General features: G+C 32.5%; 2 protein-coding genes and 1 long non-coding RNA gene across 5 annotated transcripts; 1 reads left to right on the top strand and 2 right to left on the bottom strand.

The window, feature by feature from the left end:
- Positions 1–18,377: 18,377 nt before the first annotated feature.
- LOC127708831 (uncharacterized) lies at positions 18,378–27,549 on the bottom strand. The gene is made up of 3 exons (XR_007985401.1): positions 27,483–27,549; positions 19,818–19,986; positions 18,378–18,815 (listed from the first exon to the last, which is right to left on the bottom strand). It is a non-coding gene; the product is annotated as an uncharacterized LOC127708831 (long non-coding RNA).
- Positions 27,550–30,417: 2,868 nt separating this feature from the next.
- LOC127709078 (kelch-like protein 6) lies at positions 30,418–45,648 on the bottom strand. Its single transcript, XM_052214426.1, has 4 exons — positions 45,593–45,648; positions 45,387–45,463; positions 38,253–38,478; positions 30,418–37,076 (listed from the first exon to the last, which is right to left on the bottom strand). Exons 3-4 carry the CDS (start codon positions 38,425–38,427, stop codon positions 35,599–35,601), a joined length of 1,653 nt encoding a protein of 550 aa, XP_052070386.1. The 5' UTR covers positions 38,428–38,478; positions 45,387–45,463; positions 45,593–45,648; the 3' UTR covers positions 30,418–35,598.
- A 19-nt stretch (positions 45,649–45,667) lies between these two features.
- Positions 45,668–68,784, top strand: LOC127709080 (gamma-glutamyl hydrolase-like). 3 transcript variants are annotated; one of them, XM_052214429.1, is made up of 11 exons: positions 45,690–45,780; positions 47,869–47,995; positions 54,637–54,732; positions 56,788–56,890; positions 57,202–57,252; positions 58,653–58,737; positions 60,752–60,890; positions 61,028–61,134; positions 64,125–64,218; positions 66,976–67,116; positions 68,144–68,784. In XM_052214429.1, the coding sequence occupies exons 3-11, from the start codon at positions 54,651–54,653 to the stop codon at positions 68,272–68,274; spliced, it is 933 nt and encodes a 310-aa protein (XP_052070389.1). In that variant the 5' UTR covers positions 45,690–45,780; positions 47,869–47,995; positions 54,637–54,650; the 3' UTR covers positions 68,275–68,784. The 3 variants fall into 3 exon arrangements, with proteins under 3 accessions (XP_052070388.1, XP_052070389.1, XP_052070390.1); XM_052214428.1 differs by lacking the exon at positions 47,869–47,995 and having other exon boundaries at positions 45,668–45,780; XM_052214430.1 differs by lacking the exons at positions 45,690–45,780; positions 47,869–47,995 and adding an exon at positions 53,302–53,320.
- Positions 68,785–72,089: the final 3,305 nt, after the last annotated feature.

Raw genomic sequence — 72,089 nt, 5'->3', positions numbered from 1 at the left:
GAAACTTTAAAAAGGATATGAAAATATAAACAAAGAATATACGTCTTAAATATCTCATACAACTGTCCAATACAGAACACAAAGGTTAAACATAGAATACAAATGTTCAATATAGAATACAAATGTTCAATATAGAATATGAATGTTCAATATAGAATACAAATGTTTATTATAGAAAACATATGTTCAATATAGAATACAAATGTTCAATATAGTATACAAATGTTCAATATAGAATACGAATGTTCAATATAGAATAAAAATGTTAAATATAGAATACAAATATTTAATATAGAATGCAAAGATTAACATAGAATACAAATGTTCAAATATGTTATAATACAGAATACAAAAAAGAGATGTATAACATAAAATAAAAATTATAAGCATTTACATAGATATAAGAAGATGTGGTATGAGTGCCAATGAGACAACTCTCCATCCAAGTCAAAATTTATAAAAGTAAACCATTATAGGTCAAAGTACGGTCTTCAACACGGAGCCTTGGCTCACACCGAACAGCAAGCTATAAAGGGCCCCAAAATTACTAGTGTAAAACCATTCAAACGGGAAAACCAACGGTCTAATCTATATTTAAAAACGAGAAACGAGAAATACTTATGAACCACATCAACAAACGACAACTACTGAACATCAGATTCCTGACGTAGGACAGGTGCAAACAATTGCAGCGGGTTTAAACGTTTTAATGGTACCAAACCTTCACCCTTATCTAAAACAATAGTGTAACATCACAATACAGAAAGACACACTATAAAATATCAATTGAAATGGCTTAACTCAATCAAAAGACATATTAACACCAGTGAACATACACTGAACAAATAAATTTGATCTATGATACAATGTTAATACAAAATAAATAAACTAAGGGAAGAATAATAAAAGTAACATGTTATACCGCTGTGAAATGTTAAACAATTTAAGAAAAGCAATATGCTTGAACAAAAATATCAGCCATTTGCAATTACAGTGGAGTCCCCGGTGTCCGCGCGGCTGGTGATACCGCGCATTAGCTGATTTCGTCATATCAACACAGTTACACAAATAAAATCGTTCTTGTTATTGTTTTAGCCTTCCGATGGGATAAAAAAAGAATAAAATTGATAAGTTCAAGGGTTAATTAATAACTGCAATCCCATGATTTACAATAAATATCACAATTTCCATAAAAAAAATTACTTCATTAGATAAAATTTGTTTTATTTAAGTCAAATTGATATCAGATTGAAATAATTTTTGCTCTGCATCCTTGGCGGTGTGCTTAGTTCAAATTCAGCTATACTTCGTAGTATAAAATCTTTCCTTTAATCGAAATAAGCTATTTTGGAAGGCATGCGCGAGATCGCCGGACATTGGAGGAACTCTCAGAACAGGGGTTTCCCTAAATTTGGACACACATTACACAAAATTTGGAGGGTGAAACCATTCAAACAGAAGATTTAATAAAATAAAAGTATGTTATAAATGCATTCACACAACATTATTCAATTTTTGGTTTTATCAGTTGAATGAAGTGAAGTCATAAGTCTTAGGTGCGCGGATACACCGGACTGCACTGTACTTTAAACACAGGTAAATGAAAATAATTTTGTTGTTAGGTATACGTTTACAGTTCAAATAGAGAAAGGAAATATTTTTACAAAATAAATAGTTTTGATGTTCATAGTACGAAGAAGTGAAAAATTAAAATTATACCAAACACTTATCAAAGCTGGTATATAGACCAGATATAACCCTGAATAACATTAAATAACAAAAAAACATTACAATTAGTATCAACAGGTCAAAAAAACAAGAAAGTACGATTTGAGAGTACTCGCAGTTACTGACAGCTAGTTAAAAGCCAAAAACAATTGATAATAAAAAATAATGCATCAGAGACTAAAATCAACTAAAACACATCCCAGGGATTTAGTATTTTAACGTCATGGACAGTCAAAGAAGACATGACTAGCCTGACGACACTGTTTCCAATCTATTTTAGATGGAGGACGATATTTCGGTCCTTTCTTAAGAAAAGTTATTACCTCACGGTCTTCGACGATGTTGAGGTGTCATGTAAGGACATGACCATAGGGAACATATCTAAAACTAGATGTTTCACAGTCTCCAGTGGAAGGAACATTATTTTCTATATTGACGTCTGATGTAATTGACGTATAATTAAAAATCAAACTTCTGCTGGTTTTTTTTTTATAAGAATACGAAATAATAGGTGGTTCTATATTATCAAAATATGGAGGTATTTGGCTTTGGATGGTAGAGTCATTGAATATACTAGATAAGTTAATAAAATCAATACCTCTATTTATATATTTGAATTTAAGAAAATGCCGTTTATGATTTTCAGGTTTATCGATACTAGGAAATAGCCTATGATGACGAAAGGCTGTAATAATACCGGTGTATTCATACATTGGGCTAAAAAAAGAAATTTTATCACACTCCAGAAAAATAGCATGAGACCTTTTATTTCTAAGTCGTTTATCGACAATATTAATGACAGCGATTGAAGTTTTAGTTATGTTCCCCTGTCCTAATATTTTGTTATTAAGACCGACAGGATAAGCTGTTTGAAGTCTTTTTATCCAAAATAATTCGCGAACTTCACGCGATTTTTCAAATTGCTTGTGTGATTCTCCTGGTTGTTTCTGAACGGTTTCAAGTGGTTGGAATTTTATAAATTTTAGATTGTGATTATGCTTATCTAAATGTTGATATATCAAAATTTTGAATTTTTTAGGTCTACGAAAGCGGTAAAGGTGTTCTTGATTTCTTTAAACTCTCGTCCCGTCTGTCCCACATATTGAATACCACACTTAGGTTGGGTTCAAGTTACCACATATATAAGGTTTTGAGTTTTTCAGGTAATGTCACAGGAAAAGGAGAGCAAAAAGCTCTCCCGTTCACTGCTGACCTTACAGTATTTTGTGAAGTTAATCTAAAATAGGTTAGTCACTTTTTGAAATTGCACGGGAAAATTTGTGGATATCCACGTGCATTTTTGTTAAACAATCTCGCTGTAGAGGCATTACAAATACGTTTGTTTAAGCACGTGGATACCCTAGAAGTTGTGTTGTTAATAATTTTCTTTCCATTACGTAAAATCATGATAATGAAATAGGGGTATAGAAAAAATAAAAAAGACCGGAGGTTGTAACAATGAATAAGGATCACACTTACCGAATAGGAAATAATAGGCAAAGCAGTAAAAGAACTCTTACAAAAACTGTTATAAAAGGCCCGACGTAAAGACTTAAGTATTACAATACTGACATATATAACAAACACAGGGCAAAAACAGAAATTGTAAGAACTCTTAGTAAAACCATAGCAGGGGCAATAATAAAAATAGCAGTCGTGGATGAGTATTTATACATCCAAACACCATAATATATAATTAACAATTAAGAACAAAGAAGTATATATATATATATATATATTCTGGTATTAATGAGTTTAGTGCTTATTTGAAACGATTTCTTTTGGACACACCATTTGATTGTTTCACTAATTGAAATAAAATAAGAGAAATATATATGCAGTATGAATTTTTGTCTGTCCTAAGCTGATGCCCTGGTTAGTTTCTGTCGTTTCTATGACTTATCGTTTAATTTTTGTCCATTAAGGAATTTTGGGTTGATGGTGGATCTTTGGTAGTCCCTCATTTTCTTTACACCATGTATGTACTAGAGACGATTTATATATCTTATATATAACATAGAATAATCATATCTGTTTAAATACCGTATTTTAACCATTAGAGGTTGTTTTATTGTGTTGTTAGCCTCCTGATAAACTAACTTACTCACCATTATACATCGAATAGTTTATTCGTATAAATTACTTGGGTAAAATTTACAATACAAACAGTAAATAAAGACAAACAAAACCAGAATACAGAAAGAGACATAAAAATGTAAATTAAAGACAAACAAACATATATTACATGTAAATTGATACATAGAACAAAAATATAAAGATATAAAATACAATGTATGACAAAAGTAATAAAAATTATAGTACAAGCGGACGATTAAAGAACACAACTGAAATATTTTTTGAACACAAATTTTCAAAAACCAAATTCTGGAACATTTGACATACATTTTTTTCAATTAAGACATAAAACATTTAAATGCTTCTTTGCCGTGTGTATTAGTACCATCCTCAGTAACAGTAACAAAAATTTCAGTATATCCAAATTCCATTTGAACATTAATAAGTCTATCTTTTCCTCTTTCTGTATCTGGAATTGGTATGCACACCTTCCCTAAATAACGTACATCTTCGCCAAAAGTAAATTTAGGATTTTCGAATATGGACTCATAAATCTCGACAGTGGCCTCACAATCAGTTGATCTCGTAGGACGACAAGGTACAGTAAACACACTTTCTCCTACAGTTAATGGCTGTCCCACCTTCACAATAGCCTTAAAAATATCTGTGCAGACATCTTTACCTTCCACTTTATCCTTAAATTTTAAAGGATGTTTTTCTGGATCAAATGGTACATTTGTTGGTATTCCATATGTTCGTGGACTTACTCGTTCACAAATCGAATATGGGTTGTGCCCAAACATCACTGCTCCTTTCATAACAGCAATACTAGCATCAGGTGGACAAATCACAGTTAAATGTTTAAACATCATTCGGATATGTTCGTATAAGATGTCTGACTCTGAATAGCCTCCGACCATTAAGATTGTTTCTATACCACGTACGTTGTTTCTATGTAAAATCATTTCCAGATGTTTTCCGATTTCCGTAGTAGATTTGGAGAATAAATTTTTTATGACCTCCCTCTTGAACCGTATTTTTTCATTTCTGATTTGTATCGATTTCGAATAAGATGAATCAGCTAATTTCCTTTCAAGATACTGAACCCTAAATGATTTAGGATATGGTATAGTCACTGTGTCATTTGACGCACGTATGCCTTTTTTTTTAACCTCAAATTTTCTTTTAATTTCTGATATATCTTCTGGACTTTCTTTCACATATGTCTCCCAAACATCAGCTTTAAAAAGCGATTTTAAGAAAGTAATATATTCATTATCTACCATTGTACCACCCCAGGGTCCACCGGTTGGTCTTTCTAGCTCTTTTAAATTTGAATTTTCCTGAAATTCATATGATGTGGTATCAACTGTTCCTCCTGAAAAAGAAATTAGTATATCAAAGCAATTCGAATAGAGATGTCACCATGGATATTTAGATAGAACCTTACTAATTGGTCAAGGGTCCTCCTTTAAGACATCTTACCGTATACGACCATGAGACAACTACCGAATCACAAAAATAGACAACTCAGGTATTTCACATCCAATCTTTTATGGTATTATTCTATACAAAGCACACTGAAAAGCTAACCAAACCTTTAAACAGACTTATTCAGAAGGGATATAGTTACGATGCTGTTGTCAGGTCATTGAAGATGGCATTTTTTGGAATTAATATTGATTCACTCATATGGTATTTGCATCGGAAATAAACACATTTATTCTAAAACCAGTTGTTGGCATGATACGGGATATGTTCTTATGTTCTCGCATATTTTATGATGGTATCATACTAAACCCCTAACGGGAGGGATTGTGTTTGATTTTCATATAATGAAGACATAATCTTTCAAACAGTTCAATTGAGGTCTGGAGCTGGCATGTCCGTTACTGCTAGTAGTCCTCTGTTAATTTATGAATCATTGTCATTTTGCTTAGTTTCTTCTGTTACCTATTTTAACATCGGACTCGGATTTCTTTTTAACTGAGTGTAATTGTTAACTTTTTATACATTGTGACTTGGATGGAAAGTTGACTCATTGGCACTCATACCACATCTTCTTATTTATATTTACTGTGCGTATTGCTGTGTGTTTGTTTATTCTTCATTGGCTAGAGTTATAGGGGAGGGTTAAGATCTCACAAAACATGTTTAACCCCGCCACATTTTTGGGCCTGCCCTAAGTCAGGAGCCTCTGCCCATTGTCATTCTTGTATTTTTTTTAAATTTTGGTTCATTTATATGTTTCGGAGTTTTTTGTGATGTCCATTTTTCGCTGAACCAGTACACATTTTTGTTTAGGGGCCAGTTGAAGCCCGCCTCCGGGTCCATTATTTTCTCGATATGTTGAAGACCCATTGGTTGCCTCGGGCTGTTTTCTGTTCTTTGTACGGGTTGTTGTCTCTTTGACACATTCCCCGTTTCCATTCTCATGTTAACTGTAAACATTTTCATCAAAATATTTTACTGAAAAGTATTTTACGGGTTAAGGCCGTCAGATGAGTCATCATTTAATAAGTCTTCAAAGACAATGTGTATTTGCTTCGCATCACGATGCGAAGCGAATAATTTCATACGATATACCCGCCATCTTGAAATCATTACTTAACAAAAGTTAGTTTTGATTGATTTCCTGATAATGTTGCTTAGTTTCTATTGGCTTAAATGAGTTATCAGCAAAACTTTATCTCAAAAAGAAATTCACACAGAAAGTTTATTTTGTTATTGTGTGCTTACTGAAGAATAAAAACCTATTTTGGCGACGCCTATGCTCTGTGTAAATTTTGAAAAAATTTTGGAATTGTAGCCATTTTCTTTTCTTACCTAAATTTAGAAGGCTAAAATCTATGGTCAATGATAATATTAAATAATCCTTAATTCTATAATTTAAAATAATTTAATTTTATAATTCAAAAAGAGAAATACAAATGATCGTCCTTTTTATGTCAGGAATCTCGTAAGAGGTTGTCTCTTTCTCTTTTAGTTTTAATTTTTATGAGAATTTGTTATGTTGTTACAATATTTGACCGCAACCTGCAAAACATTGGGCGATTTAGATCTTGCCATAATGTAATGGTGTTTCTTGTCAGTAAAACTCAAACCGTAAATTCAGCTATAAAAAGAGCCACGTGTTGTCAAAATGCACAAGAATTCAAACGAGAAGTCAGACGACCTGATGTAAACATCAACAATAAACGAAAACATATATGGCTGAGAGCAAACATCAACCTCTTAACCACAATTTATCACCTTTATAATGTCAATATAATTGAATGAAGTGTGCTTTTCAGATGCCAATTTTTATTGTTTTCATTCCTTTTTTCTATTTAAGAGTCGTTTCAGAACACATGGTTCCCTTGTGTTTATTGGTTCTTTTATCACTGATGCTCACCTTACCTTTCATTTATATTCATGAAATATAATGAAAAATATACAGTATCTTTTTATTAATGAGCTTCCACTTGCAAACAAGGATTTGCAAAATAATGAGAGTACAGCTACTTTTTGTATACATTACCTCCGCAATCAAGGACAATGAACTTTTTAATTGTGATATGAATATAAAAAAAGGAAAATGTGTGTTAATTGCCAATGAGATAACTAAGGATCTGTATTATTAAGAAATTCAGTGTAAAGCAGAACTTACAGCAGCAATAAAAAGTATATATCAAAACTACCTGGAACACAGATATATTCAAGATAATTAGAGTTCTGATAAATATACCGATGGTGTAGCAAGGGCGTAGCAAGCCTGCAATTAAAGTGTACTCACAGAAGGTAAAACAAATGTTGCAGATCGTGAAAAGAGCAATAATGAATTTACCTAAACGTATAAGATGTTGCGTCTTGTCATATTCTGTTTAAATACAACCCTAGATCAAATATTAAGTTAAGGCGCAATTTTAACCTACAAAAAAGAAAAGTTTCGAAGAAATGAAGTATTTTCCAGGCAAGAAGATTTTATCATTTACTGCTACCAAGGAATGAAAGACAGTATAGATAAAGTAAAATAATATGGTTTTGATAAAAGAGGGACACAAAAATTTAAATATTTCACCAATAACCTACGTAAAGCATGTGCTCTAAGACATGATTTGAAAATAGAAGACAAATTGACACATGTTTATACATGAATACCTCTTACCAACGGTTTGAATTTAGTTTATTTTTTTCCAAGAGAACATTTTCTTAAATTAAAAAGCTATTATTTTCTTTTGAATGGACATTTAAGCAATGGCTCCTTCTACTTTTAAAACAAGATTCTCTTATTTATTTAGTAATATAAAATTTCTGGCGATAAACAATATATTTGCTCTAATTTATTAAACAACCTACTGTTAGGTTGGACAAAGCTATTAGGGATGAAGATCATTATTCAAATGAAATGACGCGAAGAAAGTGTTTCTGCGTTTAATTTCCCAAAACAGTTATTATGAAGGGCCAAAACATTTATCTACAATAATACATAAGTATCATATGTTATGGTAGATCAATGGTCACACGAAAACGTATTTCATAAACAAACCCCAAAACCAGGGGTGATAACAAAGTACAAAAGAATGTATAAAAATATTAGCACATACCACACGAATTAGCAACACTCGACTCCTCCGAAAAATTTAACGTACAAACAAACAATGATTTTTTTAGTTTGTTCTTATTTTGTGCTGTAAAATCACTGTCCCATGGTTAGGGAGAAGATTTGGCGCCAGCAAACATGTTAAACCTGTCACATGCTTGCAGGCTTGCTACGCCATCGGTATATTTATCAGAACTCTAATTATCTTGAATATATCTGTGTTCCAGGTAGTTTTGATATATACTTTTTATTGCTGCGGTAAGTTCTGTTTTACACTGAATTTCTTAATAAAACAGATCCTTAGTTATCTCATTGGCAATTAACACACATCGTCCTTGTTCGTGTCATCATGTATCCTTTAAAGTATGTCATTATCTATAATTTGAGTTGTGTCAGAACTTATTTTTTCTAAATACAAATCTTTATAGTTTCTAGATAATAACCCTTCTCATAAATACCTATTCGCTTTGAAACAGTTTCATCTTGAACTTTTCTAGGAAGATATAGTCTCTACTCTTATTTTCCTCAACAAATTGTGCATAATTTTGTTCGGCTTCATATCAAAAGCTATGGAAACTTTCATCTTTATTGAAGAGAATGGCTGTTGGTGTTTTCAAAGTTACCAAACCATCTCCTGACTTCCTGTCCTGGTTAGTATATATTTGGTTGTGGTCTTTTTTATATTCTTCACGAAAAGAATATGCATATCCAGAATATGATGTCCCAAAATCTATAGCTACAACAACTAGAGCATCTTGTTTTCTATAAGCCTCACCTACAAGATCATGAAATACAAGGTTATGAAGCCATAAAGTCAATAAGTTAGAAAGAACTTGTGTAGGATTTGGTATTACTATCTTATTTTGGTTCCGAGTCAAATGCTATCTTAGTTTGTTATTACACTAGTCCCGAAACGTGGGCAATCGTAAATTTTCTGATTATGAATTTAAAAAAATAATAAACCGTGGGTCTCGGTAGGTGGCACAGGCACTTGTCTCAGAATATTTACCCCTATATACATTAATATAAGTGTTATAACTTATATTAAGGTATAATATAAATAAACAAAAAATCCGAGACAACAGCCTGTGGTAGTTGGTTCTTTGATGAACCTTCCACAAAACTCTATCTCTCAAGGATACGGAGATGTTCAAATTTCCCTTAATATACGTACGTTATTTCATATCATGGCTTACTCTTTTTATTACACATATCGTGTTGGCAAGCGATCCAATTGTTATTTCTTTTTCTTTCATTTGATAAATAATCCTAATTGTTTGTATTGATGACAAAAAGGGATTTGACCACATATTAGGCCTGCTCTACATGCATTTGCTCAAGTTCCAATGTGTGTTTTAAAAATACTTTTGTATTAAAAGTAATAAATAATCATTGCTTTACCATTGTGTTACATCATATTTCACCCTATTTGCATCTTCAATCAATGTTTTATATACCATATCCAGTGCGGTCCCAGGATTTAAAAGGGGAACCACAAAAACGTTAGGAGTGGGCATTCAACGTCAATATGCACGAGACAGGTATCGCCATATTAAAGCCTGGGCGGGTCCTCTTGTCCATCCACGATCACCTCAATACTACTATATATAGATAAGAAGATGAGGTATAAGTGCCAATGAGACAACTCTCCATTCAAGTCACAATTTATAAAAGTAAACCATTATAGGTCAAAGTACGGTCTTCAACACGAAGCCTTGGCTCACACCGAACAGCAAGCTATAAAGGGCCCCAAAAAATAACTTGTGTAAAACTGAGACTACTATACACGTGTGTTATAGTAGTCTCAGTGTAAAACCATTCAAACGGGAAAACCAACGGTCTTATCTATATAATCAAAGAGCTGAAAGCTCTGAGGAAAAATGACGCCACTGTCTCTAATATTGTGATATTTTTTATGCAAGTCTTGATTTTCACATACCGTAATAAGTTTTACATTGCAACATGTCTCGTAAGCATATAATTGATATTCGTATATGTGTCTGTTTTTTCAGTACAAATGAATAGGTCAAGACTACCTGAATGATCTACAGTATCCAATTACTACTGGCTGTTTTTTTTTGTATAAATAAATAGGTCAAGACTACCGGAATGGTCTACAATATCCAATGACTACTGGCTGTTCTTTTGTACTAATAAAAAGGTCAAGACTATTTGAATGATCTACAATATCCAATGACTACTGGCTGTTCTTTTGTACATATAAATAAAGACTTCCTGAATGATCTAAAGTATTCTAAGTAATGTGATTTTTTTCTTGCAATTACATTTTTCTAAATCAAGAATATAGACTACTAGTATCCTTTTCAAACTAAATGATTATGAAGAGCCTGTTGTTAGCAAGCTCTTATACCCCACATACTCATTAAATAAGTTACTAGTGACCTAGTTATTTCTGTTACTTGAAGCAAATTATATTTCTGTATATTTAGACAATAGTATAATATTGTTTTACTAGTTTTATTTCACCTTGAAGATTAGACAAATAGGGATACTCCTTCGATTTTTTATTTCATGTCAGTCAGGTCGCTTTATATGAAACTTGAAACCACTTCTCTGCCATATTGTTATTTTATAACAACTCTGCCCTTGACCATGTTGACCCATGCAATTGATATTCATTCTTTAACCAAACATCATAGTCAGTTAGTTTTTGATTTTGCACTCCCACACCACCTTTCATGTCTTTCAGGTCAAATGTCTGTCTCCATTTAAGTTAATGACATTGAACAATCATGGTATTAAACACAATTTCAATAGTGATAATGCTGTTCTCGTGGGTCACCATATATTCAACTTGGGTAGCATTCCAGTTATTGAAATTTGTGTCAGATTAGAACAATGATCTAGATCTTTAGGAATGGATCTTATAATTTAATATGGAGCCATAGTATGGGACCCCTACACGGTAACAAAAAAAAACAAGCTTGAAAGGATACAATGTCAAGCGGCAAAATCTACCACCAGAGATTACAAGTCAAAAGAGGATGGACGGGATACGTCTCTAAAATGCTTGCTGAACTGGAACTACAGCAAGATCTCCAGACAAGACGAACAAAGCGTTGAAGCCAGAAGTTAATATTTATGTAAAAAGTAGTTGAGGGGCTGATTCCCGCTATTGAACCATATTGTCATTCTATAATATCATTGCGTAAGTATTTCTGTATTGGCCTTGTTATTGGTTCATGTCTTGGGTGTATTGGTCTGAGGCGAAGCGGAAGGCCAATACTGCTTGCCGAGGACCAATAATAAGGCCAATACAGAAATACACGTAATTAGTATCTTTATTAATTAACTACAGTGTTACAATATTTTTTTTATTTCATTTCACAAGAGATAAACATTTTTACCTTGAAGTGGAACTATCCAAATCTCAGTTTCCTTTTATAAGATGCAATATCTAATGATTCGGTGCCGTTTGACTGCTGGCCGAGAACCAATAATAAGGCCAATACAGAAATACACGTAATAGTATCTTTATTAATTAACTACAGTGTTACAATATTTTTTTTTATTTCATTTCACAAGAGATAAACATTTTTACCTTGAAGTGGAACTATCCAAATCTCAGTTTCTTTTTATAAAATGCAATATCTAATGATTCGGTGCCGTTTGAAGTATCTTCAGCCTTTTCTCATCTGATGAATTTTTCTACCCTTTCCAGTCACTATAAAGTGTTACAACTTTAATTTAGACACAACACATAAATAGTAATTGGAAAGGTACTGCCATTGCATGTGTAATGCAAATATATTTAAAAAAAAATAATATAAGAGTTGAAATTGATACAACTATCCGTAAGCCAATTGACCAAAGAACGAAGATTTGCACAATTACAGAATCCATATGCCTGGTTCAGGTTTAAGAATAAACTACCGTTTAATACAAAACATGAGAAGCGACAGTAAACAGTAAAAATCGATTTGTACCATCGACATCGACATGATGAAATTATGAGGTCGTCAAGAAATGAACTTTGTGATAATTTACTCGTTCCCCAAACCTGAAATAATCCCATCGTCTACTTTCAAAATGCTTTTTAAATGAATGGGACCGTCTTTAACCTAAAATATATGCCATACTGAACGTTTCAGCTTGTTTATGGTGAGTAAACCTGCGTCTTACAAACAACTGTTTACTTTCAGTTTGAGTTTATCGTGACTTACGATCTAAAAACTAGAGACGTTCCGAAATCCTGTTTTGTAAACAAAGATTCATACGCACCGCGTGGGTATAACCGTATTACTAATTTCCGATTTTTAAAATCTTCGTAAATCTGGATAAAGACCAGTTTCTATCCAATGGATATCAAAATGATTCCGATTTTCACTTTTTTAATGATTGTAAAGTTGAAATGGCATGAAAGGCTGACATTATTTAGGAGAACTATTTTGTCTAGCGATTGCTGATCATTGGAGGGTAAAAAGTCCAACACCATAACAAAACGGATCTATTTATCATGTATACATACCGATTGATTACGATTGTAAGACATGTGCATAAAAGTGAAACTTCGAATAAATATGAAAAATATAACAAAGGGATAGCTCCAAATACCATTTAAATTTAATAACAAAAACATATGGACAGGTCAAGATATCTTTTTGGTAAATAAAATAAAGTATGTAAACTGGTTCCCGTCCGACTACAACACTTTGTAAGAGTGTAGCGTAATACAAGCAGATTCCAGTTAGTATGTAAAATCAATCTCCCATACAGACAGAGTTGTCGTCCTTTCCTCCTCAATTTGGAGGAAAGGACGACAACTCTGTCTGTATTGGAGATTGATGTAAAATAGTAAATATGAAACCGAGTGCGGTAGGCGGAGGCAATATAATCGACTTTCGTAAGTTCTGGTCAATGGTATCGGAAACATGCCGCTGATAGCGTCATTTTCCAAAAAAACGAGAAACGAGAAACACTTATGAACCACATCAACAAACGACAACTACTGAACATGTATTGATTTAGGGGAGCGTAGAATTCATACACCCCCTTTAACTTTTAATTAGATTATATATCATGTTTTACCATAAAATTGTGTAAGCATTGTGGACCGCACCAAATCTTTACAAATTCTTTTGATTCTTGTTTTGAAAACACACAATCAGAATCAGAAACAAAAATAAAATATGAAAGCCAGCAAACCAACGACAATCACCGAAATACCAGATCACCTGTGTCGTAGACCCATTGGCGGCCATGCCGGACTGTTTTTAGTCCTAAAATATAATTAAGATTTCGGAGTTTCATATCATTTACATTCAACGTTTTTTATCTGATATTTTTTTTTACTATCAATTTTCGGGTTTCAACATTGATAGTAAAAAAAAATATCCGATAAAAAACGTTGAATGTAAAATATATGAAACTCCGAAGTCTTATATTATAGGACTAGGACTGTTTTCTGCACTGTGGTTTGGTTGTCGTCTCTTCAACACATTCCCAGCTTCCATGATCACCCTCCATGACATAGGACAAACGCATTCAGGCTATCGTTTCACAAAAGGTCGTAAATCGTGATATAGGTCGTACGACCATCTTAACGATATGCGACCGTTTCACAAATATTTACGATTTACGACCTACGAGAAATATTGGTCGCAAATTCCCGACTGGGTCTAAGCAGTCGTAAATCGGTAAATTTGCCAATAGCGGGAATAATGGAAGTCGTAGACTTGCGTGAGGTTCAATTGTCAGTCTAACATTAAGAAGTCATGCAATTCCAGCACTTCTGCGGGTGTAATAACGTCACAGTACCCAAATTGCACCGAGTACCCAAATTTCACCTATTCAGCAAATCTAACAAGTTTTCTTTGAGACTTAACAATTTGTATTTTTATTATTTGACATTATATACACGTCTTTCAGCATAGGTAAATATATTTAAATATACACAAAACGTTCACAGTATATATCAACAGATGAAGTATTCACTGGAAAAAGTAAAATCTACAGAAACGTCGCGATGCGACGTCCACAAAAAGTCATCTTTTAAAAATGAGCAAATAAAATATGTTACAAGCAACCATTTCTTTAAAAAATGAATACTAAGCATGGAATAATGTCAAATTGTTCTAAATATTTGAAGGAATAAAACAAAACATCTGTTATTCGATTTTTAAGGATGTGAATTTAAGCATGGATGCAATTCATTACAGAATCATGGATCGTTTGGAGGTCGGTTCAAACCCATTTTTCTATGATTCAATAAAGATTCAAAATTAAATTGGTGCAACTATGATAGAAAAAAGGATACATTGACAAAATAAACACAGAATTGAAACTTTTGTCTGGATCATAAATAAACGTAGGTGAAAAAAACTGTCAAAATAGGTGCAATTTGGGTACCGTCACGTTAAATCCTTTTATTTTTTAATAATTTGAGCTCCTGCCATTCTGTCTCAATACTAGTAAACAATTTATCTCCCTTGAAAGACTTTAAAAATAAGAAACAAAACGGTAAACGGTCATACCATTAAAACGTTTACATTTGCACCTGTCCTAAGTCAGGAATCTAATTACAGTAGTTGTCGTCTGTTTATGTAGTTCATACGTGTTTCTCGTTTCTCGTTTTTATAGTAGATTAGACCGTTGGTTTTTCCGTTTGAATGGTTTTACACAAGTTATTTTTTGGGGCCCTTTATAGCTTGCTGTTCGGTGTGAGCCAATGCTCCGTGTTGAAGGCCGTACCTTGACCTATAATGGTTTACCTTTATAAATTGTAACTTGGATGGAGAGTTGTCTCATTGGCACTCATACCACATCTTCCTATATCTATGTATTACGATACGTGTTTTTCATCTATGAAATTGAACTGTAATAAATGTCTATCCTGATAGAGTTATCATATTTGCATTTACGACAGATTTTTATTTTCATAATCGTTTAATTACTGAATTCATGTGTTGACTCTTAAATGTAAATATTATGTACACGGAGTATTTAAAAGACAAATAAAGGTGAAAGTACTCTTTTTATATTCATGTATATATAGACGTGGGCCGTATTCGTCAACTAAACTTTTAAACAAGAGTTCGCACGAAATGTCCAGCCTGCTATATATACTAATCATGATTGAATATTCGTTGAAAGTCTTTTAGTCTGTAAATACATGGATCTTACTCCATATAACAAATGCTCAGTAGTGCAGGAAAAAGGTCCAAACAATGAAATTTGAACATTGGTATGTGAACAAATTATGATGAAAATGCACAGAGATAAGAACACAACAATCATCCGAACTAAAAAAATATAGATCTCCTATATCTCCTCCTATCTAACGAGGTCAACATCTGAAAATCGTTAAATCGTTAAATTGGAACATTTTGTTTATTAATACATCTTTAGAATTTTTCTAGTACAAAAATAGAAACAAAATTGCAAAGAGGTAAGGACAACAATTCCCATAGAATTCATTTCACATCATGGTCATCATGTTACAAAAAGTCTTTTTGAATCTTTTTTTTTATGCTCACCCCGACCAGGAACATATATATTAGATATACTGTTCCAAGCCCCGACCGTGCAGATAAGTTATATATACTCCAAGGCTCCTGTGTAAGTTTTCTTGTTTATAGTAAAGATAAGGGAAATACGCCTTTGCGTTGTAAAAGGGTTTGTAGCTTTTAAAATATTTCTAGTGACTTTTTTTTTATATTTCAGGCTTTCTCTTAAATTGTAACATATTTTGGAGAATTGCGTTTTAATGCCGATCTTTGATTGTTTCTATAAAATTTATTTACAATTAAAGAATTGTTATATAACATTCGAGACGATTTAGAACTTGACCTGTCTAATGTTGAACACTATATATTGCCCTCTAAGTGTGGTTTCTTCTTATTTGATTGCTGTCTTATTGACGTTCACCCCATATGGTATCGACTCTGTTTGCTCCCATAACACGTTGTCCCTAGGTTCGTTTGCACACATTTTTTATGTCAGTATTGTGCCCGGTCAGTGGCATGGGAGGGGGCAAACTAGGTAACGTTGTATGAAGGGGCCATGTAAAAAGTCTATGCATTTACCATACATGTAGCTCCATAATGGGGCCCGGTTCCATTTCCCCATGCAAATCTGCCTCTGCTTCAAATCATCTCTTTATTAGTATTTTAACCAACTTTCGTTATTCAGTATATGACGCAGACCTAAACTCTTTGTGGTGAACTCTTTTATTTCAAGTTCAATGAAAAAGATCCAATGAAGTAGGTAAGCCAGATAATATCATAACAGCACAATGACCCAGGTAAATGTTTAATCAGAGGCTTTAAGAACGTAGTAAAAATTTCATGTTGATTATTACACAACAAGGCGCTCCTATATGCCTGTATTGCTCACCAGTGACCTGGATAGAGTCAGAGATAATTATACTATTCATTGTAAGGCTCTATATTTCAATCAAACTATAAAGAAGGAAACAAAAACATTAATAAACGACAACTTGATGACATAGTTAGTTTTCTTGTTTGAATTGTCTTACTTTTGTCATTTCGCGGTCTTTTATAGCTTACTATAGGGTATGGGTTTTGCTAATTTTTGAAGGCCGTATTGTGATATAAAATTGTTAATTTAAGTTCTACGTCATTTAGTCTCTGTTGGAGAGTTGTCTGATTGGCAATCATACCAACATCTCCCTTTTTACAGCGGATGACCGTGAGGGCATGCAGGTGTATTGTTCCCACGTGACTTGCATTATTGACTGATAACCGAACGTATTTCGTATAATTACGCGGATATTATCGAGTGCAAAATAACATTCCTTATCGCATGTAATATATCAATTTCATCAATAAATATTCATGAAAATAATTTTTAAGAACATAGATAAATGATATGAAAATGTTTTGTCGTATGAAATATATATATATATCAATAAAAATTCGTAAGGGTTCCGCGAAACCCAGTGTCTCGCCTACTTTTGCTGTTGTCTATGTTTTCAGTGTGATAGGGGAATGCACATAATAGATGTTTTAAAAACTTTAACTGTAGACTGTATGTAATGTTAACTAGAAGAAAAACTAAGTCCATTTATAAGTAATATACTGAAAAGCAGGAAATAAATTTTTACAAAATTTCCTTCTAGATACTAGCTTTTGATCATAAACAAGCTTCTGCCCAAGTCTGGTACAAATCCAGGATAGTTTAAGAAAGTTATTAAAATTTTTAAAACTTTAACCACAGAGTGAATGTAATGTTTACTGTCAGAAAAATACGTCCATTTATAAGTAAAATACGGATACATGTTTGTTAGCACCCTGTCCTTCCTATGACTCGAGACAGTGGTCAATTTTATTGATGACCCTTTTGTGATATTTTTTAGATAAACAATTCTCACCAGAAAGACACAACAAAGTATATAAGCCCAGCCCTGATCCTGATATAAAGCTGTTATCAGTGAGCACAGCAAAACGGTAAACTACAGGCTCCACGCGCCTACGATGCTGATGTTTTTTCTTTCAACTCTTCTTTTATTGACATACAATATTCAAGCCATATTTTACACACCAAGGACCATCGATCATGTCACTTTTGTTTGAATTGGTTCAGTAGTTTCAGGAAGCTCTTTTAACTAGAGGCAATAGAGAGCCTATTGCATCTTCAACCAGAGTCTCTATGTCATTTGGTCCCTGGTGAAGAATTGTCTTTTTCATGATTGGCAATCATATCACATATTTTTATTCATTATAAGGGTGACATTTCTGTGTGTCAACTGTTTGTTCCTAAATGTTCAGCTGTTACACCGTCACAGTTTACAGGAGAATTTAGCACTTACAGTATGTGTAAGCCTACCACATTCTCATTCTGTATGACCTGGTTCTAAGTAAGTAGTGGGAAATTTTGGGGTTGCTGTTTGTTGCCTTTGGTCATATAAACTTTTATTTGTTTGACACTTGCATTTTTAGATGTGTCAGTTGGGATCCTGATTTTACACCAACAAACTACACTACTTATAAAACACCAAAATGTATATAATGTGACAGGGATAAACCAGTTTTATCTGCATACAAACGGTATCCATTGCCTATTCTAGGATCATGTATCTTGAAAGTAAAACAAACAACAACAAAAACTGCCAGCACTAGATACATTAACCAATATCTCAGGACGACCAAATTGAACAAGATTATAAAAGATTGCAAATAATTTGGAAAGAGGGTTTAAAAAATATTAAGTCTATCTATAGCTACTTACTAAAAAGTGTGAATAGAAAAAGAAAATAAAGTGTCTTTATTTACACTTATTTCCATTTATCTCTCATATAATGAATATTTTTGTTGTTGTGTTAATAATTGAACATCCTTATAAAACACGCTGTTTATTTATTTCCCTCTTTAGAACAAAATCTGCTTCAAATTGATCAATATGTAGATCATAATTATAACCTTGATCTTCATCAGTTTTCCATTCTAACCTGAAATTATAATGTTATACATGTAGTGACGAACAAATCCCATATAAGAAAAAAAAAATACAATAAAAATTATGCAATTTAAAATTACAATGTACATGTGAATTCTATATTAATGTCTTATGACAAAAACACATCTCCTTTTATTGCAGATATAAAAAAAAGTTTAAAAAAAAAAAACCAACAATACATTTTCTATGCTTATCATAAATGTGTAAATTTTACAAAAGCAATTCAACCTTAAAATTGAATTGATATAATCAATGATTGTATGTTCTTAAAAAGTGGCAGCCCTGTCAGTCTGGACCCCAAAAATCAAGAAGGTCAATGTTGTTGTAGTCCTGATTGCAAACTATTAAAAAGTTTGTGGTTGTTTTATTCTCTTATTTTAGACTGTCTGGTATTTTAAATTGGTATACATGTAGCTGCTCAGTGGCAGATCCAGAACTTTTTGTAAAGGGGGGGGGGGGCTGACTGACCTAAGGGGGGCCACTCCAGTCATGCTTCAGTGATTCCCTATATATATATATATAATCAACCAAATTTTTAAGGCCCCCCAGCCCCCTGGATCCGCCTATTCTGCTGATTACAAAGTACATCAATATTTTAAATGGAAACTGTTCAAGCACATTTTTCCATGCAGTTTGGCTCAATCTAGATTACACCTCCATGTACAAAGTATGAAAAATCTGCAAAATACATGAGTGAATTTCACTGAGACCACACAATTTGTACTCTGTGTTGTAACAATTGTCAATAGCAGTAGGCTTAAAAAATATTTTGAGAACTTGGCAATGTTAATTATAGACAATGCTATTTTAATGTATGTTTATGTACATGTGCACTTTTTTGTATTCTTAAATCTTTGAACTTCCAATTCATTTGAGACAGAGGTACATTTGTAAGTCAATAACAGGAAGAAGAAAGCATATTATCCATGAAATATTACATGCAACTTTTCTCACAAGTAAAAATAACTATTTGAGTATGACTTTAGTATCTTACCTTCATTCATTTATTTTTGTACATATACTCAATATAGTTGATGAAAAGTAATTTGTTACAACACTACAACGTTTTAAAGAATTAAAGAACGCTAGTACTGTTTTCATAGTCTGTATGAAAAATTGCAGCAAAGTCAGCTAGGATGTTGGATTCCATGTATTTCCATTGACTGAAATTATATGAAGACATAATATGAATATGAACATGACTAGTACTGGATCATTCAAAGCAAAAATAAATATTGTAGCTAAAGGACACATATCTTTATATAGTTTCATGAATGGTGGATATAATTTTGCAATGGTAAATCATTATATGCAAATACAGATATAAAATCAAAGCACTATAAGCGCTGTAGGCAGTTAGCCAAAAACCAAGGCAAACATGATTATGAAAACTATGGCAGTGTTGCTTCAATTTTTTTTTAATATTTGAAAGAACAAACATTAAACATTCATATATTGTATATTTATGTTTATTTAATGAATTGATTATTAAGGCAAATTAATTAATATTTTATCAAGGTTTTCAAACTACTACAGGGATCAAAGGTGAGGTCTTACTGACCTGCCCATAGTAAATGTAAATGACCCCCACCTTCACCCCAAGTCCATGATGTCACTCCATACCAAGTTTGGAATAAAATGGCAGGTGATAAAACAGTTGGTAAAACATTCTTGGGCTCTACACTGCTTGAAAGATTTATATGTTTTCTTTAAAATGAGCCATAAATGAAAATTTTTATAGGCCCAGAAATAATTCAAAAAATAATTAAAGTAAATTTAATTAACCTAGACGCATGTTTTGCATCAATAAAATTTAATAATAAACAAGATATAATTGTAACAGGATGCTGTTACGAAGTCTCACAAACAAAGCTCCAATAATTCGTCATTCCCATGGTCGCCTGACATTGGGCAGAGTCCAGTACACATTGGTTTGGTCTAGTAAAGGGATATGTATATGTGACACCTAGGAGATTGACCCTGTATATCATTCAAATCTTTTTGAAATGACGAACAGGAAAAATATGGTTTAGGAGTGGGTATCTCAACCGTTTACAAGTTCTCAAACAGGAGGGGTGGGATGACCCCAGGGACTCCCCCTATATTTCATTTGATTTGTTATATTGTCCCATACATGAATATATATGGTTTTGGGGTGGGGATCTCGACCATTTACAAGTTTCAAACAGGAGGTGGTGGGATGACCCCAGGGACTCCCCCTATATTTCATTTGATTTGTTATATTGTCCCATACATGAATATATATGGTTTAGGGGTGGTGATTTAGACCGTTTCCAAGTTCTCAAACAGGAGGGAGTGGGGTGACCCCAGGGACTCCCCCTATATTTCATTTGATTTGTTTTATTGTCCCATAAATGAATATATATGGTTTTGGGGTGGGGATCTCGACCATTTACAAGTTTCAAACAGGAGGTGGTGGGATGACCCCAGGGACTCCCCCTATATTTCATTTGATTTGTTATATTGTCCCATAGATGAATATATATGGTTTAGGGGTGGTGATCTCGACCGTTTCCAAGTTCTCAAACAGGAGGGAGTGGGGTGACCCCCGGGACTCCCCCTATATTTCATTTGATTTGTTTTATTGTCCCATAAATGAATATATATGGTTTAGGGGTGGGGATCTCGACCATTTACAAGTTCTCAAACAGAAGAGGGTTGGGTGACGCCGGGGATTCCCCAAAATTTTCATTTGATGTGTTTTATTGTCCCATACAAGTATATATATGGTTTAGGGGTAGGGATCGCGACCGTTCACAAGATAACTGTTTATTGTACAGAAATGTTAATAATAGTTCTGATGCCAAATTACTTCAAAAAGATTTATCTAGTTTAGTACAATGGGAAGAGGACTGGCAAATGAATTTTAATCCTGAGAAGTGTTATGTTATTCATATTTCTAAAAAAAGTAAACCTTCCACTTTTGATTATATATTACACAATCATGTTTTAGAAGCAGTAAAAGATAGTAAATATTTAGGCGTAACTATAAGCCATGATCTTGATTGGGGAACACATATAAACAATATTACTTGTAAGGCAAATAAAACCTTAGGTTCGTAGTTCGTAGGAACTTAAAAAACTGCACACGTAAGGTTAAAAACCTTACGTACACATCACTTGTCCGTCCAGTCGTCGAATACTCTTCCCCTGTATGGGATCCGTACAAAAAGCAACACATCACTCAGGTTGAGCAGGTACAGCGTAAGGCAGCCAGGTTTGTCTTCAATGATTATAAAGACAGATCACCTGGAGCAGTTTCAAATTTAATTAAATCATTGGAATGGGAAAATTTAGAAATAAGAAGGAAAAAAGCTAGATTAACTATGCTATATAAAATAAATTGGGGGTTAGTGGAAGTTCCTAAGGACAATTTAACAATATCTGATAGACGTACTAGGGGGAAACATAAATTTAGGCAAATATCAACAAATAAAGATTTCTATAAATTTTCTTTTTATCCTCGCACTATTTCGGACTGGAACTCACTACCTGAAGCAATAGGTATGTCTGACACCCTGGAATCCTTCAAAAGTGGCATATCCACTCTAACATTTGAAGGAGCCACAACAACTTATTAAACTACAAAGCCACTGTACATAATGTATATATGTTATTGTTAATGATTTTTCTTTGTCATATTATTTTTAAATTAAGTCCATATGTACATAGCACACAAGTTCCGGGAAGTTTTACACTCCTACCTAGGAGTCTACTCCCGTATTCGGAAGAAGAAGAAGAAAAACACATTTTCGAATTGAAGGGGGGTGGGATGACCCCCAGGGAATCCCCCTATATTTTCATTTGATTTGTTATATTGTCCCATACATCAATATATATGGTTTAGGGGTGGGGATCTCGACCGTTTACAAGTTCTCAAACAGGAGGGGTGGGATGACCCCAGGGACTCCCCCTATATTTCATTTGATTTGTTATATTGTCCCATACAAGGATATATATGGTTTAGGGGTGGGGATCTCGACCGTTTCCAAGTTCTCAAACAAAAGGGGGTGGGGTGACCCCAGGGACTCCACCTATATTTCATTTGATTTGTTATATTGTCCCATACATGAATATATATGGTTTAGGGGTGGGGATCTCGACCGTTTCCAAGTTCTCAACAGAAGGGGTGGGGTGACCCCAGGGACTCCCCCTATATTTCATTTGATACATATACATATAAATATATGGTTAAGGGGTGGGGATCGCGACTGTTTCCAAGTTCTCAAACATGAGGGGGTGGGGTGACCCCAGGGACTCCCCCTATATTTCATTTGATTTATATTGTCCCATACATGAATATATATGGTTTTGGGTGGGGATCTCGACCATTTACCAGTTTTCAAACAGGAGGTGGTGGGATGACCCCAGGGACTCCCCCTATATTTCATTTGATTTGTTATATTGTCCCATACATGGATATATATAGTTTAGGGGTGGGGATCTCGACCGTTTCCAAGTTCTCAAACAGGAGGTGGTGGGATGACCCCAGGGACTCCCCCTATATTTCATTTGATTTGTTATATTGTCCCATACACGAGTATATAACAAATCAAATGAAATATAGGGGGAGTCCCTGGGGTCACCCCACCCCCTCATGTTTGAGAACTTGGAAACAGTCGAGATCCCCACCCCTGAACCATATATATTCATGTTCAAATTGTTTGAATATCTAAGATAATTATGCATAGACTTCGTTGAATAATTAGAATGAGAAAAAGGGATTGCTAACCATGGATAGAATAATGACAACAAAGAGATGATATGTGCAATCAGAGGACTGTAACAAATCATTTGGCAGACTTTTATATACCGTTAAACATTTTGTCTGAACTGTAAATATAAATATATATTTTTAAGGAAATTTGTTAAATCTAGCTGTATATTGATATTTATTATTATTAATTTTCAATATATATATATTTTTTTAATCCCGTCTCTCATAATTCTTTTTAGAATGGCATTAATATTTTATATTGTTTTATGTATTCGTGTATTATGTTATGTATTGTAATATTAATGGTGAGACGTAAATAAACTAATTGTATTGTATTGTATATGTAGAATTATAATTTATTAATCATGTTTGACAACATTTGTTTAGACAGATGCAAACTGACGAAGATTTGGGAGGCCAACTGACACATTAAAAGTGGCTTCAAAGTTATTGTGAAACTACCTATCCTGAATCAGATGTGGATACTAGATCCAATCTAAGACTCTTTCATCTTGCAATAGTATTAAACATTTGACTTTTCTACACTTTACACAAGTATTACCCATTCCAAACTAAAAGACAAATTGAAAGAGTTGGTCTTGCTTTGTTTCATCAAAAAAGAATGGCCAACGTATATAGAAGTATCTTGTCTTAGGGAGGGATAAATCCTACCTTGTAAAAAATCACTCTGATTCAAACAAAAAATTCTCTGAAACGGACATTATCAAGATTCTTGATTGACAACATATTTGTAACGTTTGGATGACATGTTTCTCAACAAACAATCGTCATCCCCATGGGAAACCCCTTCTTGCCGACTTGTTCCTTTATTCATATGAGGCTGACTTCATACAGGAACTTCTTAAGAAGAAAGAAAAGAAGTTATCAGTATCCTTTAACTTTACTTTCCGCTGTATAGATGATGTTCTCTCACTAAATAATTCAAAATTTGGTGACTATGTTGAACGCATCTATCCCATCGAACTTGAGATTAAGGATACAACAGATACAGTTAAGTCTGCCTCATATCTTGACTTAGGGTCGGTTGAAAACAAAACTTTACGACAAAAGAGATGATTTCATCTTCCCAATTATTAACTTTCCATTTCTATTTAGCAATATTCCAGCAGCGCCTGCATACTGAGTATATATCTCCCAGTTGATATATATGATATTCAAGGGCTTGTAATTCCTATCATGATTTCCTTGATAGAGGGTTGCTGATCACAAGGCAACTTTTCGATTTAGATCCTGTGGTTGTAATAAATACAGAGGAAATTGGTCCTATACTTCTTTCACCGTTCTGCTGTAATAGAACCACAGACAGGTTTTCAATATTAGTAGTGAAAAGTGAAAAGAAAACATATTACAGTAATTACAATTGAAATTTCTAATGAACAATTGTTTAAATTTGTCTACAATGTTTAACTTAAACTGACATACCTTCATATTGTAATAAAACAAAATCATTAGAAATACAAGGATTATAATTGTCAGGGGCGGATCCAGGATTTTGGAAAGGGGGGGCGTAGTATAAAAGTTGGCCGAGCGGAGCGAGGCGAAATTTTTTTGGGACCTTTTTTTGGCTAAAAAACATAAAATAAGTGTAAAATGCATTTTATAGTTAAAGTGTAGGGGTTGGACATTTTTGGTGCCTATTCTCTCCATCAATTGTCTATTATGAAATGATTGGATAGATCCAAAGCTATGTACTAATTAATATATTTGATGCGGGATTTGTCAGTAAAAAATGGACATGGAAAATTCTCGTTTGTTGTATGGTTAGTTAGCATAACCTCACAGATTTATTGTTGTAAACAAGAAATACGGCTATTCAATGAAATTAACAATACGACCAACACGAAGAAAGACAAACAAGCAATTTTCATCCAAATGTTTGGTTGAAATGTTTCACCCAACAAGGGAAGTGAGGGGTTCCAAATCAACCAAAGGCTACGAATGAGTCGGAAATGACAATGAAGTTGTGAATGACGGTCGACACATGGAGACATATAGGCCACACCCAGCAGGCAGGTTGCAGTCGGGCCTTGAAAAAAGTATTCAGTATATCAGTTCGGCGAAACAGACATTCCGGTCAGATATGGGATTCACATGCAACCCCCGCCTAAAAAAATTGCGCCCGTTTTTTATTCATCATGTTCATTTAATGCTAAATAATTCTGTTGAAAATATTTTTTTCTGATAGCAAAAAAGTGAACAAGATTATTGTTTTCAATCCAGATACGGCCAGAATTTTTTTTAAGGCAAAAATCAGGGTCAGAATGTTTTCTCTAAAATATCTCAAACTGCCCCCTCAGATCAAATGGTCCGTACCTTAGACTTTAAATCTATATCTAGAGCTTACTGACTGGGGATCACTATTCAGCAATGTTATTAATGGGCTGGGGCGTGTGGGGTTAAACATGTTTTCGTAGGTAAATAATATTGCTGTGGAACTTTTTTTTTCATGAGAGTGTACTAGAGTATTACTTTCTGTTGGGTGGAATTGTGAAATAGAAGTCAATACGTTCTTGCTCAATACTTTGTCGCTTTGAAGGCGTCATGCTTGTCATCCTCAGCTTAAGCAATGTGTTACTGTAATTTGAATTTCAAAATGACTGAGTGACGTTTTTTTCGACGAACTGGTCAACTCCACCGTAGAGAATCACATGACTTTGACATAATCAATTATATATTACAGTAAATACGAGTGAAAAATATCTTTATAAGTAAAGAATTGTCGCATAAAAATTAAATACACGGGAAATGGCAAACTTCACGAAGTCTAGTCTGATTAATCATTTTACAAAAAAAAAAAAAAAAAAAAAAAGTGCAAGCAAAGGGGGGGGGGCGTACGCCCTCTACGCCCCCCTCTGGATCCGCCACTGATTGTGTACGCCCTACAAAAGACTCGGATAGATTTTAAAGCATACTTAATATCCATCTTTTAGTCAACGCCAGGGTCATTTACACCAAAATATCCTATCTAAAATTTACATTGTCGCAGCTTTTTGTTTGTACTTTGAATTTGTAACACAATGGACCTGTGACAAATTAATAAGATGCTTAGATATGATATATTTTTGTCAAATTTTGAGGACTTTTCCCCAAATAGGAAACAAATGGAAAATCTTTCAGATAAAATAATGCTGTTCGAAGCAAAATTTTATAAAATCATTTAATATGTGTGATATTTTAACAAAACAGTAATGCATAACGCTGAATACATAGATATTCATAAAATTGCATGAAAAAACTTTAAAAGTGTAGGCTCTAATCGCCTGTGAAGAAAAGCGGTTCTGACGCATAAAACTATTTGCTTTTTTCATTGACGAGCACGGGGTCGATACCACTGCTGATGGAGGGTATCCACAGTTCAGTAGACATTGCTATGGTACTGACATGTTTTGTAACATTTTTTCTAAAATTCCCCATTAATAAATTAACAAGTTACTAAGAAACTAAAAGTTTCCAACAGGCAAAGTTGACCTAAGCTATATTTGTCTATTCTTTTTGGGTCTCTTTTGGTCATAAAAATCTTTTAAACGTTTGTTAATCAATTATAATGAACTTTGGACGAACAATTTTGAAGTCATAGAATACCGGAAATGATTTATTATGTGCATATTGGAATTTCCCGAAAGAGAAAATAGAAAATTCACTAGTATATTTTTTTTTATTTTAATATTAATTTTTCTTAATGATTTTTATACTATAATGAGGAATTCGTGTTCTATAAAACCTGCATGATATCAAAAACTTAAATAGGGGGAAAAGGTGAGATATATAGTTTCTGTTTAAGTCAACATGACATGTTTCAAAAGCAATTTAACATTATCAGGTAATATTGAAATTTTTACCGGGTTTATGTTTATTTTTTGCAATAAGTTATAGAATATAAATAAAATAAAAAATATTCACCTGCTTATAATTTCGTTAATGTTACTTTTAGGAAGAACATCCGTTTTCGTTTTTGTTTTATCGGGTATAATATGTCAAGGTGATTTACTGTATACTTATTATACGACCGCAAAAAAATTTTTGTGGTCGTATATTGGTATGACGTTGGCGTCATCGTCGTCGTCGTCGTCGTCCGGCGTCGTAGTCGTCGTCCGAAGACGCATTAGTTTTCGCACTCTAACTTTAGTTTAAGTGAATGGATCTCAATGAAATTTTACCATAAGGTTCAATACCACAAAAGGAAGGTGGGGATTGATTTTGGGGGTTATGGTACCAACAGTAAAGGAATTAGGGGCCAAAAATAAGCATTTTTGTAACTTCCAGACATAACTTTTGTGTAAGTGTATGGATCTCTCTGACATTGTACCACAAGGTTCCATCTCACAAAGGAAATGCTGGGATTGATTTTGGGGGTAATTGCCTCCAAATTTTAGGAATTAGGGGCCAAAAAGGGGCAAAAAACAAGCATTTTTCTAGTTTCATGACAATAACTTGTGTGTAAGTCTATGGATCTCTCTGACAATGTATCACAAGGTTCCATATCACAAAGGGAATGCTGGGATTGAGTTTGGGTGTAATTGCCTCCAAATTTTAGGAATTAGGGGCAAAAAAGGGGCAAAAAACAAGCATTTTCTAGTTTCATGACAATAACTTGTGTGTAAGTCTATGGATCTCTCTGACATTGTATCACAAGGTTCCATATCACAAAGGGAAAGCTGGGATTGATTTTGGGGGTAATTGCCTCCAACTTTTAGGAATAAGGGGCCAAAAAGGGGCAAAAAACAAGCATTTTTCTAGTTTCATGACAATAACTTGTGTGTAAGTGTATGGATCTTTATGAAATTGTACTACAAGGTTCCATATCACAAAGGGAAAGCTGGAATTGTGTTTGGGGGTAATTGCCCAAAACGTTTAGGAATAAGGGGCAAAAAAGGGGCCAAAAATAAGCATTTTTCTAGTTTCCAGACAATAACTTGTGTTCAAGTGTATGGATCTCTCTGAAATTGTACTGCAAGGTACCATATCACAAAGGGAAGGCTGGGATTGATTTTGGGGGTAATTCCCTCAAAATTTTAGTAATTAGGGGCCATAAAAGGGCAAAAAAACAAGCATTTTTCTAGTTTCAGGACAATAACTTGTGTGTAAGTGTATGGATCTTTATGAAATTGTACTGCAAGGTTCCATATCACAAAGGGAAAGCTGGGTTTGAGTTTGGGGGTAATTGCCCTAAACGTTTAGGAATTTGGGGCCAAAAAGGGGCCAAAAAACAAGCATTTTTCTAGTTTCCAGACAATAACTTTTGATTGTGTTCAAGTGTATGGATCTCTCTGAAATAGTACTGCAAGGTACCATACCACAAAGGGAAGGCTGGGATTGAATTTGGGGGTGATGAATCATAAGGGGGTTCAAAAAATTTGGGGGGGGGGATTTTTTTTTCCTTTTTTTTCTTTTAAATTTTCCATTTTAAATTGGTTATTTCTGATTTATATATAAAAGCAAATAATAATGATAGGGTCTGTATAGGTAAATTAAAATTTTTTAAGTTCTTAGACCACTTTCATTCTGTGTCAGAAACCTATGCTGTGTCAAATATTTAATTACAATCCAAATTCAGTGCTGTATCAAGCTTGAATGTTGTGTCCATACTTGCCCCAACTGTTCAGGGTTCGACCTCTGCGGTCGTATCAAGCTGCGCCCCAGCGGAGCATTTTATTTTTAAATATTGTAGGTAAACTAACCATTTTGTTAGGGATGAATGATGCTTCATTGTCGTATATGTCTAATCATCTTTTTTTCAAATAGGAGTAACAAATTTCTTCTTCAATATGTGTACCCTCCATCTGTACAGCATTTTGTAATCTCAATGTAATCTTAATCTAAACCTTTGTCCGTTTGTTTTATGTTTTATTTTTGACGGGCCTCTTTTAAAGATCTCACATTTTTGACCTCTCGAAGCAATATTTCAAAGGACCAAAAATACAATTCAGACATTATAAGAATAAGGAGATGTGGTTGCCAATAAGACATCTATCCACCAAAGTTCAAATGAAGTGGATGTAATCAAGTATAGGCACCCGTACAGCCTTAAACAATGAGAAAAACCAGACCGTATATTCGGCTATAAAAGGACCCGACATGAAAAATATGGAAAAAAAACCCAATTCAATCGAGAAAACTAACAGCCTAATTCAAAACACACAAAACAATTTACGAAAAACAAATATGATAGACATGAACCAACGACAACCACTGAACTATAGGCTCCTTACTTGGGACAAGCACATATAGAATGTGGCGGGGTTAAACTAGTTTGCTGGCACAATCCCTCTCCCTAACCTGGGACAGTGGAGTAACACTGAGACTACTAGAGTCTCAGAGTAACAGTATAACATAAGAATAAACTATGAAAATCAGTTGAAAAGAGCCTCACTCATCAGATCGGTACAAAGCAGAAAACATTTAACACAAAAACACAGACTGGACGTGGCAGCGTATCTAAACATCCCATACCAAAAAAGACACTGAATAAAGATTTGAGAGTACTTACAGTTATTTGCAGCTAGTTAAAAGACAATAACAACTAATTTAAAAATCATGTATCTAAGACTAAAAATATCAATCAGTACACATCCAATGGATTTAGTGTAAAGACGTCATTAACAGTCAGAAAAAACACGACCATGTGCTATGCGAAAATATAGGTATCAACAGATTGTAGTACCGTAAATGTACACATTTTTATGTAGTGGCCAGCTGAAGCCCGCCTCTGGGTGTGGGATTTTCTCGCTGTGTTGAAGACCCATTGGTGGCCTTCGACTGTTTTCTGCTCTTTGGTCGGGTTGTTGTCTCTTTGACATATTCCCCATTTCCATTCTCAAATTTATGTGTATAACAATAATATTTAGTATCGTTTTAATTTACTGATAACAAAATCAATATTTATACCAATAAAAACAATATTCAAAGATCTAATTACAGCATTGAATTGGTAACCTTTAAGAATGGTTAGTTTTCATTTCATTTCATCTGTTCCTGAAAAGAGAAGCAAAATGTAAATACATAAGGTTTTGACTGTAAACTTTGACCTATGCCTGTTGCCATTTTGAATTTCCAATCAGCGTCACAGTAACAATGCTTGTTAATAATCTTCATAGGAATGCATCTGGCAACGTTGATTTCAATTGAGTCTGTGGTTAGACAATTTTGTTTTCTAAGCAGTAAAAGAACCATGAAAATGAGGTAAATTTAAGGACAACGTACATATTTCAGGTGGAAACTCGAGAAACGTCAGGCATCCCCTACTTTAAAATATAAAGCGTTATATGAATATTTTAATAGCAGGCCAGCTGAAGCCAGATACGCATCCACCAAAGGATTGATTGGGGTATAGAAATATGGATTTTCCCCTTCCATCAGTACAAGTCTGTACAAAATAGAGATGTTAAATCCAATGATTCATGTATAGGATTAGTGTTAGGCTCTCTGCCATCAAAGTATCATTGCAACAACTCTCTGAGGAGTTCTAAGGTGGCCTATTGTAAGGCAAAAGAACTACCCTCATCCAACATACCTTTTCTAGTGGTAAACTATTTTTTTCCATCCTTAATCCTGGTCCACCTACCTTTTGTATTATTGTTAATTTGTTCTTATCCTGAATATACATAGAATATTTACCACAGGACTTTAAGAAAGCAGCAATCAATCAATCAGACAAAATTTATAATGTTGATCACTAAACCATGAAATTATGTCAAGGTCATGTAAACCCCGTCTTACAGGCATGCATACCTTGCAATGACTCTATATGCCAAATAAAGTCGACCATACTTAAAAAACTAAAAGAAGTAAGTTAAAAATCATAGTTTTTTATGCAGTCTTCGAACCATGAAAATGAGGTCAAGACCAACAGACATATTCCAGGAGTCAACATCACACAATGAGGCTTCTGCATACAAGATATGGACTATCCAGCTTTTTAACCTTTGAAATATGATTCTTTATTGAATAAAGCTAACATCTCACTTATCTCCCCAAGGATAAAATCTTGGATGGGCATGAAAAAGAACCTACAAAGAACAGCATTAGTAAAAGGAGAGGTTCACGAAGGGTTAAAATTGGCCTTAAATTTTTGATGTTTTTTAAATTGGGACAAAAAATTACAAATTTCCCATAGAAATACTTATGATAATACTATTAAGACAAAAATATATATTTTTGGGCACCTTCCTTTAAAATTTATGAAGCTATGACCCCTTAAATAAACATTATTTGTATTAAAAGGTCAATTTTGGTAATTTTTTCCATAATTTTAATTGTTTTTGGCATAATTAACCTGGGCCGCCATCCACGATCCAAAAAGTTTTTATATTAATGAATTCTATATCAAAATTGGAATCTTTTGGTTACAAAACATTTTGGTCCTAGGTGGCGTGGCAGCCAAGGTTTTTCTAAAGCTTTTAGGTCTGCAGTTTTGCCCAAAATCATCATATTTTGACAAAATGTCCTAAATGGGCTTACTTTTGAGAATATTATGTACTTTTATGAAAAGAACTGATTTATTTAGCAGAAAGGCTTTAGAAATGGACCCATTTACGAACTATTTTGTGACCTTTTTGGTGTTTTATGATAAAGTTGACATTTTAGGCCATTTTGTGCCATAAGTGAACCTTGTCCTTTAGGTTATCATGACCAACATTTTAATCCATGGACATTTTGGTGAAGTTTTGTGATCAGTTACATATTGGTGACTTAATCAATTTGCATTATCTACTAATCTTAATTAAAGCTCTGTCATTAAATGCTTTCATCCAATTATATGAAAATAAAAAGATGTGGTACAAATGCCAATGAAACAACAATCAACCAGAGACCAAAGAACGTGGATGTACACAACAAGGTTTAGAATTGTATACTGATTTTATTTACTAATGAATAATACAATGTAAACAAATTGATGTTAATGTATACTCTTTTGAAAATAGGGTTAACAAGAATTTCCAAAGATAAGTTGGTCCTGAAAATACAAAAATAAACAAAAAATATTCCCAAAATTACATAATCTTAACAATTAAAATATTAAGCATAAAATGTAATATGGATACAAATATATAACAAAATTAATTTAATGTATACAAATTGTATATGAATGCATCAAATAAAAAATAAAATTGAAATAACTATGAGTAGCATTTTTTAATTTTGATTACATATATCAAGTATAAATGAAACAGGATTTCTATGAAAGTATCACAAAACTATTTGAGAATATGCAGGTATAGTACATGTAGTAGAACACATGGCAAAGTTAAATCAAAAGGACACCTAGTGTGCATTAAAAAAAAAATGTGAAAGATGTGTAAAACTATTTTTTTTTTATATTTTAATGTTTCCTGTAAGGTTTAGCTTTAACATTCTGTGAAACCTCTAACTAGGAATAATGGTTCATCCTTTGAACCGCACAAATTTATCATGTCTGCTATAACAAAATTTGCTGAATATAACACACGACATCAGCTTGATGTCACATATAATTAAATTACAATTCTACATGAAATCATGCCCATATTAATTATAACTAATACATTCTAAGGTTACTTGTGGTAAAATTGTATAGGCTGTAGTTATCATTGTACTTTTTAGTGAAATCTTAGCTGTTCCTTGCTATAAACATTTCTGTATCATTATAATATGTATAGACTGATTCAAACTGATCTTTGATGCATTAGAATCATTTCAATGTTTGAGTTTCTGTCTTTAAAAACACATGTTATACCATCTGTAAGAACCTCTACTGACTTAAGCTTAACAAAAAAATCTTATAAAGGAATTGGTTTTAGAAAAAATGTTACGAATAAAACTGTTACACAGATAATATGTCTCCTCTGTACATAATTTCACGTGTATAATGCAAATGTTGAAATTTAAATGGCCATACTGTAAGATGTAAACTATGCAACTTTCAAAGTCAATGGACAATGACATAGGTGGTGGTGCCAAAATAATCTACATGGAACTTAGATGTGGCAATGCTACTACACTACCACTGCATACCAAACGTCGTGACTTACCGATAGCTGTTCCCCTTAAAATCACATTTTTAGAATGTTAAAAGTATCAAAATAAAAAATCCAGTCAACGGACTATAACTAAGAGGACATGTCCAATAATCTCCATATGCATGAAAATGAGATTTCCCCTTTTAACTGATTTAATCACCAATATTTATGCTGTCCACAACAGCAGGCTTAAATCTCTCAGGGAAGACACAAATAATGAATTTCATTCTCTTTGAACCTTAAAATTGTTGAAATATTACAATTCTGGCATAATCTGTCACTGAATAAAATCATGAGATTGATGAACTACAGGTAAACATAAAGTTCCCATATTCTATGTTAATGGCAGTGCTATATATATATTACACAAACTTTCAAGTTACAGTTATAACTCAAAAACAACAAAAAATTATTAGTACAAAAGATAATTTTTCTTCCAGATAAAATTATAAACTAAGGGAAAAGGTATAACGAAAATGCCTCAAAACATACTGGAAATAAATAGTAAATAATAAAGATAAAAAAATATAAAATAAAAAAAATTCAATATTATGCAAATTCATTATTATGGCAATGTTTCAGATCTTTATATTTTCTTATTGATTGATGTATTGAATTTTACTCTCTCTTTATTTTCTTTTTTTAACATGTTTTCACTACCTCGAAGTAACATGAGTAAGTTAACATTATTAAAATTATTGCAGAAATTAAGGGTTCAAAACCATTCAACTTTATATGTATTATAAAATCTTACAAGAAAAAAAAGTAGATTCCATAGAGGTCATAAATTATAATTCTCAAAGAGTTTCATAGATAGATAAATAAAATCCTTTTTAAAACCAAATCTGCATACTGAAAATTATGGAAACAAAAACAAGACTAGTATAGATTTACAACTTTTTGTAGGAGCAGTCAGGAGTTGATGGTGGGTGTGGTCTTTTGTACTGTCCAATATGTTAACTAATTCATATTATTCTTTTTTTAAGTATTCAATTTGATGGATTAATAACTTTTTTAGTGGGAACATACAAGTCAGGAATCTGATTACAGTAGTTGTCGTCTGTTTATGTAGTTCATACGTGTTTCTCGTTTCTAGTTTTTATATAGATTAGACGTTGGTTTTTCCGTTTGAATGGTTTTACACTAGTAATTTTTTGGGGCCCTTTATAGCTTGCTGTTCGGTGTGAGCCAATGCTCTGTGTTGAAGGCCGTACTTTGACCTATAATGGTTTACTTTTACAAATTGTGACTTGGATGGAGAGTTGTCTCATTGGCACTTATACCACATCTTCCTATATCTATTGTATGTTGCCTGCCACTCTGTTTATTAATTTACTAATGAACAAATACAAGACCATAGACATAACAGGTGAGATTTTGCTCACTAATTTAAACCCCTGCTCTTACTCATGTACAGATCGAAACAATGTAGAATTAGACAACAAAGAGTCGAAAAGCCCACAATTAAGCTTACTAATATATACTCTATTTCAAATCTTAAAAAAGTTATAAAATATCAACTATTTTTAACAAGTCTTATACTTCTGAAGTACATGAATGATGATAAAATAATTGTCACCAGAGGCGGATTTAGGGGGGGCCAGGGTGCCCGGGATCCCCCTTTTGTGGGAAAAATTTGGTTGATTATATAGGGAATCACTGAAGCATAACTGGAGCGGGCCCCCTTTTTAGCAGTCAGTGCAGTGGGCCCCCCTTATGAAAATTTCTGGATCTGCCACTGGTCACACAATCATGTTGTTCAGTAGAACACGAGAGAACCATTCAATGTTAACTTGACTAGTACTTACATTAAAAGAATGTCCATTTTATTACTAAACAAAGTATTACAACCCTGCATTCATAAAAGTAAAAATGATTGTGTGGATTTCCAATATGTTTTACATATTTTCTTGAACATTATATATATACATGTACATCAAAACTACATTAAATTAATATTACTATCACTCAAGTTAAATAGAAAGATACAAAACAGTTCAGGATTCCTACAAGCATATCAATTAATTAACCAGATATTTCTTGCTCAAGACCACTCTGAGAAGGTGAAAGTTACACATGGGTGCTTTGAATTCAGATGGTATTTCTTCAATTTTCTTAAAAACAGGATCAAACGAGTAAGAAGTGAAGTTGCTACTTGCACATCCTATAATCAAGATTTTATTTTCCTTCATAATAGTTCCAAAATGTTCAAATCTCTTAGAAAACCCTACCATTTCTGTGCCTTCTTTTTCACTAAACTGAGCAATATTTCCTTCTCTAAATATTATGAAGATATCTTCTCCAAATGTGACCGTCTTCCCAACACCTCCAGAATAAGTTGATGGCAATTCACCAATAACCTTAGTTTCCCCTTCTGTGACATCAAATGACTGGATCAAAAGAGAAGCATTACGATCATTTTGTTTTCCGCCAAAAGTATAGATCTTTGATCCTTTTACTGCTACTGTCATAGATGCAATGGCTTGCTGCAGATTTCCAACTTTTTCACATGTGTTGGTATTAGGATTGTATCTTTCTATGCTAGATAAAGTATCCATGGTTTTGGACATTCCTCCAATGAGATAAATATATCCATCAATGGCAACCATGCCATGACCCCATCTTGCATCTTGGATACAGTTGTACTGGTCCCATTTGTTGAGTTTTGAGCTGAAGTGTAAGACCAGGTGTTGTTGGTTATAGCCCCCAGATATGTAGATATCATTGTTGAGTGTACAAACAGCAAAACAGGGACCAGGCTCAATAGGTAATGGAGCCAAATGGAACTGCTTCTTGTCTTGATAGCTATAACATTGAACTTCTGTCTTGGAGGGATCAGGCATCCGACTACGAGTACCCACCATACAAAATATTTCTTCCTTTCTGTAAGAAGATTCTAACATATCTGCATTAAGCTCTGCTAATAATCTCTGTTCCATCATGGTTTTTATTGGACCAATTTGAGAAAGGTCGGAAAACTTGGTCATTAAGTTTCTGACATACTTTTCATCCATTAACTTGAACTTTAAATGTTCAAAAATGGCTACAAGTACCTCACTATTGATATTTTTATTGGCTGTGTACCATTTCATTACCATTTCGCATACAAACTCCTCTGATGGAGTATTTAGATCTTGATCATCAATAATCTTGAGAAGCTCACCTTCATGTAATGACAAGAACTCCATACAGTTAACTATAACAGGGAATTTCTTTACAAGAAAATTCCACATCAGAGCCTGTAAATCTTCAAGACTATATAGGAATGTCAATCTCCAAAATCCTATGCAGTTTTCAACAGATAGATTCTTTCTTAAAAAGCTTTTGCAAAGATCTTGAAGAGTTTTGATCTGTAGCATGGATGCCGACTGTAGAACATGTACAACATTATCTATGCTTACAATATTCCTTCCTGTGTAGATGTATTCCAAGACCAAATGGAAAGCATCACCTTTCATACCCTTTATTTCTACTGATTTTTCTGTGCTTTCTTTGAAACCTGAAATAATTAAAAGTACTTAAAATAAATATGTCTTTATTCCATAACTATGATACAAGGGGTGTTTCATCAAAATTTGAATACATTTATAGTTGTAGGACTCCTGGGAAGGCACTTTCAGGAATGAAAATAAAACAGCATTAATTTGGTTCTCGGTCTGTAATTTTTTTTTAAATAAATGATGTTGTTAACTTGTCTTCTGTAGATGTATCCCTTTTTAATTCACTTATAATGCATGTTTTCAATGTATAATAATTCATTTGGGATTAAGAAATTTTTTTCAAAAGATTTACTCCTAGACATAAAAATAAGATGAACATCTTTAATAAAAACTTTTTAACGCTTATGATTGCATCTTAAACTAAATTTTAAGCGTCACTTTGTAAAAACACTGCTTTATTCTGAATAAACAACAGTCATGGATCCATAATGTCATATCAAAACTAAGTAAAAACAGAAAAATGATGCCAGGTGTCACATGGAATCAATGTCAGAGACACTTCCATGTAATGCCTTCTTTTTTTCTGCAATACTTTTAATTGTCAATTACCATGCTAACTAAATTCTCCCTCTTATTTGAAATTTGATATTATATCAATTTATGATAATTAAGAGAAAAGCAGTTGAATTGTCCTTAGGCTCCTGTAATATCAGACACTTTGTAAATACTCTACAGATAAATTAGTACTTGGTAAATTCAGATTAAGAGAATAAAGAAGATTTTCAAATATACAGACTCACTCATTTTATTTGGTTCATTTGACACATTTTCTTTTCTTTTTGCAACACAATAATTTCTCATTTATTGGATGTTCTACTAATTGATATACATATAAGTAAGTAATCGCGACTGGTCTTTGTACCAATAAATATAGTGCCACATTCAGCACTCTAGTGATTTCTTTTTCATTAATAAAAAGAGGATTTAAATCCAAGTTTATGATACTAAACCAGATTTTTGGTAACTTATCAAATATACATTTATGTTGTAAATATAGTATTTCCAAACAGACTTCTTTTCCAAGAAATATAATAATTCTGTTAGTACCTGTCTTCAACCCTTATACTGTAATTCTTCATCTTTGCTAAATGACTCTGATTTCAACAAATAAAAGGTCAAATTGTTAAAGGACTGACTCCTTCGTATAAGGACATGTATGTTACCTTTTGACTTACCAGAAGTAAACATCGTTGAGAAATATTGAGACATTGCTGCCAGAATGATACGATGACATTTGAACTTTTGCCCTTCAACAATGACTTCTAAATCAGCAAAATGACCTTCAGCCCATTCTTTACTGATGCCTTGTGACAAAGCTGGAAAATACAAACTCTCTACACTTGGTTCCATTGTATTTATTCTGGTAATGACTACTACTGGATCATACTTTGAGCTAGAATTCTGAAAATATACACAAAAAACCATTCATCAGACTACATACCTTCAAGTCATTTTTTTACTTCTGTTCAATATCTTAACATAATATCAAATGAACATACTTGCAAGACATATATAATTTATAGCTGGCATCATAATTTATTCTAATTTTTTTCCCTGGCTTAAGTATATTTATTAAAGCCAACTTAGAGACTAACATCTGTAATTATTAATTATTTTGCTATGGGACCGGATCAACTTGGGTTGGATAGACTTCGGACCAAATTTGTTTGGGGTTGAATTGACCTGATACCTGCCCAAATGAGATCTCAGTGATTTATAGTTATTAAAATTGTTGTATTGTATTGTTCAATTATAAAATAAAGAGACATCCATATCATTATTATCAGAGACATATATACACGTATATATATATAATTCGTCTAAATATCTCTGGTATAATGTAGCATTTTTATCTATTGTCATATAATTTCAAAATGTCCAATAAAATTAGTAGCTTTGGGTAACTACGTCCTTATAATTGAATAAAGTAACATTCATTTTTGTTGGAAAATTGTTTTAACCTTAATTAAGCTCCAATCAAAAATTGTTGGCTGCCACTCTTAGTGATTAATGCAAGATAACTCTGGTAATTTTTTTCATTATGGGGAGATAATCTTATTAGGATCTCTCTTAGGGTTACAAGAGCGCAATTATTTGTTTACATTTTCTCGGCAGGTTTTTTATGCCAAGATGGTACTCAGAATAGAATCTTGTATGGCTTCTGATTGGATGATACAGGATTGGAATTACTTTTAATCGAAAGCTTATCCAATTAGGTTTAAAAAAATCCAGAAAATCAAATTCACAAAGTATAGAAAATATTTTCAATATCTGCATGTCGGAGCCATTAAAAATCTGCCCTTTTCATTAAGCAAGAAAAAAAAAAGACGATGTTTTTCAACTGCATTTTAAGTCATTTTTTGCCACATGACCATATATACTTTTTTGGTTGTTATGCAACATTGACATTTCTAGTAACAGGAACTGCTACCCATTTTTTCCTAGTTTATGTAGTCTTCGAGAAAAAAATATGGAACACCACTGGTACCCTATGAAAAATGCATTACGAATAATTGCGCTATTGTAACCTTAGACTAAATACTAGTATTTATAAAATTATGAAAGGTTCTTTTAATTGATATATAATATTTTAAAACATTTCAAAACAAATAAATAAAATCAATTACCGATTTTTACTTCATAATTACGGGTTAAAAATTATAAATATAAATAAATGTCTTTAATAAACTATAAATACTTAAATCTATTCAAATTATAAATTTTGTAATGATTTAAAATGAAATCAAATAACTAAATAATGAGTCTATTCCAGGGAGACAATGAAGGCATTGATTCAATAGAAACTCTTACATACAAATGACACATCAAAACAGCATTTGTGCTCCAGCTTCTCTGAATTATCAATAAAGCCAACAATTATTTATCTATAGGATAGTGACTGCTAACGAGTGCTAACCTAGCTATAGTAAAGTATATTTGTTCGAAATTTTTTAAAACCTACTCAGAAAAATGCACGAACTACTTGATTTTCATACCTCATAATTAATTTGTTAAACATTAATATAACATAGTCTTTTTAACATGTAGTTTTTTAAACAATATTTGCCTGTAACGTCACAGTACCCAACTTGCATCCATTTAGCAAAAATTGCAGCCTAAATCTTACAAGTTTTCTAAGAGTCTAATTTGTATTTTTATGATTTAACATTGTGCATGTCTTTCAAAATAGCTAAATATATCTAAATATTCACGAAATGTTCACAGTCATGACAGTATATACATCAACAGATGAAATTTTCATTGGAAAAAGTAAAATTTACGGAAAAATCACCATGTGACGTCCACAAAAAGTCAACTTTTAAAAATGAGCAATTAAAATATGATACTGGCATTCATTTCTTAACAAATGAATAGTAAGCATGGACTTCTGTCAAATTGTTCTTATTATTTGGAGAAATGAAAAAAAAAAAAAAAAAAAAAAGTTTTAGAGTTTTATGAATGTGAATTTCAGCATGGATGCAATTTGGGTACTCCTCATTACAGAATCATGGATCGTTTGGAGGTGGGTTCAATCCATTTTTCTATGATTCAATATGGATTCAAAATTAAATCGGTGGAACTATATAGAAAATAAGGATACATCAGTCATCTACAACATAAACTGAATAGGAACTTTTGTCTGGATCATAAATAAACATAGGTGAAAAAACTGTCAAAATAGGTGCAATTTGGGGGTATCGGGTCTGTTCGCCCTGATTACATGTTCGCCCTGGGTCCGTTCGCCTATAGAGTCTGTTCGCCCAGAATTCGTTTTCCCAACTATTAAAAATAAGATACTATAGTGGTATTAGATATTTATATGATCAAGAAAAATATATATTCTCGAAATTATGAAAAAAACATGGAAATATTTTAAAATGTGTGGGTTTTTTTTTATAGCATAATTGGGCTTCATTCTTACATTAATTTTGTTTTATTTAGTATAATTTTTAATGGCTGTTGATTGTAATTTAGAATGCTGATTAGGTATAATTATGGTGTCTTTGAGCTCACTTATTTTTGTATTAATTGTCTTTGTTGAATTAATAATTAAAGTAACATTTTTTTTAAAAATAAACTAGTCAGCTTGGAATGAGTAAAAACAACGATGTATGAATTGACAGACATAAAAGGGATTTTTGTTTCGCACACAGCTTGGGTTCTTTGATCTCAAGTTCGTTTCAACACATTTCCTATATATGTATGTTTGGGTTTATACCTCTGTTATTCGGAGCTCCCTCGAAAGCTGCGAGGGTACAATGGTATCCATGAACATATATGTGTTCTTTAAAACAATAGTGTAAAAAATTAAGGACATAACTGGTGTGTGATGCTAAGTTCGAATTGGATCCTGTTATAACTGTTGATTGTTTTGAAAATGTTTTAAAATCTATCAATAAAGATAAATACACGCAGATAACATGGTCTTCAGTTGTTTTATATTAAATACCTTGTATTCCTGGTACTCTACAGTGAAGATCAAAGGAAAATAATTTTTGGTAGCAGCAATACAACATAAATATTCGGGGAAATATTCAACAAACTTTAACATACTCTTTTCAAATAATAAGCATTATACAACAAGACTACAAAATAAAAAAAAAAACAGAGCGAATGGACCCAGGGCAAACAGGTACTAGGGGGAACGGACCCGGATTCCAATTTAGGTACCCTCAAGTTAACAGTATATAAGAAACAATACAGACCATACACAAACTGTATGCTTGCATCAACTTACCCAAATGAAATAAAGATTTAATTAAAGCCTGAACATTTTGACATTGTTTATTTTTTTTATCCGCGTCGGTTTTTCTAATATTAATACAACTTGCTGTTAAGATTTGACTAATCAAATCAAATCAATTAAAAGCTTTTTAAAAGTCGGCATGTCACAAAACAATAATTGACATGGGTACAAGTCAAATCGGTACCTGATCAATTCGGCACCTAAAGAAAAATCAAATCGGCAACTGGTCAAATCGGCATCTAGTCAAATCGGCCCCTATTTAAAATCATTTCGGCATTTGGTTATTCAACTGGCACCAAATATTAATTTTACCGTTTTCTTTCTTTTTTATTTGAGAATAGTTTTTCGGTTTTTATTATAGGATTAAACACATTTTTTTCTAGAGGTTATTGATGTGTTAACTGGGGCGATTAACTCACACACTGAATTCAGACTTTTATGTAAAGTTTGTGAGTCAGCGACCCAGTTTACAGATCAATAACCTCTAGAAAAATGTGTTTAATCCTTATAATTCTTAAAACAAACATTTGAAATTTTTCATTAACAATTTTTGGTACATTTGCTACTGTTTACCATCAAATGCATAATTGACATTTCGTAACTAAGGAGTTTGCCGCCATATTGTCTGTCTGAAATCCATTTATGTTCGATTAATTCAATAAAACATAAAATTAATCAACACCTAAATTGTACATCAAAAACTTCATTTCAATGAGATATTATCCAAATTTGAAACGTACAAGAAACTAACAGTTATGTTTTTAAATTTTTTTTTTCAATCTCAATTTGCTTGCTCTCTTTAATCCCATACATCTGTATCACGCATGAATAGATCACAGTAAAGGTTACAAAAATAGTTTCGGCAACATGGTCTATCGAAGTGTAAACCAAGGGGGACAATGCTAACAGACCAAACAAATTCAAGTATTTGTAGACAAATATACGTCGATCAACACCTCAAGTGAAAATATTTAAAAAAAATATGGAAATAAACAGAGTCTTCAATAGTCATGATCGTTAACTTGCTAAACATAATGTTAATTTTGTGTGCCGAAATGACTACCTCGGGTGCCGATTAACAAGGTCCCGATTTGACTAGGTACCGAATTGACTATCACGGGTGCCGATTTAACCAGGTCGCGAAGTGACTAGAATTAATAGATATAGGCTCTTTGAGCTTTTAGATATGGGTCATTTTCAAAAAATGTCGAATTTTGAAATTTTGAAATTGATTTAAAGTTACTTATTCAAACATCCCTCGTCATAAGCAAATCAAAACAAACAGTACTTATAGAACAACATATAAAAAGATGCAATCTTGATAATGTCATACAAGAATATATTGAAACATTTTTTGATAGGTGGTGCAATATTTTGTCTCTCCTGTTACCATGTTCAATAGAAATTTCGGGTTATTTAGAAAAGGTTTCAATAAAATTTTAAGCTTGTTTTTCGTAGCCAATAAGATGGTTTTCAAGAGTAAAAACTTCTATATATATTCATTCTGTGAAATAATAGATTATTTGCCAATTTTCCATGTTGTACTGAAAAATGCCTATAAAAATTGGTTTTCAAAGGTTACAAAAATAACCACCAGTAATGCAAGTCTAAGGTAGCAATTCATAATGTTCAGCATTTTTTCTCTCTTTCAAATAAACCCAACATCAAGTAAATCCCTCGCACGTTGGTTTACTTTTGTCTTTGTTTTATTGGTAACAGGAACGTACGTTAATGATATATCACTATATTAAGTTCTATCCTGAATGCTGTTGTGAAATAACTACTCCCTTTGATGAAGTGATAATGTTTTTCTGTTGTGATTTTGGTTTCCAACACGTTATTGCACTTTTTGCAAGTATAATATTGGTGTAATTAATCAATATGTTGGTAACAGCATAGACATGACAAAAAAGTACCCACTATTTTTTTTCACTAAATATCTTGAAATTTCTTTTCTCTACACTGTTATACAAGAAACGTGCTGTGTTAAATGTTTAGGTTACTTTGCGCTTTTGAAATCAACACTGATCAGTTCAATATTCATAGGGAGAAAAATTTAACGGCTGATTTAAGTAGCAGGATGGACATGAACTTCATGTACGCTGATTGAATTTAGTTTGTAGAAAAAATGTTACATATAATAATAAAGAAGCTACGATTTTTCGTTAGAATTATTATTTACGTTCTAAAAAAGTCCCTTTTGCAGATATCAAGGCGATCAGAAAATAGGAAAAAAATCATTTGAAATGTGTTACTCGGACACTGTACGTGTAACAGTGGTTTGATTCCGCCAGTGTACTTTATCCGGAGGAAGAAAATCCCCAGTGATTTTTATCCACCAACAAAAATTCACTAGGTTTTTCTATCCGGGTCCAGTGTAAAACATCCACCAGTCATTATAAGGTTCTAAAAAGGGTTTTTTGAAGGGGAAACATATATAAAATGTGACTTTATAGTTTTTAGTGTATTTGAAACTTGCATAAATGATTTATGTAAAAAGTGGAGAGTTTTCATCCAAGGAATGTTCACACTAGTGTTTTTAAACAAGGAATGATTACACTAGTGATTTTGTACCGGAATGATTGCACTAGTTATTTTATACCGGGATTAATTACACTAGTGCTTTAGATCCATACATTGATGAAGTGATTAGTACTCATTTTCAACACACGATAACACAATAATGCTTATTAACGAATAAGATTTAAATAATTTTTCTATGCAAATCTTTAAAATCATATGCTTTTAAATTGTCACTAATTGTAATATTTATATTTATTGGATTGTTCGAAGTTTTTCTGTGTATTTGCTTTTCGGTCAACTTCTATAATTGAAACTTTATGTAAGAACAAATCTGCTCTTAAAATTTGGTTTATATCAAGTTCAATGTCCTGATCATTGATAAATTATTTTGAGTTATAAAAACATCCTCCTCATCATCATCAATATTATTTATAATTACTAGATTGACTCAGATTAATTAAAATGGTTCCTTGAAAATCATTTTAATTTTAACCCATTTATTTATATAAACAATAAACCGGTCTAATATAAACAAAACAACGATATCAAGATAGACGCTTTCACACTATTTACATCTGATATTCTCTAGTGAAAAACAGTTACCCGGAATAAATACACGGCGGAATGAAAGTACGCTTACATACACACATAAATTACGCCAAAATCAGACTTAAATGTATTTTAATCTTATCAAAATAGATCTAAGTCGTGTTTATTATTAATGTTCTGACTCATAAATCCTACAAACTTTCATTTAAACACTTACAACTGCATTATCCATTAGAAATAAAAAATTTAGCATGGGTATACTGAAAATTCGACATTTTTTGAAAATGACCCATATAACCATCCCGATATCGTCATGTAGAATCGCTATATATTTTATATTAGTAAAGTGTTATTTGGCTCCTAGAAGTCACTAGAACTACAGGGCAATTACACTACATTATTTATTTATCTCATGTCACAGATTAGCTTATTGTTGCTACTGTGCTACCCTCTTAAAATAAGTATTTACTAAGTCTTGCTTATAGTTTACCTGTCTCGTGTCGACTTTCACCTGTTTACTGGTACACACTAGAGACCAAAAATTGGAACCTGTCGGTGAGGGTTTACCTAAAATAATGAAATTAGTCTCTTTTCATGTCGTTACTTATTCTATAACCTCCTTTATATAAATATAATGCAATATTTAAAACATGTGCTTTGAAATGTACTATTTATTAACAATTGTTTTACTCTTACCCGAAAATATATAATCTAGGAAATGGTATAGAAGCAGTATTGTTTACGCTGGAGACGGAATTAGTCAGGTGACATCGGAAGAAATGAAAGTAGACATGTGACCTATTACATTATACAAGTGAAAGTACACCTGCAGAATTCAGTTTGAAACTCGTCTCACCATACAGAGAAATCTCCCTGTCTAAAATGTGAGTTTTTTTGTAATGAAAATATCTTTTTTTAATGTAGAATTATATCCTCCAATTTTAGAAACTTATACATTATATCAGAGACATATATATGTCTCTGATTATATACATGATTACATGGTTATTATGGTCAGAGACATATAATACATATGATTTTCTCTGTGTGCGATGTGCACACTAATACAAAAATATATTCCAACTCGTTCGTTATGCCCGTGTCTGTAGTGAAGTTATGAATTTTAATGGACGTGATCTAATTGTATTACTGGTAAATATTTAAGTAAAGATTTCGTTACCACCAAAAAACTTAGAACCTTTACTCAAATCTTTCATAGTTAGAATCATAGATACAAAAAGGTTTGGTTTTGAAGTTTGGCTGTACCAGTAGAAAACTTATTACAAGTGGGATAGCTAGCACATCCTCATCATTACAGTGATTTTTATAGCCTGTAAATTCAGGGAAGGTCTAGGTAAACTTGTCAATATGTCCTTTTAATAACTTATTTTAAAAGGTGACCAATCCAACACCTTAATTAGATCTGTGAATATTGTATTTATCTGTAAAAATATCCTCCTCTGAAACTACTGGGCCAAATGTGACCAAACTTGGCCACAATCATCATTGGGGTATCTTGTTTAAAAAATGTGTCCGGTGACCCGGCCAACCAACCAAGATGGCCGACATGGCTAAAAATAGAACATAGGGGTAAAATGTAGATTTTGGCTTATATCTCTGAAACCAAAGCATTTAGAGCAAATCTGATATGGGGTAAAATTGTTTATCAGGTCAAGATCTATCTGCCCTGAAATTTTCGGATGAATCGGACAACCCGTTGTTGGGTTGCCTCCCCCTGAATTGGTAATTTTAAGGAAATTTTGCCGTTTTTGGTTATTATCTTGAATATTATTATAGATAGAGATAAACTGTAAACAGCAATAATGTTCAGCAAAGTAAGATCTACAAATAAGTCAACTTGACCAAAATGGTCAGTTGACCCCTTAAGGAGTTATTGCCCTTTATAGTCAATTTTTAACCATTTTTTGTAAATTTTTGTAATCTTTTACAAAAATCTTCTCCTCTGAAACTACTAAGACAAATTTAACCAAACTTGTCCACAATCATCATTAGGGTATTTAGTTTAAAAAATGTGTCCGATGACCCTGCCCGCGAACCAAGATGGCCGACATGGCTAAAAAATAGTACATAGGGTAAAATGCAGTTTTTGGCTGATATCTCTGAAACCAAAGCATTTAGAGCAAATCTGACAGGATAAAATTGTTCATTAGGTCAAGATCTATCTGCCCTGAAATTTTCAGACCAATCAGGCAACACGTTGTTGGGTTGCTGCCCCTGAATTGGTAATTTTAAGAAAATTTTGCAGCTTTTGGTTATTATCTTGAATATTATTATAGATAGAGATAAACTGTAAACAGCAATAATGTACAGCAAAGTAAGATCTACAAATAAGTCAACTTGACCAAAATTGTCAATTGACCCCTTAAGGAGATATTGCCCTTTATAGTCAATTTTTTACAATTTTCATAAATTTTGTAAATTTTTGTAAATTTTTACAAAATATTTTCCACTGTAACTACTGGGCCAAGTTCATTATAGATAGAGATAATTGTAAGCAGCAAGAATGTTCAGTAAAGTAAGATCTACAAACACATCACCATCACCAAAACACAATTTTGTCATGAATCCATCTGTGTCCTTTGTTTAATATGCACATAGACCAAGGTGAGCGACACAGGCTCTTTAGAGCCTCTAGTTGAATTTAAACTAGCTTTCAGTAACTGCAAATACTCTCAAATCTATCCTTTGTGTCTTATGGTTGTTGTTATTATGTCCCCGCCGTAGTATATCATATTTTTTTTTTCGTTTATTGTTTTGTACATAAATCAGGCTGTTTGTTTCCTCGTCTGAATTTTTTTAAATTTGTCATTTTGGGGCCTCTTATAACTTACTATGTGGTATGGGTTTTGCTCATTGATGATGGCTGTACAGTGATCTATAGGTGTTTACTTCTAAATCATTTGGTCTCTGGTGGAGACTTGCAATCATACCAGATCTTCTTATTTTTATAGGGTTATCAGTTGCTGAGTGGTCTAAGTAGTTCAACTACTGCATTACTAGCCTGTCAACACTGAGGTTGTGATTTTGAGTCCCACATGTTGCAAGTGCATTTGACTTCAATCTTGATTGACTAGGATTGTAAGTTTTCCTACCATGGTTCTCTCCAGGCACTCCAACTTCTTCAACCAATAAAATCTGACCTGCATGAAATAGATAACAGTGCTGAAAGTGTCGTCAAACACCTATCAATCTATCTTATTTTTATTCTACTTTAATCATAGCTGTCTATGTAAAATAAGGAGATGAGGTATGATTGCCAATGAGACAACTATCCACCAAAGTTCAAATAAAGTGGATGTAAGCAATTATAGGTAACTGTACGGCCTTCAACAATGAGAAAAACCCTTACCGTATAGTCGGCTATAAAAGGCCCTGACATGAAAAATATGAAAATTCAATTGAGAAAACTAACGGCCTAATTTATAACAAAACAATTTACGAAAAACAAATATGACAGACATGAACCAACGACAACCATTGAACTACAGGCTCCTGCCTTGGGACAGGCACATAAAGAATGTGGAGGGGTTAAACATGTTTGTGAGCGCTCAACCCTCCCCCTAAACTGGGACAGTGGTGTAACAGCACAACATAAGAATAAATGATAAAAATCAGTTGAAAAAGGCTTAACTCATCAGATCGATACAAAGCAGAAAACATCAAACATAAACACAGACTGGACGTGGCAGGGTATTTATCCATCCCTCATCCCTAACAACAAAAAAGTCACTAAGTATAGATCTGAGAGTACTTGCAGTTACTGACTGCTAGTTCAAAGCCAATAACTAATAAACAAAAATAAAAATCATGTATCTGAGACTAAAATATCAATCAGTACACATCCAACAACCAATGGATTTAGTGTAAAGACGTCATTAACAGTCAGAGAAAAACATGACCTTGTGCAATGCCAAAATAAAGGTATCGACAGATTGTAGTATCGTTAAAGTGCATATGTGTATAACAAAACTATTTAGTGTGATTTTAATTTACTGATAGCAAAATCAAAATTTTATACCAATAAAAATAATATTCAAAGATTTAACTACAGTGTTGAATTGGTAACCTTTTAGAATAAGTTTATTTAAAAGATTGATAAGTTTACCTGGATTGTATATAAATTTCCGGGCTCTGTAAACAACATCACCGTAAAACTTAGGATGTGCTATTCCGTCTGAAATAAGTTTTTTTATCGTCAATTTTTGTGTAGAGTTTCTGGTGTAAAATTGAATCTAAATCTAGGAAAGGACACTTATTGCTGTTAATTTTGGATTTATTTAAAGTAAATTTGGTAGTATGTTTAGAGAATTCTTGATTATTTAACGAAAATATATGATCAAGATAACGGTAAGTGTTGTTGAATTTATCAATTAAATGGAATTTAGACTTTACTAAGTTTGGCCATAAACTGTGATTCATAACAGTACAGGAACAAGTCTGCTATTAAAGGGGCACGATTGGTGCCCATAGGAATACCTACAATCTGTCATAAAAGACAGTTATAGACTTATTACCACTGATGAAGTTGCTGTCATGGGTCACAGACAAATGTAGATATTGGTGTTCAACTTGTTTCTTAAATTTTTATGCCCCCACCGAAGCGGAGGGGGCATTAAGTTTTACCCTTGTCAGTCCGTACGTATGTACGTCCCAAAATTGGTTTCTGTTCTCTAACTTAAGTTTGCCTCAACCAAATGTTATCAAACTTATACACAATTTTTATTACCACAAAACACAGATCAAGTTTGAATTTTGGTGGCGTCACTTTAACCGTTCTAGAGTGATGCCCCTTTATAAATGGAAAAATTGCAAAATTTTTCATTTCCGTACTCTAACTTAAGTTTGCCTCATCCAAATGTTGTGAAACTTATACACAATGTTTAAACCACAATACACAGATCAAGTTTGAATTTTGGGGGCGTCACTTTTACTGTTCTAGAGTAACTTTAAATAATTTAAAGCAGTGTAAGGGAGGTAATGTATAAAGTAATGGCTAATGAACAATTAAGACAATTTAAAAGCAGTGTAAGGAAGGTAATCCAAATACAACGTTTTGATTATCTCCCTTACACTGCTTTTAAATTATGTTTAAAGAAATGCATATTTATAAACAAAGACTAGTAAAAATATCTGCAAATGTTGCATCCTACGCAACAGCATAGTGTATTGCACAAAAGGAAGAAAAAAAAAGGGGGGGGGTAAATTTTTTTTTTTTTTTTTGTGGGGGGAGGGGGGGGAGGGGGGGGTCAATTCGCAACAGCGAAGTGTATTGCACAAAAGCAAAAAATTGAATATGAATTCAAATCATATAACCAATTCTAAGTTCTTTGACTACAGTTATTCTGTGTCAGAAACCTTTTATGTGTCAAATATTTAATTACAATCCAAATTCAGACCTGTATCAAGCGCGAATATTGCGTCCATTTTTGCCCCAACTGTTCAGGGTTGGACCAGGGTTGGACCTCTGTGGTCATATCCAGCTGCGCTCGGCGAAGCAATTTATTTTTGTTGATACTTAATATTTTTGCCCTTCAAAAATTATTGTTTTTAACACGATCAGATTTAAAAAAAGTATAAATTCAATGAGACCTTTAAATTTCTTCTTGAAAAGTCAATCATTCATTGATTTAAAATTTAGCAAGATGAAAACGCATGTACTATTACAGAATAATGACACATATTGTCAGAGCAAGAGGTAATCATTAAAAATTTATGTCAATACACATCTGAAGAACTAATTTTTATTTTATTTGTTTGTATGTGTAGGTTTATGATTTTTTTATGCATATTCTTAACTCATAAGCACCATACCTTCTTTCCAGGTAATTCCCCTGCTGTGAATCTTTCTGCAATTTTATAATACAATGTATCAGGGAGAGTTTTAATAAATTGGTTACATTACAAGGATACAGAAAAAAAATGAAGATTTATTAAACATCGTATTAAAGATTACCCTATATACTATTATATTAAAAATAGAATCACTGTTGGATGATATAAGTATGAATTAAGAAGACAAATTTCTTGTGAATCTGTACAGAAATGCAGTACCTGAACATTTGTACATCACCTGTTGATTTCCATCGTAGCTTTAACTAAGTCAATAACATATTAATTTTTTATGTTTTTTTCTGGTTCATTCTGTTCTCTTTTATATCCTTTATTATTGTAAATGTATTTTCTATTTCTGAATAATAATCCTAAAAATGTTTTGTACATTGTTTCATTGCTAGTGACAGTCGATGCCCCTTTAATTGTACATTGTTTCATTGCTAGTGACAGTCGATGCCCCTTTAATTGTACATTGTTTCATTGCTAGTGACAGTCGATGCCCCTTTAATTGTACATTGTTTCATTGCTAGTGACAGTCGATGTCCCTTTAATTGTACATTGTTTCATTGCTAGTGACAGTCAATACCCCTTTAATTGTACATTGTTTCATTGCTAGTGACAGTCAATGCCAATTTATGCATGAGTCTTGTGTTGCCTAAGCTAACACAATCATAGTTTGAATAATTATTTTTTATAATAAAAATGTCAGTTGTCAGGACTTCTTACAATTTAGAGACAACATATGTTTGAATAAAAAGAACTTCATAATAAATGAACACACTCAACAATAAGCACTGTTTGATTTAAATGTTTGCTTTATTATGTAAAAGCAATATTTACCAGTATTTATTTGGGAGTGGTATGGGGATTTATATTTCAAAGTAAGTCCTGCTGGTCTAAGTAGATGAGGTAGGTTAGTGAATTCTATTTCGTGACTTCTAAGTGGAGATAGCTCTAAGTCATTTAATGAAAATAAGTGTGATTTTATTTTAAACTTGTGTTTGTTTGCTGGCAACAAAAGAAATCATATTCATTTTGTACTGACCAGTTTGGAGTAGTATGTGGATTCAGATTAATTGTTGATTTGCACTCTGTGGTTAAGATTTTTATAAGATATTTATGCCCCCACAGTAGCAGAGGGGGCATTAAGTTTTACCCTTCTCTGTCTGTACGTCCGTACGTACATCCGTACGTCCCAAAGTTGGTTTCCGTTCTCTAACTTTAGTTTGCCTCAACCAAATGTTAGAAAACTTATACACAATGCTTATTACCACAAAACACAGATCAAGTTTGAATTTTGGTGGTGGCACTATAACCGTTCTAGAGTTATTCCCCTTTACAAATGGAAAAATTGCTGAATTTTTCGTTTCCGTTCTCTAACTTTAGTTTGTCTCAACCAAATTTTATGAAACTTATACACAATGATTAATACCACAAAACACAGATCAAGATAGAATTTTGGTGGTGTCACTTTAATCGTTCTAGAGTTATGCCCCTTTACAAATGGAAAAATTGCTGAATTTTTCATTTCTGTTCTCTAACTTTAGTTTGCCTCAACCAAATTTTTTGAAACTTATACACAATGCTTATTACCACAAAACACAGATCATTTTAGAATTTTGGTAGTGTCACTTTAACCGTTCTAGAGTTATGCCCCTTTACATATGGAAAAATTGCTGAATTTTTCGTTTCCGTTCTCTAACTTAAGTTTGCCTCAACCAAATGTTATGAAACTTATACATAATCTATATTACCACAAAATAAAGATCAAGTTTGAATTTTGGTGGTGTCACTTTTACCGTTCTGTGTTATGCCCCTTTACAAATGGAAAAATTGCTGAATTTTTGTTTCCGTTCTCTTATTTAAGTTTGCCTCAACCAAATGTTATGAAACTTATACACAATGCTTATTACCATAAAACTCAGATCAAGTACAAATTTGGGTAGCGTGAATTTTACCGTTCTTCAGTTATGTCCCTTTATAACTTATACAACTATATGCAAGCGGGGGCATCATCTGTGTCCCATGGACACATTCTCCATTTATTTTTTTATAAGTATCTTTGGAGTATAACTTGAAACCGTACATATTTAGCTTCAGTGATTATGACGAAAATTTCAATACAACATAGAAATAAAGTGATTTAGTAAAAAGTATGATAGTATAGTGACATGTTTTCTACTAAGTTCAAAACTCAATGACGCTGGAATAATGATTTGAAACTCTCCCTAATAGTAAAAAATCACAGAAATATTAGCAAAAGGGGAATTAACTGGAATCAAGGTAGGGTGTTAATGTGTAAAGTATATGCACAAAAAAATCATATACCTACATGTATTTAGAATACAAGGATTTTATTTTTTTACGCTGACAATATGTGTCATTATTTTGTATTGGTTCATGCATTTTCATCATCAGGAGTTAATTTTTTTTGTCCAGGTAAATTAATCATCCGATTATTGGCTTTTCAAGGAGACATTTAAGGGTATCAATGAATAAACTCCAAAGAGAACAATGGCTATTGTATTTTTTCAATAGGAAAGCTCAACTTGCAAAAGTTTAAATGGACAGGTAAACACCATATGATTCTGAGGAAAAAAGTTTCATTTCTTTTGCAGTAAGAAAAGTCATCTATAACTAATCAAACAAAGAATTCCATTATCCAGTAAAATAACAATAAAGAACTGACATTTAAATGCCAAATTTTGCTCTCAAAAATCTAATCACAACTCAACTGGTTTGCTGAAAGCTGCCAAAATAACCCAACACCAAAATATCTCAATTTCAGTGGTAGGAGACATTTTGCTATGGTGTTGCATGAAATATATTTCAGGTTCTAAATTAAACTATTCTATAAAGACATTTTTACAAAGTAATGAAAGTGTAAAAAAAGGTGAGTTGATTTTCAACTCTTTTTCAGTACATGTAGTTATTCACACCCAGTTTAATTATCTCCCTTTAATTGAACATGATTATCTTCCTCCTCTTTTGTTTAAACATTTAAATATAATCTTCCAGCTATCAATTTTATTTATGAAGTAGATTTTTTATAATCAAATGTTTGCTTTTACTATTTATCGTCATTAAAAAGTGTATGTTCAAATTCTTAAATTAGTTTTAAAGATGTAAACTTAATCTAACATGAAGAAAGGGTTAGTCTGGGAAAAATTTAAGGTTATCATTTAATTCTTTTTTCAAAATCATCAAGTTGGTTAAGGAAAATGTATGATGAAGCTTAGTATTCTTCCCAAGTGAGAAAAACTAAAAAAAATCCAAAAGTTAATTTTGAACTCATTTTTTGTCAGAATGCTCATTAAATTTCAATGTTTACTAATTAGTTCAGCTAACTGTATGTTGATTTTAGAATATTTTGAAGGCTTATCAGTTTCTAGAAATATGCAGCAAAAACCTCAAAACACAAATTGTCCAAAATCAGACATTTTAGTAAAATCAGTCATTTCAGTAAAATCAGTCATTTCAGTAAAATCAGACATTTAAGTAAAAATATTTTTATATTTATTAGTAAGAGTAATTATTAGCCTGCCACTTGTTACATACAAAATAGGGAGATGTGGAACAAAGGTCAAAGAGACAGCAACCAAAAAAATTTATAAAAAGACTTCAACAAAGTTTAATAAATCATTTTATTGTGAAATCTTATAATCATGAAGGTTATCTTTATCTCTTGATAGATGAATAAGATTTAATTTGAATGGGTTTTGTTAGATAATACACAAGGAAGTTCTAACAAGTCACGATAAATGAAAAACTACCAAGACAAAACATTATTTATAATCATTTTGTATTTTCATTTCTCCAGGAAGTTCATCATGTTTTATTGTATCACTTCCTTTTATACTTTGATTTATATGTAATTTATATTGTAGTTTGAAGTTTGAAGATGGGATGTTTTAAGATACTTGTTTTACTTAATATATTTTGGCTAACAACCTACACCACTGCTTATATAAGACCTATCATTGGTATGTATATTTTTAAATCTTTGTTTACAAAATTAAACAAGAGGTTTTTATGAGCTCAAGTTGGAATACATCTATGACACTGTATAATTTGAATAACAGGATTGATTGACTGATTGAGTGCTGTGTTTAATGCCACTTTCAGCACTATTGGCTATTTCATGGCAGCCAGTTTTTGTTAGTGGAGGAATCCTGAGTCCTGAGTGCCTAGAGAGAACCAGTACCTTCAGCAGGGATACTGCCAATCCTAGTCAATTAAGATTGTAATCAAAGGCACCTGCCCCATGTGGGATTTGAACTCACAACCTCAGTGTTGACAGGCTAGTGATACAGTAAATGAACTACTTAGACCACTCAGCTGTTGAGGCTCCTGAGTAAAAGGAAATGTGTGTAATATGTCAATGAGATAGCAACCTAATAACGAAATAAAAAAAGATATCCAGAAGTCAACAATAGACAGTTGTTTTTTTTATCATATGTCAAGCTCTTAATTACCCTGAGACAAGCAGTCAATAAATTAAGCAGAGACAAACTGAGAAATGCCATCAACACCAAATTCCCTAAAGGACAAAACCAAGATATAAGGAAAGACAATCACTGATAATAGCTTCCTGACTTATGACAGTCACATTCATGGCAGGATCAAACAAGCTTTTAGAGTACTCAACCCTATCTGTTTTTCATCTCAATCAGTGAAATCAAAAGGCAGGATTTAAAACATACAAGGAAAACCAGATTAGAAAAGGTACTTATATACCTCTGTAACTATACTTTTTTGTACCCAGGCTTTTGGGCTGCCTTGTCTGCTGTCCGTCGTGAACTTGGGCAAAAACCTTCTCTGAAACCATTGTACTAAATAGTACTAAATTTGGCCTACTTCATTAAAGAATGTCCAATGACCAAATTTAAATTAAAATGGCCACTATGTTCAAAATACCTCATACAGGCAAAATGCAAATATTTGTCAAATATATTGAAAACAATGATAGATAGAGGAAATGTGATATGGTTAAAGTTCAGACTTGTGAGATGGCTCCAAATAGGAGTTAAATTGCCCTTAAGTAAAAAATAATTATTGACCTATTTTAACATATTTGAATATTGTCTTGCAACAGTAATGTAAAAAAAAGTGAGAAAAACAATGCTTGACAGATTTTTAAGCTACACTTCCTTGTTTTTGCTTATCCATTTTTAAACAACTGCAAAAAATTTTTGCAGTCGTATATTGGTATGATGTTGGCGTCGTCGTCGTCGTCGTCGTACGAAGACACACTGGTTTTCGCACAATAACTTTAGTTTAAGTGAATGGATCTCCATGACATTTTACCATAAGGTTCAATACCACAAAAGGAAGGTTGGGATTGATTTTGGGGGTTATGGGTTATAAAGGAAGACCAGTAAAAATATCTGCAAATGTTGCATCTTTTTTTTTTTTTTACCAAAAAATCCATATGAAAGATTTGACACGATATTTTAAAAAGAAATTGTGGGGGGTCAATTTTTTCTCATTTCAGATTTCAGAAATTAAAAAGAAAAATTCTTCAAATATTTTTTTTTTTTCAAAAAAAAAGTGTGTGTGTGTGTGTGTGTGTGGGGGGGGGGGGGGTTAATACGCAACAGCATAGTGTATTGCACAAAAGCAAAAAAAAAAGGGGGGGTAAATTTTTTTTTTTTTGTGGGGGGAGGGGGGGTCGATTCGCCAAAAAAAATTTAGCATCGCAACAGCAAAGTGTATTGCACAAAAGCAAATTGAATATAAATTCAAATCATATAACCAATTCTAAGTTCTTTAACTACAGTTATTATGTGTCAAATATTTAATTACAATCCAAATTCAGACCTGTATCAAGCGCGAATATTGCATCCATTTTTGCCTCAACTGTTCAGGGTTGGACCTCTGCGGTCGTATCCAGCTGTGCTCGGCGAAGCAATTTATTTTAACTGTTTGCCTTGATTTCTTTTGAATGCTTCATTAACTATAAGTGTTAAAATTCATTTTTCAGATGAATAAATATGTAAGAAGTAAACGAATAAAAATACTAGTTTTAAAACTTACAGGTGTTGTAGCTCAAAAGTCTTCTGGTGGCCATGGTGACACAGGAATACCAGCAGACTACATTAAATGGATAGAAAGTGCAGGAGGTGGTGTTGTGCCAATAAGGTAAGAGCAAATACAAGCACTGTGTTTTTAATTACACTAAATATAACTATATTCAGTATTGTAGTAGAAAAATTGTGACCAAACAATAACATTTGTATTGAAAAAAAGAAAAATAAACCCCTATGTGTAGGTCCACATATGGATTCGATTATAAATCTTTTTTAAATTTCTGAAGATGTGCTCACTATTTTTTATTTGCTGGAACAGGCTTTTCAAGAACCATTAGTGTAACTTAATGAAAAAAATGTATAATGTTTAGTCTGGTCAGGTGAAAAAAATGATCTGCTATTGACTGTATTTTTTATTTACAGGGACAAAGAATCTGAAGAATACTACGAAAAAATGTTTAAATATACAAATGGGTAGGTTAGAAGAATTTGTATAGTTCTTACCATAGTTTCTTATTTCTCAGCAAACTTCTTATAGAAATATAGTAATGGTAAAACAAGGATGCTTCAACAAGGAGTAAGTTGAAAAGTTAAATGATTGTTGATCATAAACAAAAGGTCAGCTGTCACAAATACACAGTGTCTGCATGTTAATAATGTAAAAAAAAATGTTCAATATTGATGATATTTTCTGGTCTCTGACAAAGTATGATCATTATATAAAGGTTTAGTAACTCATGAAAATTGAAAAAGGCAATTTAATTATTATTATTGAAATTAAATTATGAAAGTTGATATCAAACAATATCCAATTTGAACTAGTTTTTCAACCTTTTCTCTTATGGTAAAATCTATCTTTGTGTTAAATAGAAAATTCTGCAAAACATTGTTCTTGTCTTTGGCACCTACACAGTTTGACTAGTTTCCAACCTCAAACTTTGGCATAAAACATTTTTAAAAAGCTTTTTGTATGCTTCAGAATGGAATTAAAGGAGAGGTATGATACGAGCCATTATTTCGCCCCTGAAACTTCAACAAAATAGTTAACTTAATCCATCCTTTCAAAATTATGTTAATTATATTAATAAATAATATCATTGGTATAAAATGGAAACTTAAGTGACGGAAGATTCACTTGTGATGTCACTATGATGTCATACATGTGTTGAAATTGACGTATTTGACCAAAAATTGTCATTTCTCACAAATTTTTGAACAAAATAGGTATGATCAAAGGCTTTACCTAAAAAGATATTTTAAACACATTAACATCTTTGTAAATTACATATTTAAGGAAAAATGTTTTTTAGGTAAAGCCTTTGCTTATTAGGGAGATGGTTGAACACTCACAACCATATTGAACCCCACTACATTCTTTAGGTGCCTGTCTCAAGTTGTGAACCTGTAATTCAGTGATTGTTGTTGGTTGCTGTCTGCTGTATATGTTTTTTTGTATTATATGAAATGGAATTAAAATCCATTTGTCACTGGCTTTATAGCTATATTTTCCAGGCCTCATATCTAGTTTTAACAATATAGTACCGTGAGGTGAACATTCTTTAGATTTTATCTATGTCCATGTCAAGTAATTCTGTAATTTCAAGCTACAAAACTTTTAAGAGCTTACTTTATATAGATAACTATTGTTTATTTTTTAATGCTGTAGAGTGACCTATACTAGTCGTTTAAATCAAGAATGTTTATATCTTTGGTGGATATATAGTCTCATGGGCAATCATACTACAGATCCTCATTTTTATACTTAAAATATTTTGCCAAAGATGTCCCATTGTATCATGTATTTTATAAAATGATTTGATGAGTCAGTTTGATTAATAGATTGTCAGTAGAATTAATATTCTATTTCATTGCAGAGTACTGCTTCCAGGAGGCGGTGTAGATCTGTTTACATCAGGCTATGCTAATGTTTCAAGATACTTCTATGAGATGGCACTGAAGGCATGTACCTAACACTTAAACACATGTATATTATAAATACTGTGAATCCAGTAATGTTTGGGATATTCTTATTATTTTTAGAACTACAGCTGGATAAAAAGATACATTTTAAATTTTGATAGCATTATTAGTATGAAGCATTTCCTGAGATCACAAAAATTTAATCTTAACATTTTCATGCGACCACCGTGCCGGAAGGTGGCATTAAGTGTTACCCTTGTCCGTCCGTCCGTACATATGTAGGTCCCAAAACTAGTTTCCATTCTCTAACTTAACAATTTTGCCTCAACCAAATGTTATGAAACTTATACACAATGCTTATTACCACAAAACACAGATCAAGTTCGAATTTGAGTTGCATCACTTTATACCATTCTTGAGTTATGTCCCTTTATACTATTATATGCAAGTGGAGGCATCATCTGTGTCCCATGGACACATTCTGTCATTTTTGGTCTATAGTTCAACAATTGCAGTAATAAATGCATGCAACAGTTTACAGTTTACATGTTTTGTAACAGCATTTATAAGACCTGTATAGTCTTTCAGAAGTTGTTGTGAATTGATAGATTATCGTTGGTGATCTCAACGAGATTGATTTTCTCGCTTGAGCCGGTACGGCGAAAGTGAGAAAAGCAATCGAGTTGAGATGACCAATGATAATCTGTTTATCGCTATTTTACCTATGAAGACGTTGTTAATTTCCTTGACAACGGCATGTGTTCCCTTAGTTTCTAGCGATAATTTTCATATCACTCGACTCCATTTTCATATCACTCGACTCTGCTGAGAAAGGAAATTATCAGTCAGCAAGATCAAAGGAAAAATTTGTAAAAATAGCGATAATAACTATTACAGTATTGGCACATGAAATTTAACATGAAATTTAATAGGAAATATGAACATCTCACTATTCTGACTATAGATCTTCATTTGTTAAACTAGTAGTAAATCTTAAAAATGGAATAAGAGATTCTTTCTAGAGTTCAGTATTAGGTTTATTGATTTATAGATCCTTTCAGATTTACAAAAATGATCATCTTTTACAAAGTTTTCTGTTAAATGCTAGTGAATGACTAGTTTAGCTATAGCAGTCAGAATAGACTTTCAAGTAATTAGTTTTTCCTTTTATCTAACTTTAAGAAAAAAATGCCAGGTATGTACACAAGCTACTGTACCTTAGCAGGTCACACAGTTATTCTTTTCTCAACTTCCTAAAGGCAGATAAGTTATTAATCACATTTCAAGTAAGTTTACTAATGGAATATCAAAACATGCCAATGGTTTTAATAAGAACAAAAGATTCTGATTATAGATTAGATTATGATGTTACAGCAAAGTGCCTTTTCAGCATTTTATATAAAAAAAATACATATTTTTTTGCCATTTTAAACAAATCTTTGTTTCAGAAATTAATAGTGCATGCATGAACTATCAAAACAGCTAACTACAGCATCAGTCTATCTGAATATATGATTATCACCTTTCGTTTACTTGTCACTAATATATGTAATAATTAAATAATTTTACCCTTTTTAGAATTGGAATTCAGTCTGTTCCTTCTTTTGGGTATTTAAATCTTATAATTTCCACTATATGTTAAATTCACTAGAGTAAAGATTTTGTGCATATCTGTAAAGTACTTTATCAAATATAATTTTACAAATCTTTATATTTTAGGCAAACAAGGTCCTTAATGCTCCTACTCATTTAGAAGTGTTGATTTGTAATCATTTATTGTACACATTACACTTTCTTTCTTATGCTTTATACTTGATATATTTTTCTAAAGTCACTGTCACTACATATCGTTAAACTTAGGGTCTAATAGATATGAAAGACATCACTTATTTAACCAAGGCAAAATATAGGACGGTAAGTCATGATCATATTTCTGTGGCATTTATTATTTGGTAGATGTCACATAAATGTTTGATTGATTTATCTTATTTGTAATAATGAAATAGTTACAAGAAAGGAGAATCTTATCAAGGTTTTTGACTTTGTATTTTAGGCTTATGATAAAGGTGACTATTATCCTGTATGGGGAACATGTTTAGGATTTCAGGAGTTATCTGCCCTTACTGCAGGAGTATTGGTGACAACAAATGCCAGCGTGTGGGATAAGTCTCTTCCTTTGAATTTAACTGAAGGTAAAATTTCAAATTTAATCAGTCATGTCCACTATTGTTTACTGAATTGTACAATTGGTATAAATATGATGTTTGATGAATAAAGATAAATTTATAAAAAAAATTGATATTTTCAGTTTAACCTTTTTACTTTTCAGATTACAAAGAAAGTCTTATGTTTGGTAATCTTCCTGATGATGTTAAGAACTATCTAATGAAAGACAATGTAACACCTAACTTCCATTCATATGGTGTAACAGTTCAGGTAGGCAATTCTTATGGTGTAACAGTTCAAGTAGGCAATTCTAATGGTGTACCAGTTCATGTAGGCAATTCTTATGGTGTAACAGTTCAGATAGGCAATTCTAATGGTTTACCAGTTCATGTAGGCAATTCTTATGGTGTAACAGTTCATGTAGGCAATTCTTATGATGTAACAATTCAGGTAGGCAATTCTTCTTGTATAACAGTTCAGATAGGCAATTCTTATGATGTAACAATTCAGGTAGGCAATTCTAATGGTGTAACAGTTCAGGTAGGCAATTCTAATGATGTAACAATTCAGGTAGGCAATTCTAATGGTGTAACAGTTCATGTAGGCAATTCTTATGGTGTAACAGTTCAGGTAGGCAATTCTTCTTGTATAACAGTTCATGTAGGCAATTCTTCTTTTGTAACAGTTCATGTAGGCAATTCTTGTGGTGTAACAGTTCAGGTAGGCAATTCTTCTTGTGTAACAGTTCAGGTAGGCAATTCTTCTTGTGTAACAGTTCATGTAGGCAATTCTTGTGGTGTAACAGTTCATGTAGGCAATTCTTATGATGTAACAATTCAGGTAGGCAATTCTTCTTGTATAACAGTTCAGATAGGCAATTCTTATGATGTAACAATTCAGGTAGGCAATTCTAATGGTGTAACAGTTCAGATAGGCAATTCTTATGATGTAACAATTCAGGTAGGCAATTCTAATGGTGTAACAGTTCAGGTAGGCAATTCTAATGATGTAACAATTCAGGTAGGCAATTCTAATGGTGTAACAGTTCATGTAGGCAATTCTTATGGTGTAACAGTTCAGGTAGGCAATTCTTCTTGTATAACAGTTCATGTATGCAATTCTCCTTTTGTAACAGTTCATGTAGGCAATTCTTGTGGTGTAACAGTTCAGGTAGGCAATTCTTCTTGTGTAACAGTTCAGGTAGGCAATTCTTCTTGTGTAACAGTTCATGTAGGCAATTCTTGTGGTGTAACAGTTCATGTAGGCAATTCTTATGATGTAACAATTCAGGTAGGCAATTCTTCTTGTATAACAGTTCAGATAGGCAATTCTTATGATGTAGCAATTCAGGTAGGCAATTCTAATGGTGTACCAGTTCATGTAGGCAATTCTAATGATGTAACAATTCAGGTAGGCAATTCTAATGGTGTAACAGTTCATGTAGGCAATTCTTATGGTGTAACAGTTCAGGTAAGCAATTCTTCTTGTATAACAGTTCATGTAGGCAATTCTTCTTTTGTAACAGTTAATGTAGGCAATTCTTGTGGTGTAACAGTTCAGGTAGGCAATTCTTCTTGTGTAACAGTTCAGGTAGGCAATTCTTCTTGTGTAACAGTTCATGTAGGCAATTCTTGTGGTGTAACAGTTCATGTAGGCAATTCTTGTGGTGTAACAGTTCATGTAGGCAATTCTTCTTGTGTTACAGTTCAGGTAGGCAATTCTTCTTGTGTAACAGTTCATGTAGGCAATTCTTGTGGTGTAACAGTTCATGTAGTCAATTCTTCTTGTGTAACAGTTCATGTAGGCAATTCTTGTGGTGTAACAGTTCATGTAGGCAATTCTTGTGGTGTAACAGTTCAGGTAGGCAATTCTTCTTGTGTTACAGTTCAGGTAGGCAATTCTTCTTGTGTAACAGTTCAGGTAGGCAATTCTTCTTGTGTAACAGTTCATGTAGGCAATTCTTGTGGTGTAACAGTTCATGTAGGCAATTCTTGTGGTGTAACAGTTCATGTAGGCAATTCTTCTTGTGTTACAGTTCAGGTAGGCAATTCTTCTTGTGTAACAGTTCATGTAGGCAATTCTTGTGGTGTAACAGTTCATGTAGTCAATTCTTCTTGTGTAACAGTTCATGTAGGCAATTCTTGTGGTGTAACAGTTCATGGTGGCAATTCTTATGGTGTAACAGTTCATGTAGGAAATTCTTCTTTTGTAACAGTTCATGTAGGCAATTCTTCTTATGTAACAATTCAAGTAGGCAATTCTAATGGTGTAACAGTTCATGTAGTCAATTCTGATGGTGTAACAGTTCATGTAGGCAATTCTAATGGTGTAACAATTCATGTAGGCAATTCTGATGGTGTAACATTTAAAGGTCGGAAATTCTCATTGTGTAACAGTTCTGATAGGCAATTCTTCTTGTGTAACAGTTCATGTATGCAATTCTAATGGTGTACCAGTTCATGTAGGCAATTCTTATGATGTAACAATTCATGTAGGCAATTCTAATGATGTAACTGTTCATGTAGGCAATTCTAATGGTGTAACAGTTCATGTAGGCAATTCTAATGGTGTAACAATTCATGTAGGCAATTCTAATGGTGTAACAGTTCATGTAGGCAATTCTAATGTTGTAACAGTTCAGGTAGGCAATACTTTGATAACAGTTCAGGTAGGCAATTCTTATGGTGTAACAGTTCAAGTCGGCAATTCTTCTTGTGTAACAGTTCAAGTGGGAAGTTCATTTTGTGTAACAGTTCTGGTAGGCAATTCTTCTTGTGTAACAGTTCTGGTAGGCAATTCTAATGGTGTAACAGTTCAGGTTGACAATTCTTATGGTGTCACCGTTCAGAGAGGTAATTTTCACGGTAGAAAAGTTCAGGTAGGCAAACCATATTGCATAAAAGTTTAGGTTAGCAGTTCTTGCGGTGTAATAGGCAGCCAGGCAATTCTCATGGTGTGACCGTTTATGTAGACAGTTTTGATGCTGTTATAGTGCAGGTGGGCTACTCCTTTTGTGTAACAGTTAATAAAGGCATTTCAAATTAGATAACACTAAATTTTTTGGGTAATTCTAATGGTTTTATTTAATTGCAATTGTATTCTTGACATGGATAATTTTTGTTAGGCTTAAAAGAATTGAGTTGACTGTTGATTTAGAAAAAAAATTGTTCTACAATATCTCAATCAGGGGGAATTTGTCAACCCACACTTTATGTACTGGTACTTCATATAAAATTCAAGAAAAAAATATTTTCTTTCAGACATACAACAGTAACTCCAGACTGAAAACATTTTTTAAAGTGTTGTCAACAAATGTAGCTTCAAATGGGAAAGAATTTCTCTCAACAGTTGAAGGTCAGTTTCTTTAATGTCCGCGTGTTAAACATGAATCATTTTATAATGATAATTTCTTATTTACTGGTTACATTGTACCTTTCAGTCAATTTCAGACTGATATTGAAACTGACTAGAAAGGACAATGTTATCACTGATTTGGACTGTTGAGTCCAATTTTGGTTATGGTGGTTTGAATAATAATAATTGATAACTTTGTTTGAATATACCATATGTTAAAATTTCAGACAAGCATTTCAGAATACAGTTTTTGTCCTCTTAGCTATTGTCAAAACAAAGGACTTGTCACTGGTTGTTATCAAAGTAAAATAAATAAATTTCTTGAATCTTACCTATATGGCCAATGTTTCCTGTCTTAAATAGTTGTCAAGAACCTTTATGAAGGCTGAAAATTTCTTCCTTTTGTCATTTTCCCCCCGATATATTTTATCTAAATCAATAAATATTCCTCAAACAAGTTGGCCTATTCATTTCTCCCATTTTAAAGAAATGTTAACTAATAATCTCATAAATATTTATCCAAGGTGCTTTCTAATTATAAATATATATATTATTATTTCAGATATATTGGGTTAAGAATGAAATATTCAGACTCATTGTTGTAAAACAAGGTTCTCTTCTTACCCTCACTGTACTATTTCTAGATGTAAGTTAAGGTATAAAGCAGACCTAATAAACCTTGAAATATAATTTATGGTGTAAATGTTGATTTGTGTACATATATTTTTATGCCCCCGCCGTAGCGGTGGGGGCATTAAGTTTTACCCTTGTCCGTCTGTACGTACGTACGTACAAACGTACGTCCGTACGTCCCAAAATTGGTTTCCGTTCTCTAATTTGAGTTTGCCTCAACCAAATGTTATGAAACTTATACAAAATGCTTATAACCACAAAAAACAGATCTAGTTTGAATTTAACCGTTCTAGAGTTATGCCCCTTTATAAATGGAAAAATTGCAAAATTTTTAGTTTCCGTTCTCTAACTTAAGTTTGCCTCAACCAAATGTTATGAAACTTATACACAATGCTTATTACCACAAAACACAGGTCAAGTTTGAATTTTGGATTTTTTACAAGATATTGATTATTGGTTTTTATCTGGTGGGGTAAGCCTGCCATTGAATAAGTTAAATTTTATTTTTGGAGATTTATCAAAAGTTCGAAAAGGTGACCCATATAATTTGATTTTTCTATACATGAAACAATATATATACAACAGTAGATGTTTTTCAAAAGATCTTTCACTCAGTGCCATTAAAGAAAAGCTAAAATATATGTACAATTTAGAAAAAATAATGGCAGTCAAAAATAAGAGACAAGAGCACTTTGATACCATGTGGAATGCATTTAAAGAATTATTTTTATAACTCAATTTGTCATTTATTATTTACAGATAATTATTGTCAAAACTAACATATTATATTATTGTATCTAATAGCACAACTTATTATGTACTGAAAATCTTACAGGATATTTTAACCTCTTCTTTTTTTTCATAAAATACTTTAGCCTTCTCATGTGCCACACAGTGGTACATAAACATTTAACTCAAATTATCTTTTCTTCCGTATTTATGTTCTCTTTTCATATAAATATAAAACTGAATTTTCAACAATGTTTATTGTCATAAATAAATATATATTCAAATGTATTGCTAATATTACTGTATGTTTGTTTGATGTGTTGTATTTGTTGTTATTCTTGAAAATAATAAAAATTAAAAAAAAAAAGTTTGAATTTTGGTGGCGTCACTTTAACCGTTCTAGAGTTATGCCCCTTTATAAATGGAAAAATTGCAAAATTTTTATTTTCTTCTAAATATCAAGTAATTTTTAAAAATGGAGTTATCTTCCTTTGTCCAACTACAATCAATGCTTTATACAATGCAATGTTTAATTTTGACTTCCACTGATAAAACACAGATCAAGTTGAATTTGGGTAGTGTCACTTTAACCATTATCGAGTTATGCCCCTTTATAAATCGAAAGATTGCAAAATTTTTAGTTTCCATTCTGTAACTTAAGTTTGCCCCAACCAACCATTATGAAACCTATACACAATATTCATTACCACAAAACTAAGATCAAGCACAAATTTTTTGTTTCTGTTTTCTAACTTTAGTTTGCCTCAACCAAATGTTATGAAACTTATACACAATTGCTTATTACTACATAATACAGATTAAGTACGAAATTTGGTGGCGACACTTTTACCATTCTTGAGTTATGTCCCTTTATAAACATAAAATTGCTGAATTTTTCGTTTCCGTTCTCTAACTTTAGTTTGTCTCAACTAAATGTTATAAAACTTATACACAACCGTTCTAGAGTTATGCGTGTTTACAAATAGAAAAATTGCTGAATTTTTAGTTTCTGTTCTCTACTTAAGTTAGCCTCAACCAAATGTTATGAGACTTACACACAAGGCTTATTACCACAAAACTCAGATCAAGGTCAAATTTGGGTAGGGTCACTTTTACCGTTCTTCAGTTATGTCCTTTTATAACTATATGATAATAGATATGCAAGTGGGGGCATCATCTGTGTCCACATGTGGACACTATCCACATTTATTTAATTAGATATACACTACATAATCTTTAGGAAAAGTCTTCTCAAACCTCAACCATTAGCTCTCAGATGTTTTGTCCTCTGAATGATGTTGGCTATTCAGGTTTATACAGCTTGTTAGAAAAATTCTGTCAAACATTATTCACTGTCTTCATGTCAATCTTATTCTGCTTTTATTTTATTTTCAGCACATAAATATCCAGTATATGGTATACAATGGCATCCAGAAAAGAGTAACTTTTTATGGAACAGTAGATATACTGGATTAGTACATGACTTTCAGTCTATACGGGTCTCACAACATTTTGCCAACTTTTTTATCAGTGAAGGTAATTTAAAAAAAGAATAAATACAGCTAAAAAGAAGGAGATGTGGTATTTTTCCAATGAGACAACTACCCAACAGAGTTCAATGTGGTTGTTTTAATCAAATATAGGTTACTGAAGGTCTTCAACAATAAGCAAAACCCATACCTAATAGTCAGCTTTAAATGGCATGACAAAATGTAAAACAATTCAAAAGAAAAAAACCAACAGCCTGATATATTCCTTGTCTGTGTATTGTGCTTGTTCGTGCATTTTCAATAACTCATTCAGTAATGGCCTTCAACAGTTTTAGATGTTTTTGGGGGGTTTTCCTTTGACTATTTTGATAAAATTACAAAATTACTGTGACCTAGAATTAACCTACAAAAACAATTTTTTCATCAGAAAAATGTGATATACTATTAAAACTCAACAATTGAAAGCTTGTCTTTATTTTAGTAAGAAACCATATTTTTGACTCATCTAATTTTTATACGCCCGTTTACGGGACGTATTATGGTATACCGTTTTCCGTCCGTCTGTCCGTCCGTCCGTCATCAACATGTTAGACAATAACTCAAAAACGCTTCAACCAATTTGTATGAAACTTTGGTGCTTTGTTTATATCTATTGATGTAAGCTCGATTTTTATAAATTTTAGATTTTACGTTTCCGAGTTGTGGAATTTTTTTCATAAAAAAGGGGGGATTTTCAGTTTTCAGATGATAACTCAAAAGTGCTTTGAGCAGTTTTCATGAAACTTTGGTGACTCATTTATATCTATTAAAATAAGCTCCCTTTAGTTTTTTTATAAATTTCTGATATGACATCGAGAAGTTATGGAACTTTATTCGTTGAAAAAGCGACAGGCGTATCATGCCCTCATGGCACAGCTCTTTATTAATTGTGGTCCAATGAATAGAATGAATTGCAGTCCTTGTGCAACATATTGAAAGTAATTATTAGTACAAAAATATTGATAGATTATATATATAGTTTATACATTTGTAAATTTTGTATTAAAGAATGCACATTTTTTGTCTATTTTCAGCCAGGAAAAATAAACACAAGTTCCCAAGTGTTGAGATGGAAGCTAAAGCAATGATTAACAATTATCCAGTTTGGTATACAGCCGATTCTACATTTGAAGAAATGTATTTCTTCAACTATACAATTAATTAAATCATGCTTATGATATCAATCTGTTTGATTATTAAACAAAAAATCTTATAAACATGTAAATAGAATTTTAAACGGAAAAATCTTTCACCAGAGGATTGTTAACCTGTAAGTTTTCAAAGGTGACAATACAAAGTCATCTCAAAATTCTGAAAAAAGCATGTAATTTTAATTATACTTGAAATTTCTTAACAAATTATAGTACTGTTTGGTTTCGTTTGCTTTTTTTTTAACTTTAGATGTAATAATACCTTTAGTTATCCTTTTACATACTATTTTATTTTGATGTACTTTATGATGAGACCATGTCAACAAGTCCCTCGGCAGTTTATTTTATAATATGTCATCCTGTAATAACTGTATTATTGTATTAACATATGTATGTTTCTCAGAAATCCTAGGTCTCCAAGTCACTGTAAATATTCATCAACAATCATTTTTGACTGTGATATCTTATAATTGTATTCATTTTTACATTACTGATCCTGTTTAATAAATATACATTTACTTTTACATGTATTTATTGACTATCAAATACTGTAAATTCAGAAATTATTGCATACAATTGAGAATGTAAACGGGGAATGCGTCAAAGAGACAACAACCTGACCAAAGAGCAGAAAACAGCCCACGACCACCAATGGGTCTTCAACACAGCAAGAAAATCCTACACCTGGAGGCATGTTCATCGAAAATGGATGTCACACTATACTCCAAAACATATAAATGAACTAAAATTAAAATGCACTTATTATTGCGATTTTTGAAGAATGGAAAAAAATGTGAGATTCGTTATTGCGATACTCACCTAATTGCATTATTCACATTAATAAAAACCTCACAATTATTTCTGAATTTACAGTAACATATGCAGTCTCTCAAACAACACTGTAAATATTATTGTCATCATTTGGCCTACATTGTCAAGACTGAATATTCACATATGCATTTTAAAGAACCACAGAACAGAATGAAATCAAGCTTGGTATGAATGTTTCTCAGAAGGTCCTTTCCAGGCTTGTTACTTTGGTGCTAAGTTGTCAACAAATATGGCCACTTTGGTGCCAGTTTATGAACAAACATGGCCATTTTAAGCCTACATTATTGGCTTGGCTTTGGAAAAAAAAATTCAAGAACCATTCAATCACTTGGTTCCAACCCTAGCAGACCACTTTTTATGATTTTCTAAAAAGTGTGAATTTGTATGCCAATAGGAAACTTAGGTCAAGGTTGATATTGCAACTCATTGGGAATTTGATTTTAAGTTTCCTTTCAAGAATAGATGAAGTTAAATTAAATACAACCATGTAGAACTGTTCTTGAGAAGGTACTTAATAAATGTTTTGACTTTTTTCCTGACGAAAAATACAATATTGCTCTAAGGGGCAAAAATGCTCATTGGTCCAAATTTCAAGTGACCCAATCAGACCAAACTTCACTGACATGTTCCTTCACGGCTTTTTACAAGTGTTTTTTTTTTTTTTTTTTTTTTAAGGACATTATATATTTATTTATTCACCAAATATGCTTGTTACATTGTTACTTCAAGAAACCAAGCTTTTCTTGATGTATCCTGTTATATTCCACTGATTAACCAGGTTAGTAATCAGCTGCTGGTATATATGTATGTACACATTTCTTGAAATACAATTGTACAACATTTTTATGCATTATGTTTTTATCTATTCAATCGTCTATACTTCTTTTTACAAGTGTTGTTACCTTGGTGTCAATCTGCAATTCAAATTGTCAGCAAGTATAGGTAAAAATTTACATTAACACCAAATGAAAAATTAGATTTTGATTTTTATTTTCAAAAAGGGGCCTTGTTGGCTGAGTGGTCTAACTAGCCCATCTACACTATCACTAGCCTGTCAACACTGAGGTTACAAGTTAGAATTCTGCCTGTGGCATATTTGATTGATTGCATGTGGAAGGTTTTTCTCTGTTGGCACTCAGGCTTCCTCCACCAACAAAAACAGGCTGAATCGATATAGCCAAGAGTTCTGAGAAATGCGTTAAGCTCCAACAATCAATCATTTTCAGGAAATTATGAAGTTAAATAAAGAAAAAAACTAAGCAGAAATTTTTTTCAGAAGGAATTTACTAAATGTCGCTACTTTTTTGTTTTGATGAAAAGTCCTACATGGTTTTAATTTGTCAAAAGGAGTCCGATTAGTGTTCTTATTTTGCTACACTGCAATATTTTTAAGACCCTTCAGCTATGCAGGCGAAGTTTTGTCAGTTGAGTGATTCAGGAGTGGGGAGTCTCTTGTTCCGTTATGATTATATATGTAGCTGTATCGTGATATATAACAAATTCTCCATTCTCTGAAATTTAGGTTCTACTGTTGGTGGTTGTTGTGTTTTGTGCTCTCCAAATACTTTTGGTAATTTCTGCTAGCCTTTTTTATTTCAGCTTTCACTTAATTTGTGCTTAAACTTAACATAGAATACATTCCTGTAAAAGAATACCAACTGCAACATTGGGAGAATATATATAATGAAAGACTTGAATCTCTGAAATTTATTGATTAAAGAATATGTAAATATTGAAAATAGTTCTGTTAAACCTGAATTTTGAAGAAGAATTTTCCACTGAAAGAAATATAACTATTTTAAACATGACACAATAAAACAATTTCTTTAAAGAACATTTATTCATTTTCTCACAAGCTGCATACATAGATGGTGTTATGTTACTTTAGTATGTCTGAACAGCATTTCTCACTTTTTTAAAGATATTTAATGTTTATATATTGAAGAATGAATTGATATATAGAGCTTTTAATTATCATTTGTATTTTTTTGTTTTTCTTTATACTTTGAAATATTGTGTGTATTTTTTAAAAAATAGATAGAAAGAAAATTGTACATTATGAAAGTTATTGATAATATATGTTGAGATGGACCAAAATACACCATTATGTTCTTTTGCTACATGTGTACTTTTTTATTTACTGGGTACATCATTTCTATTAAAAAGATAAAAGAAATCAGATTTTTTTTCTAAATTAATTTGTGTATATAAATACATTCATATTTTATATGTTATACTGTTGGACCCTGAATGGAAATGTATAATTGCATCTTGAATCTAAAATACATATGTCAACCTATAAATGTCTACCAATTATTGAGTGGCATGGGATGGCTTTTTCATTGTCGTATACCCAACATATCCTTTTATTTCAATATTCTGCAAATGTGAGATCCAACAAAATTTATTCTGCGTCTTATATAATTTACACTTCTAATATAAATGCATGATGCTTGCATGTACTCAATGTTTCCTCAAACAAAATATATTAAAGCAAAACAGTTTTGTAGTTTTAAGAACACAAGTTCAGTTGGTTAAAAGGGTAACTGCTCATAATATTTGAAAGACCTTACAGGTTAAAAATTGTGCTGTTTCCAGGTCAAACTAGATATCATTGAGATAGGAGCCATCTCTGTGGGCCCCGCTGTAAATAACGTGTGGTAAAAAATTTGTATGGATAAGCTGATATGAAGCACTTTTTTAAGTTATTACATAGTCTCGTTATGTGCTGAGAGTGATTTTATTCTATGTTTTTTAGTTAAAGTGTTAAATTTGGCCTAGGAAGTTGTACATACATTATGACACACCCTCTAGTGTTGGTTAATATACATGTCAAGTATAAACTTTGAAATCAAAATGGTTCTCAAGATATAGAGCAGACATGATCTGTACCATAGGACATGGGGTTGTCAACTGAAACCAAAGTTTTTGACCTTGACCTTTGACCTAGGAAGTTGTACATACATTATGACACACCCTCTGGTGTTGGTTAAGGTAT

Source organism: Mytilus californianus, unplaced genomic scaffold, assembly GCF_021869535.1.
Source record: "Mytilus californianus isolate M0D057914Y unplaced genomic scaffold, xbMytCali1.0.p SCAF_7, whole genome shotgun sequence".
Classification (NCBI taxonomy): domain Eukaryota; kingdom Metazoa; phylum Mollusca; class Bivalvia; order Mytilida; family Mytilidae; genus Mytilus; species Mytilus californianus.
Note: the sequence above shows the minus strand (reverse complement) of the source record. Positions and strands in the feature narration are given on the sequence as shown.

What these genes read in the sequence shown, in the direction of transcription:
- LOC127709078 (XM_052214426.1), bottom strand. Translation starts at nt 38,427, where the DNA reads ATGGAACCAAGTGTAGAGAGTTTGTATTTTCCAGCTTTGTCACAAGGC. An exon ending in CTCAACGATGTTTACTTCTG is followed by an intron (nt 37,077 to 38,252) that starts GTAAGTCAAAAG and finishes TAATTATTTCAG; the next exon opens with GTTTCAAAGAAAGCACAGAA.
- LOC127709080 (XM_052214428.1), top strand. Translation starts at nt 54,651, where the DNA reads ATGGGATGTTTTAAGATACTTGTTTTACTTAATATATTTTGGCTAACA. An exon ending in TTATATAAGACCTATCATTG is followed by an intron (nt 54,733 to 56,787) that starts GTATGTATATTT and finishes TAAAACTTACAG; the next exon opens with GTGTTGTAGCTCAAAAGTCT. An exon ending in CAACTTTTTTATCAGTGAAG is followed by an intron (nt 67,117 to 68,143) that starts GTAATTTAAAAA and finishes GTCTATTTTCAG; the next exon opens with CCAGGAAAAATAAACACAAG.